The sequence below is a fragment of the Vidua macroura genome, chromosome 7 (assembly GCF_024509145.1).
Source record: "Vidua macroura isolate BioBank_ID:100142 chromosome 7, ASM2450914v1, whole genome shotgun sequence".
Taxonomy (NCBI): Eukaryota; Metazoa; Chordata; class Aves; order Passeriformes; family Viduidae; genus Vidua; species Vidua macroura.
Genome location: NC_071577.1, coordinates 3191416 through 3261151, shown reverse-complemented (window position 1 = coordinate 3261151; position 69736 = coordinate 3191416). Strand labels below are relative to the sequence as shown.

At 52.2% G+C, this 69736-nt stretch overlaps 1 protein-coding gene across 2 annotated transcripts; it reads left to right on the top strand.

Annotated features, from left to right (window-relative positions):
* The first annotated feature begins 33853 nt into the window (after positions 1-33853).
* Positions 33854-67850, top strand: SH3BP4 (SH3 domain binding protein 4). 2 transcript variants are annotated; one of them, XM_053982761.1, is made up of 5 exons: positions 33854-33938; positions 55709-55905; positions 57741-60103; positions 65915-66103; positions 66421-67850. In XM_053982761.1, exons 2-5 carry the CDS (start codon positions 55788-55790, stop codon positions 66643-66645), a joined length of 2895 nt encoding a protein of 964 aa, XP_053838736.1. In that variant the 5' UTR covers positions 33854-33938; positions 55709-55787; the 3' UTR covers positions 66646-67850. The 2 variants fall into 2 exon arrangements, with proteins under 2 accessions (XP_053838736.1, XP_053838737.1); XM_053982762.1 differs by lacking the exon at positions 33854-33938 and adding an exon at positions 46610-46643.
* Positions 67851-69736: the final 1886 nt, after the last annotated feature.

Here is a 69736-nt window from a genome sequence, read left to right as displayed (position 1 = left end):
CCTGGGCTGGGAAGAAAAATAATACGGAGACATCCTGCACTCCCTGCTGCTTTCCCTGCCTTCCCTCTGAAGGAGACACGGATCTGCCTCAGGTTCTGTGACCAAAGCCCCACCTGGGACCCTACCAGAGCTGTCCCAGCACTTGATGTGACACCCATCAAATGAATTGGTGACCTTGGGGACTCCCTGCCTGCTGGTAGAGGACACATCATGGGCACATCAGGATTGCACAGAATTTATGGGATAACACAGGAATGGGTTGGCTGGGTCTGGGGCATGGAGCTGCAGCAGTCTCAGGATTTGGGGCAGCTCCTCCTTCCTGAGAGGCCCCCATCAGCCTCACCTCTTCCCAGTCTGGTGCTTGGGAAATCACGACTTGGGGGCTTGTTGGGTTTAAAATTTGCTTTTGTGAATTGGCCTTTGGCTTCTGTTCAGGTAACAGGCAGGGTCAGGCACTGCTGCTTAACCCCAAAGCTGCTCCACCTGAGCAGCTCCACATTTTCTGAGGGTTTAACTCTAGGGCCTGGAGCTTCTCCCCACAAATTGCACCTGCCAACTGTTTTTAAGGACTAGAAAAAATTAAGGACAGATGCTTCAAGCTTTTGTGCAAAACACAAAAATCCTCATTTTTTACACCTTTTTTAGCAAGAGGGAGCACTCCACCCTTTTCCCGACTCTGCCTTCACTTCCCACCCCTGCTCTGAGCCTTTCTGCTGTTAATTCCCATCGATCTCAGACCATTTTCAAGCCTTTGACAAATTCCGTCTGCTTGTCCCATGTGCAAAACTCCAGCTCTGACTTTCCACAGAGGTCACCAGGGACACGAGGACCTGATAGTTTTCCTCCTGAACTTTCTCAGCCCTCCAGAGCCAGCAGTGACTCAGCTGCTGCAATCCGGAAATAACAGGGAATGGCAGGAACACCCACGGGGAAATACCCAAAGAATCGCATTTCTCTTTAAAAAACACTTTTACTGTGACCTGCTCGCCAGCACCAATGACGGTCACCCAGCCAAGTGCTGGGCTGCATTCCCTCATTTCCAAAGCATTAAAACAAAAATTACCTTGTCAGCTGTCCTGGCTGGGATCTGGGAATCTGCAGAGGTTTCCAAAAGCTTGGATCTCTGGTGCCTTTGCACTGAAATAGACTCACAGAATCCCAGGATAGTTTAGGTTGGAAGGGACCTTCAAAACCATCTTGTTCCACATGGGCAGGGACACCTTCCACCATCCCAGGCTGCTCCAAGCCCTGTCCAACCTGACCTTGGGCACTGCCAGGGATCCAGGGGCAGCCACAGCTGCTCTGGGCACCCTGTGCCAGGGCCTGCCCACCCTCACAGGGAACAATTCCTAATTCCCAGTATCCCATCCAGCCCTGCCCTCTGGCAGTGGGAAGCCATTCCCTGTGTCCTGTCCCTCCATGCCTTGTCCCCAGTCCCTCTCCAGCTCTCCTGGAGCCCTTTAGGCCCTGCAAGGGGCTCTGTAGTCTGTCAATTTTAACCCTTTGGAGATGGAGAGCTGGGTTTGCCAGAGGTTTGGGGAAGCTGTGGGATGGGAGGAGATAATCTGGGACAAGCCTCCACCATCACCTCCCCCCAGAGAAGCTGTGGGTGGCTTTGCAAAGGAAAAGCACAGCCTGATGAAGTGAGCTGTATTCCTTTGGGATAGCACACTTGGAGAGTAAGAGAAAGTGTGCCTGCATCCCAGCTTTTCCCAGGGAAGCCAGTAGAGCCTGATTGGAGCCATGGCCTTTCTCCCCTGAGGATCAGCCACATCATCTCCATTTGCTGCTCTCCACGTTAATTTCAAACCTTCCATGCTCCAGCAGTTTGCCAGCTCTGGATACGTGCTTTTTCTACATTTTCCATGGGGTGTGTGAAGCGCTTGTGCCCAAAAGGTGCAGCGACCTCCAGGGTCCTGCAGAAATCAGGAGCTGGGCAGGGCAAGGACAAAGCCTTCTTGGGAAGGGGGCTGGGGAGGGATGGCTGTGCTGGGAGTGCTGCCTCCACCTTCCTGTCTCTGCTCCGTGAAATGCTGAGGATCCATGTAAAACTCCAGAATTCTGCTGTTGGAGGCGATCTCTGCCTCAGCACAATTTAATATCAGAGCACTTGACCGTGCAGCCTCTTAATGTTCTTTTTTGCTGTTGTTTTTTTTTTGTTTTTTTTTTTGTTTTTTTTTTTTTTCCAGCAGGGAGACTCTGTAAAGCTGATGGCAAAATTGCCTCTGCTGCTGGCAATCAGGCTGCAAAACAAAGTGTCATATAAAGAGAAGGGAATGGTAATGGAGCTGCCTTTTTTTCATGTTTGTTATTGAAGCAGTCTGCAGTGTTTTGCAGGGATGAGAGCTATCCATCAGAAACAGGCACATCTGCATTTTCTGGGAACACAGGAGGTACGCTGGAGCTAAGCACAGTGGTTGGGGGGCGGGAAATATCAGCCCCATCCTCACTCTGCACCCTGGATGTGCAGTGGGACAGAGTCTCATCATTTCCCATTTGCCTCTCCTGCCAGTTGTACCTCCTTGGTCTCCCTCACAGGACCTTCCCCAGTCCCCTCACCTTGCCATGTGAGTATTTCATCCAAGATGCTGCTCCTCTCCTCACCACCTTCCCTGTTTGAACTAAATTATCTTGTCTACCTGCACAGTGTCATTAAAGATTTACCCTCCTCTGGTTTTGACCAGGAGCAGGGAAGGCTGGAGCTGCTCATCACAGCCAGCTCCAGCTTTCCTCCCCACCCTGCTCTGGAATTGAGACATCAAGAGACAAGTTCAATTATTTCAAGGCGAGATCAGACTTCTCTGTACACTGTAATGAATATCAGTGGGATTTAGGCTGGTTTTTTAAATGCTATCACTCCCATCCATATGAAAACAGGATCCTTCAGTGCCTGCCTGCCCACCCCAAAGGGATGAGATCCTTTCCACAGCTCAGGAAGGAGTGGGTTTGCAGCATTTTTGCCCCAAAGACATAATTTCTCAATCTAGTCTTGCCCCAACATTTCAGGAGGCAGCCAGTCCCTTCCCCTTGGTGTGCCACCACATTATTCTCACCACAGCACCCTCACTCCAGGGCTTCCCTGAGCCCGTACCTGCAGCACTTTGTGTCATACACAGCTCTGTCAGGAGCTGGTGGGATGAATTTTTTACCCCCTGGCCTGCAGCACTTGGCCATGAGGATTGTTGCTGGAGGTCTCTGCAAAAAAACCTGAGCTCGAGGGTGGCTCGCAGCTGCCTTGTTAGGGTGGATATTGCTTTTCACCTGAAATCAGAGCTGCTTTATTGACGTGGTGACGCCTGGCTCCCAGGCAGCCAGCCTTTAATGCATACTAATGACCAAAACAAGTGTTTTCCCCCAAAAGTGTCACGTGTTTCCCCAGACTTTCCCGCAGCTCAGCCCAAGAGATAACATCAAAGTGGTACAATTTAATGAACCTGCTCTGTTACAGAGTAGAGCATAATTTACTGGCTGCTATGCAGGGAAAGGAACCCTCACTGCTGGTGAGGCTTTTCGGTCTATTCCTCTGATTTTAATAAGTTACAACTTATCTTGTGCCATTTGGGGGAAGAATGTGAGAGATGGAATGATAAAACAGTGATTCATCCCACGCTGGGAGGTTTATTTAAAAAAAAAAAAAAAAAAAACCAAAAAAAACCAAAAAAAAAAAAAAAAACAGCAAAACCCTGACCTTTCTGCTAGGTGTGGGGAAAGGAAGGAAAAAGCAATTCTGTTTTAAGAGATTCCTTCTATGCCAGACAAAAGGGCTCAAACCCAGTGTGTTATGAGGAAGCAGAGATCCCTGTGCACATCCCAGCCCCTCTCCTGATGTCCCTGGCCTCTTCTCCCAGGAAGAACTACCAATAACATGAGGGGAAAAGGCCTCAAGCTGTGCCAGGGAAGGTTCAGGTCGGATATCAGGAAGAATTTCTTCACTGAAGGAGCAGTCAGGCTTTGGGGCAGTGCTGGAGTCACCATCCCCACAATGTCCAAAAAATGAACAGATGTGGCCACATGATTCAGCAGGCATTGCTTAAAGGTTGGATGTGATCATCTGGGAGCTTTTTCCAGCATTAACCATCCCACTATTCCATAGCACTGTGGCCTGGGAGGCCACCAGCCCTTATCCCAGCTGCTCTGGAGGAGAGGGACTAAAGGACAGGGTGGGACAGCCCCAGCTGCTGCTCAGCACAAAAAACTGCTGCTGTTTGAAGACAACAAACATTTTTCCCTGGCACATCCCTCCCAGGGCGAGGTCCCACAGCCTCACTCCAAGAAGACACCTGGCTTTGGAACCAGCAAGAGCTGAAAAGCCCCAAATGCAGCAGCCCAGCTCCTGCACAGCCAAAGCCTCCAAGAGCAGAGAGGGAGGCTCTAATTAAGCAGAGGTTTCCATGGCAACCTCCCCAATCAAATGGCCGAGCACAAGGGCTCTCTCCTCTTCTCTCCTCTCCTCCTTGCTCTCGTTTGCCTCTGGAACAATTAGGCCAGGATGAGAGCCCAGCTGTGTTGCACAGCTCTGGGCAGGCACAGAAGGAGTGGGAGCCTTCCTCCCTCAGCACTGAGCCCTGAGGGGGCCAAGGAGCCTGGCCTGTATTTCCACTGCCATTTCTGGTCACCTGCCTGCCCCAGAGATCCTTCCAGGGGCTGTTGGTGAAGCCAGGAGAGGCATTTTCCTCATGGAGTCATGGAATGGTTTGGATTGGAAGGGACTTTAAAGCTCATCTCATTCCACCCCTGCCATGGCAGGGACACCTTCCACTATCCCAGGTTCCTCCAAACCCCAATGTCCAGCCTGGCTTTGGACACTTCCAGGGATCCAGGAGCAGCCACAGATGCTCTGGGCACCCTGTGCCAGGGCCTGCCCACCCTCACAGGGAACAATTCCTGCCCAATATCCCATCCATCCCTGCCCTCTGGCAGTGGGAGCCATTCCCTGTGTCCTGTCCCTCCATGCCTTGTCCCCAGTCCCTCTCCAGCTCTCCTGGAGCCCCTTTATGCCCTGGAAGGGGCTCTGAGGTCGCCTTCTCTCCAGGTGAGCACCCCCAGCTCTCCCAGCCTGGCCCCATCGGAGAGTTAAAGAAAGCAAACAACAAGCCAGGCCCTGATCCTCTCCCTGGGGAAATGTTCCCTGTTTTCTGGTCCCTGGGATGGTGCTCACCCTTTCTGCCAGGTTTAAGAGGAGTTGGGTGCCTGTGTTCCCTTGTCCTGCTCTCCCTGAGCTGCTGGGATCCATTGCTGGTCAGAGGGGCCCTCACGTGCTTCTGGTTTTTACTTCACGAGGAGGAGCCTGGCTTTGGAGGGGCAGGGCACTGAAACAGGTTTATAATGGAGCCATCCTTCCCTCTGGTGTGGGGAAAAAATAGCAGGAATCTCCCACCTCTCCCTTGCTCCATCCAAAGGTATTACAGCTCCTGAGGTGACATTTTAGAGCACGAGGGGAGGAGGAGGAGGAGGAGGAGGAAGTCATCAAGGTGGTGTCCAAGCGAAGGCATTGTTCTCTTTTCTTGGGGGCCATGTGAATGGCAAAACATTAATATTTGCTTTTCCATTTCCCTCTGGGCCCCATTGTTCGAGGCTGGGCCCGGAGACAATTTTGCAGCTCACCTCTGTTTACTCTGGGCGCTGTGGCGGGCCTGTCCCTTCCTTCGCTGGCTGGGGGAAGGAAAGGCTGATTCCTCCGGCGTGAGGGGACTCATTGTCCCTCTCCACTGCCCTTCAAGAGCAGCTGCTCCTCTCCTATTGTGGAGCTGTGTATTTTCTTTTTCAGCAGCTCAGCACTACTTAAAAGGCAGGTCTGGCTGAAGCACAAATGGTTGGCTTTCTGTGAGGCTCAGCCTGAGTGGGAAGGGATCCAGGGACAGAGCAGGTCAAAAAATCCCACTTGGCTTCTTGCTTCACGGTTTCTGACACCTAGCCCCCTGTTTTTAGCAGTGACTGTGTGAACTCATCGTGCTCGGCCTCTTCTTGTTCTGCTTGCCTTGAAACAAGATCAATTCAAACCAGATTTTTATGTATCAAAAAAAAAAAAAAAAAAAATTTCCAAGGACCTTTTTTGATGCTTTAAGGATGTCAGGAAGAGGTAGGGATTCCTCCTCTTTCTTTTCAACTCTGCCAGCCCCACTCTTTGCAGGTGGTGGGATCTTCAGCAGGAAGATTTGCAGGGCTGCCCCTCAGCTGAGGTTTCTGCCTCCAGCTCAGCAAGCTGGTGGCTTTTACCACTTCTTGCATACAGGTAAAGATACCATAAAAGAAAGGCCTTATAAAATATGGTTTAGGCCCTGCTACTCTAGCTAAGCTAGCAGGTAGCTTGTAACTTGCCACGTGAAAAATCATAAGAATGAAAGCAGTTAGCACAACAAACTATTCTGGTAAGAGAACCATTTGCACCTGTAATAAACAAGAAATCTGTCCCATGGGAATCAGTGAACAAAATATGTGACTAACCAAAAATAGAGGTTTGACAGACGTCCACCCTGGCCATTTACAGACCAAGAAACTGAGTGTCAGTGTATTGTTAGCCAGTTAGGTCTAACACAGTGCCTTCTGGTATTTCCTATAAATATGAGCTTTATGAATAAAGAATTGGCTTTTCTGCATGAAGAAACTGAGTCCCAGCTGCTTTATTGCAACCTACCACTTATTAAGAATTGCACCCTGTCTGTCTGACTCGATTTTTATTCTCACTCCATAAGAGCAAAGCCATGGCACGAGATCTGCATCTTGCTGAGCCCCCCAAGCACCTTTGCTGCCCCAAAAAAGCAAAAATTTTCCCTTCATTGGAGGCAGGGAAAGCAAAGAGGCCTCTCTTGCCCAAACTCACCACCACATCTTTGTTCACTGCATAATTTAACAACCACAGTTACAAGGTTGGATTGACCCTGCATCCAGGAAAGGCCCTTGCTGGCATTTCTCACCCTCTGGAAGGGAGGGAAGTTTCCCTCCTTCCCCTCACCCAGGCCCATGGCATCTGTTGGGGTTTTTTAAGCAATAAAAAGCCTCTTTGGATTTGTTGTTCTGTGTCACTCCCTTGGTGCACAGCTTCCATTCCTCCTTAGTCCAGCCACGGGGTTTCTGCATCAGCAACAGACCCAATCCCATCGAGATTTTAAACCTGGCATTGTGGGACTGAGGCATGGGAGCACAAGGGGGACAAGGAAGAGAACCTTTGAGGTTCAAGGGCAGAAGGGTGATGCTTTTTACTCCATTTTCTCCATGAGTGATGCATGCCCAGGCTGGATCCAGCATCCAGAGTGCCCCAACCCCAGCAGCAAAAGCAGCAGCTCCAAGCCCTCCATCCTGGGTGGGTGTGAATGGCCCTGGAAGGTGAGTTTGGAGACCTGGACCAAAGGGCAGGTGGCACCTGTGGCATCTTTACCTCCTGCTCGTGCTTAAAACTGGGAATTGTGCATTGAGAGACAGGTGGGATCACGGCAGGGAGATGGGAACTGAGCAGAAAGGTGGGAAGAGAGCAGAGGATGGGAATGTGTCAGCAGGGAGACACTGCTCCTTGTGCCTCACCTGAAATTCCCAGCCTGCCCCAAGCACACACAGCAGGCTCAGTGCCCGGGGTGAGTTAATTGGGATATAATCCTATTAGGGCAGGACAGGCCCCAGCCCATTCACAGCACCTCTTTAAGCCTCTTCAAACAAGATGCCTGGCAAACTGGGGAAGGAGCCAGGCCACTGCTTTGCTTTTGATGTGCTACATCCAGAGCTTACTGGGAACCACTGTCAACAGCAACCCAGGGCAGAGAGGCTTCCCCACTGCAGAGCAAGCCACACTGTGTCCTGGGCTTACAAAATCAGGGAGTTGTGGAATGGCCTGGGTGGAAGGGGATATTAAAGCCCATCTCATTCCACCCCCCCTGCCATGGGCAGGGACCCCTTCCACTATCCCAGGCTGCTTCAAGCCCCAGTGTCCAGCCTGGCCTTGGACACTTCCAGGGATCCAGAGGCAGCCACGGCTTCTCTGGGCTGCTGAAATGAAGGAGAAGCAAAGACATCCCTCCTGAAGGGACTTAGAGGAGATCTGGCAGGCCAAATTTACTGCAGGCATCATGCAACTCGTTACTTTTCATTAAATGCAGCTCCTGGAGCCAAGTGGGAATCACAGCTTTTGTTAAAGGAGCTGTCGGAGTCTCGCACAAGAGGCAGAAAGCAGAGAGAGCTCAGAGCTGGAACAGAAAGCAAATAAAGCTCCAATATTTTTGCTTTGTAATGAATACAGTTAATTATGCTGAAGCTCTTTGCATAATTCCACAGTTGTCTGAGAGAGTTTGCCAGAGCAAGTAGTTCTGACACGCTGTGCACAGAAACTGCCCTTTTGACTCCACGAGGATATTGAAGATGTTCTGGTAAATATTTACATTTTTTAATCTCCACTGCTAATCAGAGCTGAGATTATTGCAGTCACAAGAGTTTATTAAAATAAACTCTGTCCTGATTGCTTGCTTTCTGCATCTGCTGGGGTTTTTTACCCCCCCTCCCCACCCCTGAACTGTCCAGATGCCAAGGAAGCTGGGATTTTATCAGGGTTAGATTTGTTGGAATACTGCAGTTTCTGTAGTAGTTTGAAAGGGTTTGGTCTTCAGAGGCAGATGTTATTCCAAAATCAGATGTCACCCAAATCTTTCTTGATTCTGAAATTACTGAAATTTGGGGATTCTTGGGGTAGAAATTATTCTGCGGGGTTTTTTTTTGTTTGTTTGTTTGTTTTATCTGCTGTTTATTGGGAAAAGTTGATTTTATCACGAGGAGGGGGCAGTGTGAGCTCTCGTGGTGTGGTCTCAGCCCATATTCAAGGTCAAGCTTCTCCTGCAGCCCCTGGAAGGGCTCCTTTGGCCCCGTTCCATGGAACTGGCCTGGGTTATCACCATTCATGCATCATCTCACCACAGAGCCCTGAGGCTGTCTCATAAATGCTCCCTGGGCCAAACTCAACACTCCGAGTGTGCAGGGGGGAAGGATTTGCATCTCTGAGCTGGGAAGACCCAGTGCTGATGGATCCCTGCTCCTCCCCAGCCCTTGCAAACCTGGGAAAACTCAGGACAGCACCGTGTTCCCAGAGATCCTGGAGATCCCTGTGCTGCAGGGGCATTGGGATGCTCATAGCAGGGCTTCACTTGGGCTCTGAGACACTGAGCCGTGTCTGGGAGATCTCCTCCCCAGGGGAAAGGGTTCAGTGATTTTTCTCCTGCTTCAGCTAGCTAAAAAAATACCTAACTAAAAAGCAAAGGAGAGCTCTCTCCCGCTGTCTGTGCTGCAGGCAACACAGTCCATGAGAAGGAAAGCTGAAGCTCTTCTCTCTTGTTTTTGAACACAGCCGCCTCAGACATTCCAGCCCTTCTCCTTCTTCCCCCCTTCACTCTCAGATCTAGTTTTAAAGGTGCAGAACTTATTTCTGGGCTAAATGAGTGGGGACACAATTCAGCATCATAAAGTCACCCCAGGACACTGCTCTGCAAGCTGAAAATTAAGCTCAGTCTGGGTCTGTGCTGCAGACTGCCTTGGACAGGTGCCTGGGATTTATGGGGTGGTTTGTCCAACCAGGAGCCACAAAGGGTCAGGAAAAAGACCATTTAAAAAAGCAAGCAGGGTTCGGGAAATGCCCCCTGAAGCCTTGGATTTCTTGCAACAGCCATCCTTGCTGCCAGGGCTTGCTCTGCCCCTTGCACAGCAAGATTTGTGAGAGGGGAGAAGCAGAGGCTGTGTGTCCCGAGCTGGTAAAACCAAGGACAAATAATTGCAGAGCAGAGCAGAGCAGTCAGTGAGGACAGAATAAATGAGCTATTTGAAAATCACAGCAGGGCTCAGCACTGCAGCTCCAAGCTGCTGCCTGTGCCCCAGAGTCAGGGAGCTCTGGGATCTCTCCTGCCTTCAGGTGTCTTTGGCTTTTTGCTCTTTAATATCAGCCCTGCAAAGTTTGCAGCTTCTCTGGGCAGATTCTTTCAGTGCTTAGGCTCTGGGCAGAGGTGAGAAGCCCTCGGATCATCCTTAAGTAGAAGGAAAAGCATCACACTTGGTTTGACGTGACCTTTCACTGGGGATGGGCCCATTAGAAATTGGGGCAGTGCCACCAAATGAGCTTCTGGTTGAACCCTCAAACAAGCTGGGGAGGGAAAACATCACCTCAGGAACACTTCAGGAAAAAAAAAAATTAGGAAAAACTCCTATATTTCAGTTTTCTATGTGAAAGAAACAAATTGCTGCTGTCATCCATCCCCCTCAGCAGTGCCAGGCTATCTTGTAGCAAAGGCTCACCCATCTTTTTGAGTCTGTCAGATAATTTTGACCTTGCTGCAGATCAGACTGGGTGTTTGGGGCTGTCACCAGACAGGGTGAGGAAGGAGGGGGGGGAAAAACATTCGGTTCAGCGCCGTGGGAACGAGGCAGTGTGAAAAACAGGGAGCAATCCGTGAACAGATGGAGAGTGAAGTGGTGAAGACTCGCGGGCTCTGCTGCATTAATGATGTTAATAAGCAGTGAGGAGTGATTAATGAATTATATCCAACGGGCTGGGGTCAGCTGGGGACACCCCAGGGCAGTGCTGCCCCTGCTTTGCAGACAGGAATGGAGTTCTGGGCAAATGGGTGCCTCCCCACCCATTTTGGAGCAGGGAGGTCTTTCCCAGACCCTGGATAAACCCCCTGCCTGGCTGAAGTGGCTGTTACCCTTCCCTGCAGAGGGTGAAACACAGGGAGAGGAAAATGCAACAGAGGGGCTGGCCCCAGGATCTCTAGGAACACGGTGCTGTCCTGAGTTTTCCCAGGTGCAGGACACCTCAGAGCAGGCTTTGAGCGACAGAAGGTGTAGGAGATGAGCATTGGAGGGCAGGGCTGCATTTCCAGGTGCCTCAAGGATGTGCTTCTCCACAGAGGATGGGGACACAGCCACAGCCAGGCTGGGATCTGCTGGAAATCCCTTTCTCATGGAGCTTCCAACCAAGGGCTTTCAGCACTGTTGTCTCATCCTGATGAGTGCTGGGGGTCATGAGCTCAGAGCAGAGCAGGGACCTTTAATCATTGAATCACAGAATCATTAAGGCTGGACAAGCTCTCTAAGAGTCCAACCGTTCCCCCAGCACTGCCAAGGCCACCACCAACCATGTCCCCAAGTGCCACATGCACATGGCTTTTCCATCCCTGGGCAGCCTGGTCAAGTCCTTTCAGAGGAGAAATGTTCCATAATATCCAATCTAGACCAGGTTGGACAGGGCTTGGAGCACACTGGGAGAGTGCAAGTTGTCCCTGCCCATAGCAGGGGTGCAACCAGATGAGCTTTGAGGTCCCTTCCAACCCATCCCAGTCTGGGATTCTGGGATTCCATACGATCCAAATCACTCACAGCCTCGCTGTCCTTCCCTGCTAAGCTCAGCTTTCCGCTCTGGCTGCCAGGCTGGGCAGAGATGTTTACTCACCACTTAATTAATCTCTGCTGCAGCCTGGAGAGCCTGGAGACGCTCAGCTGAGGCTGCATGGTGCTCACATTCCTGCTGGGCTGCCAGGAAAACAAAGCAGGACCTCCATGGATTACATCATTTTCCCCAAAGAACCTCCTGCCATGCAGACATGGAAAAGCATCTTAAAGGAAGCTGGTCATTCCCAGAGAAAAAACAGGAATAAAGTGGATGAAATCTTCCATGGTCCCACATCAACAGAGAGGAACACACAGATGTGATTCAAAGCATCACTAAATTCACTGCTGATAAAAATGTCCACCAGTGATGGTGCTGCTGCCCAGGGTGCTCAAGGTGAGCACCAGGAGCTTTACTCCAGATGGGGGCTGTGGAGTAAATGGACGTTTTCACCATCAAGCTGTGGAGTTAATGGACTTTTTGAGAGGAGGGATGGCACAGGGATCAGCGTGGGACACCCAGATCCTGCTTTCTGTGCTGCCACTGACCGTGGTGGGACACCCAGCAAGCACTTGTTCTGTGTCTCCTTTGGGGCAGATGGATCAGGGAGCATCTTCAGGCCTCCTGTCCTGTCCTCAGCCATAAGGGCAGCCCAGCTCAGAAAGCTCCAGACATCTCAGTTGGAAGAACCTCTGCGATCGAGTCCAGCCCTTCCCTCAGCACTGCCAAGGCCACCACTAACCCATGTCCCCAGGTGCCACCTCCACACATGTTTTAAATCCCTCCGGAGATCGTGACTCCACCATCGCCCCAGGCAGCCTGTGCCAGGGATTGGCTACTCTTTCCACAAAGAAATTTTCCCTAATATCTGATCACCAAGCAGGCAACACAACCCTCTACTCACAAAGCCAACCAGGAAAGGTTATCCATGGATATTGCTGTGACTCCTCATGGCATCTTCCAGCTCCTTTAAAGGTCCCTTCCAACCCAAACTGTTGTATGGTGACTTGAGAGAAAGAAAATTGAGCTGCAATTTCCACAGGTAACCTGAAGCTGCAACAGCCCCAGCTGTTTAAAAATAAATAAATCCTTGTCTCCAGGACAAGCTGCTGTAGTCAGGACTAATTGCAGGAGGTTTCTCGAACTCTGACCATGGTAACAGCGTTTGGCTCTGGGCTTCTGCCACCGACAGGTCTCCAGGCACTTTCCAGAGGAAATCAGTATATTTTCTATAGATTAATGCAGGAGGAGTGACAACTCAAAATGTCCCCAAACTCGTGTCTTTGCTAGGTAACAGCCTGGGGAGGGTTCATCCCTCTCCCTCTCAGCTTTGCACCCCCCTGGGGTCTGTCTGTCTGTCTGTGTGGTCACATCTGTGCCTGCTCAGCTGCCTGCTTGATCCCACAACGTCTGCAGGACACCTGCATTGTGTCTCCCTGGAAATATTTATGGAAATCTATCCATCAGCAAGCGAGGCGAGGGTGCGGCCCGGCAGAAATTCAGCTGAAATATGGCCTTTTTCTTGGTCTCAGGAATGAATAGTTTCATAGGGGTTCAATAGTTTCGGCTGACATGCCATTAATTTCAGGCTCTCGTTAGCAAGGAGGAGTTGATGCTAATTGTGCAGGGCCAGGTGATGTTTGAAATAGGATCTGTGTGGGCATTGTTGTAACTGATCCTTGGCTGCTCGGGAAGCCTTGGCTGGGGCCTGAATGGCTCTCCAAATACAAATATTTGCCTGTGGATGGATGCCTCATTATTAATTTAAAGCCTGCCATAAATCATGAGCACAGAAATGCAGACTTAAGCTTCGCAGGCAAAAATAGATGTGGCCTCTTGCATGGGGAGCTGTTCCCGACTACGCTTCCATAATTGGATCACGCTGAAATGGATACCTTAAATTTAGTTACAAAAGGCTAACAAGAATAAAATGCCAGCAATTTATCACAGGCACGGTGCTATATTTAAAGCTGTCAGCATTCCTGGACTATAAAGTGATTATAAATCCCAGTGATTTGTAACCGGCCATAGGAATCTGCTTCCATGCTGACATCCAACGCCCAAGTTCTCCATGCTGGCAGCCCTGGATTCAGCCACATAATTAAGCCTTCACCTCCTTTTCAGTTTAAAAACCCAGTTTAAAAGAAAAACCCTGCTGCTCTTGCAGCAGCACTGCCAATTCCAGTCCCAAACTTAATTGATTTCCTTCAGTAATCAATACCTCGCTGTTGGTTTGGAGGTGGAGGTGCCAGAACGCTGCTCTCACGTCCCATTTAACTGAAATAAAGCAATTGCCTGGCCCTGTTCTGGGGCTCTGGCAGCTCATTAACTGACACGTGAGAGGAGCAGCAGACAAAAAACTCAGTGAAGTGTGCTTTTCCATGAGCCTTTCCGAGGAATCTTTAGAAACAGACACAAAATAATCCATAGTTTGATACCTGTTCAATCCCCGGGGCTTGTTGGCATCGCCAGCCTGCAAAAAAGGGATAAAAATCTTGGAAACAGGCAGGCAGGGAATGACTGTGCTTGGCTGAGGTTTCTTCCAGGTCTTCACTGGTTCATGCCCTGGAGCAAGGGAGTTTACCTTGTTTTAAAAACTCATTTAGAGCTTAATCTCCAACCTCTAGGCAGGTGATGGTTCACTTCTCCTCTCGTCCCTCAGTAAAGGACTTTTCCATGGATAAAAGCCATAGAATACTTTTAAATTTAAACTCGAATACACCTGCACTCCATTCTGCAGCCTGTTAGGATTTCAAAACCTTGATTTCTAAAAGTTTCCCTTCTTTGGGGGGGAGGTTACAACCAAACCCAGGTTTGTACATCAAAGATGCTGGAATTGAGAGCTGATGTCAGCTTACCAAAGTCTGAAAGTCTTACTGATGTCTTCTTACCAAAGCCAGAAATGGAGCACTGATGTCCCCTAAGAAATTCCATTAAACTAAATATTAAATTAAATATTAATTATGTTATTAAATATTTTTTAAAATATTTTTACAATAGAAACAATGTTTTATTCAAATATATTTTCACCTTTGCTTGCTGTGACATTGAGATATTTTAGCTGCTCAAGACCCACACAATGGAAAGATGTTTGCTTGAGTAATGATACAGATAATCCTGAAAGAGCCTGGAATTTGGGAAATTGGCCACAAAATAAGCCAGGGAGCAAGGCCTCTGCCTGTGGCTCTGCTCCCCTTTGTGTTTTCATTTCCTACCTTCATTCCTTCTCCCTTACATGATCTCAAACCCCTGGAATGCACTTATTTATTAGCAAGCTAAAGAACAATAAGCAAAAAAATGCAATAAAAGAAGAAACTTCTACTAAAACTCCCTTGCCAAGCATGTGAATCCTTCAGAAAACTAATCCACTCCACAGCTCAGCAAATCACTGAGGAATGTGAGTTGTCCCATGGGATTAAAGAGCCCTCAGGAAGGCTGCTGAGATTTGGGGTGGGGAACCCCATTTCACCACTTCTGTGCTGAGTAGTTTTCCGTGTTTTCTAACACAACTTGTGGTTATCAATTTTTTTTTCACAGCCCAAAAGCTCTTTGTTTTCTTGCTACAAAGCCAGGACAAAGCTGGGATGCCCATGAAGTGTGGATTTGTCCCTGGAGGTCCAACCACGCTGCAGCCTGGGCTGCAGTAAACCTCAGCACTATTCAGAGAACCATGGAATCTTTTCAGTTGGAAAAGCCCTCTGAAATCATTGTGTCAAACCATTAAGCCACCACCCAGTTCCAAACTTTCCACCTCACAGGAGAGATTTTTCAGGGAAGGCTTCCTGTCATGTGTCCAGACCAAGGCAAAAATCCTCTTGCAGTGAATGACTGAGCATCAGGAAAGAGTGTGGTCAAAACCAGGCCAAGTTCAGCCCTGCTCTTACTGAGGCTGGAGAGAATTTCAGCTTCCCCATCCTCTTGCTCACCTGTCATCTCAGAGGTGCTTTGGAAGAGGGCCTTGCCTTCAGACAAGGCTGAGCTCATGGGATTTATGGCTGTGAGGAGAGATAGACAATCTCCCCCAGCTGAAAACTGAAATAAGCATCTAAAGGTGTTCCAAGAGAGCTAGAGAGGGAGGTTGGACATGGGCAGGGAGTTGGACAGGACAAGGGAAAAAGGCTTCACACTGAGGGACAGTAAAGTTAGATGGGATATTGGGAAGGAATTCCTCCCTGTGAGGGTGGGCAGGCCCTGGCACAGGGTGCCCTGAGAAGCTGTGGCTGCCCCTGGATCCCTGGAAGTGTCCAAGGCCAGGCTGGACAGGGCTTGGAGCAACCTGGGACAGTGGAAGGAAACTTGCCCTGGAATGAGATGAGCTTTAAGGTCCCTTCCAACCCAAACCATTCCATGATTCTGAGTTTCTATTATTCCACTCTAATAAAATTAATTCCTTCCAGATAATCCAGCTCTTGTTCACTCCACTCCCACATCCCGTTTGATGGCCACGTGTGGTTCCCACCCAATGTTCACCACTGGAGCAGAGTCCAGGGGACTCCTCCTGGCACATTGTCCTGACATTCCCTGGGCAGACGTAGGTCCTGGATGCTCTGGGTGGGATCTGGAGAGCTGCAGGAAGCCCTGCATGGTCTTTGCCTTGACTTTGTTGGCACCCACCTTTGTGAGGGTAATCATGCGCTTAAAGCAGAGTCAGGGGGATTGATTTTCCTAGGAATTGAGTTCCCAAGGGAAAAGTTCTGGCTATTAGTATTTCCCAAAGCTGTGCCTCAGTGTATTTCCCAAAGCTGTGCCTCGGTGACTGTTCAAGGAGGGTCAAATATATCTGACAAATGTGTGAGTTTATTTCGGTAATGCCAAAGGGACAGGGACATTTTTGGAGGGAGAAGAGGCACAGGGCTGTGTCAGCTGTGGAAACAAGGAAAAGAATGGGCAGTGGTGGTGTCCTGGTTCTTGAGCCCAAACCTTCAACACATCAGCACTAAAGTAACTGATAAGTTTTTAACGGGATCTCTCACTTGTTTTTCTACTTATCTTCCAGGTAGAAAGGTCTGCTGCTGCTGGTACATCTTGGACAGGTTCCTGGAATTTTGCTGCCCAAGAAAGATGCTCAGCCTCCTCCCTGTTTCCTTTCCATTTGCACCCAGATCAGCCCTCACAAACTGAGCTCTGGGTTTTTAGCAGGTATTTGGCATGTCTGCCCCAAACATCAACACTTCACAGCTGACAGACGCTCCTCAGTGAAAAGACTTCTTTTTGACATCTCTTTTGCACAAAAAAAAAGATAGGGAAAGCAACAGCTTCCCTTTTCCATTCCCTGCAGCCTTGCTGGCTCCTTTGGAGATTGCCGGCGTGACTCATTCACATCCAGGTGCCAATAGCAAACGGGAGGGAGGGGTGGCTTTTGATGTTCCAGGCAAATTTATGTTCCTAATAATCGTTCCTTGGACGGAGTAAAGAGGGCTCAGCCAAGCAGACATGGCAACTGCGGGGTTGATGGCTGCGAGGGACGTTTTCCTCCCTCTGTTAACTTATCAAGTGTGTGGTTAATGGCAAACATTAATTAATGCAAGAGATAGCGAGTAGCAGGGTTGAGCCAGCGGGACAGGCTGTGACTTCCTTCGGGAAAGAATTTAATGGCTGTGATATCCCAAATACCCTCAGAGCAGGCAGGGGACAACCCTCAGCCTGGAGCGAGGAGATGGGACTGAACTGACAGCAGAGAAGGACCAAGCCAAGTGGCTGAGGCCTTCCAGGGGTTTATGGAACCTTCTTCTGGAAAGATCTTTCCAGCATGAAAACAAGAGTTCAGGATCCTCCTTTAAAGTGAGGTTGCTCAGCGGTGCTTTGGATGTGTCCATGTGTGTTCCTGCCCGTAGAGACTTCAGAGCTGGCCTTTGAAGTTGTCCACCCTCCTCCCCTGGGCCTGCTCTGACTTTGACCCTCCCGGCCCAAAAATAGCTCCTCTCAGTCACAGAAAATATCAAAGGTGTCGGACAATGGCTGGGTCCCCATTCTCCCTGAAGGCAGTGGGAACTCTGCCACGGTCTGGAGAGAACGTGATCGGACCAGCAGGGCCCTGGGACAGTCCTCCTGGTCTTGGGGTGGGGGCACGTCTCCTCTTGGAAACATGCAGCCAAACCCAGCCTCCGTGTGGTGGCCTGTGGGACGGCAGCTGCAAGAGAGGTCACCTGGCCCAGAGAGGTGACAGCAAAGCACAGGAGCTCCCAGAGCAGTGTCACTGGGCTGGTCAGAGCCAGAGCTGCAGCAACAAGGTCGTCCCAGCCTACAGGTCCTTCTCCATTGAACCTACACATCCTGCACAACCCAACCCACATGTCCTACACCATCCCAACCTACAGGTGATCCACCATCCAACCCACAGGTCCAATGCCATCCCAGACTACATATCCTACACCATCCCAACATACAGGTCCTTCTCCCTCCAACCCACAGGTCCAACACCTTCCCAACCTACAGCTGGTCCACCATCCAACCCACAGGTCCAATGCCATCCCAGACTACACATCCTACATCATCCCAACATACAGGTCCTTCTCCCTCCAACCCACAGGTCCAACACCTTCCCAACCTACAGCTGGTCCACCATCCAACCCACACGTCCTACACCATCCCAACTTATAGGTCCTTCTCCCTCTAACCCACAGGTCCAACACCTTCCCAACCTACAGCTGGTCCACCATCCAACCCACAGGTCCAACGCCATCCCAGACTACAGATCCTACACCTTCCCAACCTACAGTTCCTCCTCCATCCAACCCACACATCCCACACCATCTCAACATACAGGTCCTTCTCCATCTAACCCACAAGTCTGACACCTTCCCAACCTACAGGTGATCCACCATCCAACCCACAGGTCCAACACCATCCCAACCTGCAGCTGGTTCACCATCCAACCCACAGGCCTGACACCTTCCCAAACTACAGGTCCTTTTCCCTCTAACCCACAGGTCCAACACCATCCCAAACTTCACGTCCCTCTCCATCCAACCCACAGGTCCAATGCCATCCCAGCCTACACGCCCTACACCTTACTAACCTACAGGTCCTCCACCATCCAACCCACAGGTCTGACACCATCCCAACCTACAAATCGTTCTCCATCCAACCCATAGATTCTACATCATCCCAACCTACAGGTTCATCTCCACACAATCTACATGTCCTACACTGCCCAACCCACAGGTCCAGCACCATCCCAACCTAAGGTCCAGCACCATCCCAACCTAAGGTCCTTCTCCATCCCAACCTACAGGTCCTACACCATCCTAACCTAAGGCCCTCCTCCCTCCAACCCACAGGTCTGACACCATCCCAACCCATAGATCCTTCTCCATCCAACCCACAGATTCTTCATCATCCCAATGTACAGGTTCATCTCCACCCAACCTACACATCCTGCACCTTCTAAACCTGCAGATCCTCCTCTGTGCAGCCCCACAGGTACAACAGCATCCCAACCTACAGGTCCTTCTCTATCCAGCCCACAAGTCCCACAGCCATCATCAGAGTCACACGGGTGTCATCACCTCACATGGCTTTGCTGCGTGCCCAGCCCGACCTGAAGTTCACTGGAAGCCCCGGATTGTGAAGTCAAGTGAACAAGGAACAATCTCTACTCTCATTTTTTAAAGTCTAAAAGTCTTTTGGGGAAATTGCTGTCATGTACTGGGAACACTTTACTCCCTCATATTTAGACAGATCCTGTGAAAGCCCAGCCTGTCTGAATGTTTTACTTGTTTTTGGGGGCTTGAGGGTTTTTCTGGGTTAAAAAATATATTAGCTCTGCTCACAAATCTTGCCTTACCTGTGACTTGGACTATCAGAGCCACAACAGCTCTGCCATTAGGAAAAAAATCATCTTTTGAGCCTGTGGCTGGGAATACTGACAAAATCCAAACTAAGTGCCAATTTCTCTGCTGGAGCTCAGGCTCCATCAGAAGAAACTCACAGTGGTGTTTCAGTTCACAACCTTCTCTACAGGCAACACAGTCCAACTTTAGAGACGATGAGACAAAAATAAGTGGAGGAAACTCAACACGGGAACATAATCAAAGGCATTGAGCCTTTTAAGATAGCGTCTGCCCCGATGTTTACAGAGTCCTCCCTAAGTCAGGAGACTTCTTCTGGACTTCAGAGACTCAGTGTTGCTCTGTTCTTGTTTATGGCCCTGATGCCAAAGAAAATTGAGGGTCTGATAAGCACCGTGCACCCTGCCATGCTCTGTCAATGGACTCTTCCTTGGGATTAAGTGCCTGAACAACATAAAAGTGTTTTCATTCTGCTTTATGTTCTCATCTGCCTCCAGAACAATTATTTTCGGAGTTGTACAGGAACACAGGCTCAGTAGGACTTGGGTTCTGTTCCTGCTTTTCCATCAAGCTACAATGGAGAGCCCACGTGCAGTGTCTCACTCTCACTCCCAGACCATGGCATTGTCCTCATGGGCTCATCTTGGAATTGTCCCTCGTGTGGGAATTTGCTTATCTGAATCCAGAGCACGCTCCAGCCCGCCAAGGAATGGCTCCCTTTGGAAAAGTAGACATATTTAAAGGAAGCTTTCACTGTAGCCACTCGATATTCAGTCCCTTTGTGTGTCTAGACCCTAATTAGAGAAGGGAATTGTGGATCAGGAGCTAGAATTTGGTAGAACCCGAAAAAGAGTTTCACCCCAGGCTTGCAATCTCCTGGGGTTAGCCATGATTAGTAGCTCCAATCCCACTGGTTGGATACAATGGAATAGAAGCCCTCTAATTGCGTGTTAATTGCAGTTAATTGTTCACCAGGAAGGAATCCAGGCCTTCCTAGCTGATTGTGGGAAGCAGTGATAGCTGAAGGAGGAGCAGGGTCTCCATGGATGGTGGTGCTGGCAGGAGGCAGGGCAGGGCTGCCCAGGTCACCTTCCTCCTCTGCCACCTGGGCTGAATCCAAGTGGCCACGGCTCTAATCCTGCCAGAGCTCCAGGAGCATTTGGACAACGCTCCCAGGGATGCACAGGGTAGGATTGTTGGGGTGTCTGCGCAGGGCCAGGGGTTGGGACTGGATGATCCCTGTGGGATATTCTGTGATTCTAACCCTGCACTGCTCTGGCTTGCCTGGGTCTCTGCTCTGCTCCCAGGCTGCTCTTTGGCTGCTCCCATCCCTTGCTGATCAACCCAACCTCCTTGGGAAAGGGGGGCACGGACCTCCTCCTGCTTCAGACCTCTGAAACCCCCTCTTTTTTTTTCCTTTTTCCTTGCGGGAATTCCAGACCAGTATCAGCTTGAGGCTTTGCAGGTGAGGTGGAGGGGAAGGGAGGATGAGGGGAGGCGGGGAGAGCTGGGATATGTGGTGGGAAGGGAGGATGGGTGTGCACACCCAGTGCCTGCACCGAATTCCATGGAAAATCTGCCCCAGGAGCTGGGCTGCCAGGCTGTGAGTTTGGGAGAGAAAGGGAACACGGCCAGCAGAACGCAGAGCCTGAAGCAAGCACGGGCTCAGGATGAATGTGGGGGGCCGGGGGTTTGGCTCTTGCGGGTTTGTTGTTGCAGGGAGGAATGCAAGCAATTCCTCGGCAGGATTTCTCCGCAGGATATTAGCATTAGAAAGGGACTCGCTGAGCAGGGATAGTTCAGATGTTGCTGGCTCAGTTCACCCTCTCTGGGGGTCTCGGTCTGCTCTGCCCTTTTCCAGTCAATACAGTCTAAGGATCAGTTGATTCCTGCACAAAAATTCCTACCCCAAAACCACCTGAGGAGGACAGCTGGCAGGACAACATCCCATTCAGCATCCCAAAACTCCTTGGTCTCTTTCTGCAGGCAGAGTGCAACCCGGAGCCTGCAGGAAAGAGGCTCCTGGCAAAGGCAGAACAACAGATTGATGCTTTCGTTCCTTTCCTGACATGATGAGGGGATCCCAAGTGAGTCTTTTTTGTCTCTCCTGGCTCTGGTCCACATTAGGAATTTAAGCCTAATAAGTCTGTGATCACGTCCAGGGCACTCTGGGATGGATGGGGAATCTATACCTCAAGGACAGATATTTTTAAGGCACAAATGTGAATGGAACCCAGGGGGATATCTCCCCCTGACTACTGAATGGGGATTTTTTTTTTTTGGGTGGGGGGTGGGACACCAACCTCTGTGCCTCCTTTTACAGCAAGTTGTAAAACTTTACTGCTTGTCAAGCAACATCAATACCTGCCCCTTCTGGGAAAAGGAATTTTACTGTCATTACAGCAGATTCACCTGAGCACCTCAGGGCTCAGAGGTGCTGGGCACAAATCCACGCCCTCGATCTCTTTTAACAGCACTTTGGAAAAGGCTTCTCCTCTCACCCCTCACTGCTCTGGGAAATCACAGCCCAATCCAAATGGAGCTGGGAGAACAGTTGTTCATGATCCTCCCCTCCTTGGGGGCAGCTCTTCCAATCCAGATTAGATTAAACTGAACCAAAAAGCATCAAGACTGTGCAGCTGTAAAGGAGCCAAGAATTAACGAGTTTTCATGATCCCGGGTCCATGCTGCAATTTCTTCTGCATTCCTGTGGCTGCCCACGTTGAACAACGAATGTGCCCCATTTCAGGGTCCATGGGGAGGTGAGTGAGTGTTTGTAAACTGAAAATTGCCCTTTGAGCCGCATGAAGGCAACTGGGGTGGCAGAAATGGAGGCTGGCAGCCCTTACCCACGGATAAGGAGCTATGCAGGCTCCTGGAACAAGGACAGAGAGGAAGCAGCCTCCAGGTGTAGCCACAACTTATCCCCTTCGAGCTACAAAGTTTTGGAGCCACATTGCCACAGAGGGAAGGGGAGCAATCCTGATTTTCTTGGGAGATTCTCCTAAACCAGTGGAAAAGAGCACCCCACTGCTCCTTTGCACCAAGACACCTTTAATCCTGTAGAGATGCCATTCCTGTTCCTTGTTCGTGTGTCAGTCCTTGCTCTATCACAGGACACCGTGATCTCCTTTGGGGCTGCACAGTCAGCCCTCTTCCCACTCCCAAAAAAATTTGGGAAAAACCCCGGAGAGTTTTATGTACTCAGTAAATGATACACCAGGTCTGCCTACCAGAGAGCCAGGAGTTTTTGGGATAACGAGGGGAATGTTAATGGTGAATTAGCCAGAAAGGCCAGTGAAGCGTGACACTAATCGGAAAGGTGATCACGCTCTGCTCAGAGTCTGTGACTGCCCCTGAATCACCCGAATTTGCTGCTCCCCCAGGGTGGTGCAGCAGGGCCTTAGGAGGCAGCGAGGATGAGCATTGCTGAGGGTTTCACATCTCTGACAGTTCTCTCCCGAGACTGTTTCACAAATCCTTAATGAAAATCCCCCTTGAGCAAGAGGTGGTGTGTAGGGAGCTGAATTGCTTTTTCAGGACCAAATGGAAGTCTCAAAATGAGTGACACGGGCACCTGGAAGCCCATCATGATCTTTGCCAGGTCTCAAAGGGACTCATTCTCTCCTGTCCATGAGGGTCACAGCTCCCTTCCAGGGCTGGGAAAATCCACCAGGAGATGTGTATTTGTTGAACTGGTGCTCCAGCAGGTCCCAGAGGCGTTGGTTGATACCTGGAGAGTGACCAGTGACCCCAAAGAGCAAAACTTCAGTTCTCTGTTGTCGGGTTTGGCGGGGGACAGGGAGGATTTAATGTGCTTTAAAGTAAACGTGCATAAAAATCATCCCAGAGTGGTTTGGGTGGGAAGGGACCCCAAAGCTTATCCAGTTCCACCCCTGCCATGGGGACACCTTCCACTAGACCAGGTTGCTCCAAACCCTGTCCAACCTGGCCTGGAACAATTCTACACATGGAGAATCCACAGCTTCTCTGGGCATAATATACACACACATATAACAAATACCAGTTTATATATGTTTTAATCAGCCTATCCTAAAAGTCCATGAGCCCTCAGTCTGGTAATTGCAAAATGGACCAGGGCTAAACTTCCCATTCCCATTATCCGTGCTCCTCCCACTGACATTAAGTCAGGCTTGAGTGTTTTCCTGCAGTGTGAAGCAAATAAAGAAAACAAGAGTCAAGTGAAAGGTGCCATTAAGCTGTAGGCAAACTGGCGAGCTTCCGACCCTGGGAATGATTTACTGGAGTCTTTAATGAAGCCTGAGTGGGTGAATTATGGGCAGAAAGACAGGGATGAAAAGGAGAGTGAGATGAGGGTATTTTTGTAACCTATAAATTCCTGTCAGATTTATGCTTTTCTCAAGTTTTACGATGCTTGGATGTAATTCCCGATAAACTTTTTAAAGTGGTGTTTTCATCCCAAATTTAGTTTGTGTTGTGAAAATATCTGTGACAGCCCTTTCTCATTCCAGCTCCTCTGAGATCCAGGCTACTTTTGCCACTACCACAGCCCTGTTATCCATCTGGGATGGGTTGGGATGGATACAGGGATAAAGGATTCTACTAGCACTTGCGTGGGCCTACTTGAAAATAAAGCTATGAAGCAAAACTGAGCAATTTTGCCATAGAAATGTTTATCTGTCACCCATTCCTCACCCTCCAAGGAGGAAAAAAGAGTTTTGGACCCAAATCAAAAGGGTTGGTGGAGCTGGATCCAAATGGGCCTGATAGCTCAACCAGGCTCCAAGGAAAAATCCTTGAGCTTAGATGTGTTGACAGCATCCAGCTCCCACAATCCAAGAGTAACATAAAGCCTTGAGGTATGAAAGGCTGGGATCAAAGTAATTCCATGCTTTCCTGTTTGTCCCAGCTCCTGAAGAGCACAGGAGCTGCTGGGACTAGATAGGAGTGGTGAACGTGCTCCTGGGGAGGTGAAAGCCTTTTGAACTGAGGGCAGCGAGGCATGAAAAGCACATTTGTGCTTCCCCACTCCTCCCACCTCCTGCAAATCTTGCAGGGTGGGGAAACCTCCCTCAGTCCAAATGTTTTGCCACGAGAAAGAAATTGAGGAGCAACACTTGGATGTTCAGGGCCCTGTGTCAGCATGACCCTGGTTCTCTCTAGAGGAAGAAATAACTCCCAGAGAAGTGGTAGCACTGGTTCTTCCAGGTCAGCTCGGTTTGCACGGCAGCATTTGGGATTAGTTTATGATTTTTAAGGCCGTCTTTGTGCCTAAGCCCTGGAGGGGATAACACCAATGTCACGCAGCCCATGAAGCTACAGCCAGCCTCTCCCTCCTTCTGGCTCTCCCCTCCATTACCCTCTAGGCTTCTGAGGCTGTTGAGGGCTAAGCCATTCCTTGTTAACTGTTTTTGGATCCAGGTTACTCTGTTCCAGGCTTTTCATTCCTGGTTTTAATTTTCCCAGGCAGCCAGAGCCAAATCCAGCCCCAGGGACCCCAGAGAGCTTCAACCAGGGGTGAGTTTGGCCCAAGGTGTTTCTGTCACAAAGCTGTCAAAACCAATTTCTTCTGATCAGACCGAGTTGAAATCCCATTGGAGGCAACTCATCTGCTGGATACTGGCTTGAACAGCAAATAAACATCAGAGGCAGAAGAGCCTGGCTAGAGATGAGAAATCTCATCCTGTGATGAGAGGTTATGAACCTTTCTTATTTTATCTTATCTCACCTTTCTTTATCTCTTTGCATTTCATAAGGAGAAGCCAGACCTGGCAGCAGCTCATCCCTGAGCTGGGGCCAGGGTACCTGGGGTGGCTGGGGGTGCTGCAGCCAGCTCTGCTCCCCAAGTTTGTAATGTGGGATGAGGCTGGGGCAGGAAAACTGGAAGGTCCTTGTGTCCCTGGCCGTGTTTACTCATTCCCTGGAACAGGGGGCCTGAAGGACAAGGTGTGGAGGGAACATGTCAGCATTAGAGCCACGCTGGATTGAACAGCAACCCCTTAATCTGCTGCCAAGGTGGAAGCAAACACCTGTGGGAAGGTGCCAGCCCTGGCCAAGGTCGCTCCTCCAGAGCTGCTGCCCACGCTGAGCAGCGTTTTGGGACACGGCAGTGCCTGGGAGCAGGCAGTGGAGCAGCTTCATTCCCTTCACCTCCAGCCCAAATTGTTCTTGATGGTGATACCTCCACTGAGCGAGCCCCAGGACCCCTCTGAAGGCCACCTGTGACCACTGTCCTGGCCACATCCCTCCCCTCCATGCCATGCAAATCCCACCACCTCCCACCACAGAATGCAGAATATTCCGAGTTGCAAGCAAACCACTTGGATCACCAAAGTCCAACACATTCCACCTCCCTGGCCAACGGGTGATTTCCCCCCTGTTTGCCTACAGCAGCTGCCACACGTCTGCAGAGTGAATTGAGCCATGGGGATGGAGCCATCCCACCAGCTCCCACGGGAAATGGGTGTCAGAAGAATCCCTTGCCTCCCATTCCTACCCCACTCTGCCGGCTGCCGGCGCTGCGGCGGCGAGGAGGAAATGCCAGGGCTTAAGTGATTTAGCTTGGGGAGTGAGTGAAATCTACTTACATGGGCTAATTGATAGCAAATGATTCCTTAATTAGAAATTATGGAATTGCCCCCTAATTTACGAGTAAGAACAGGACCAATGAAATGAGGAGCTGAGGGGTGTTTCCCGTGGTTGCCGGTGATTTTCCTTCGGAGATGCTCTCGCCAATTAACTTTTCATGACATAAATTTGTTTGCCTTAAAATATCCAGTTAGAAGCATTTGCAAATGCATTATTTAAGGCTTGAAAATAAATATTGGATGCTCAGTCTGTGCTTTGTGAGAGCTCTGAGCCGCGTGGCTTCTCACTCAATTATTGATTGCATTTTCCACCGTGCTGAAGATGTTCCTGTATGCAAAGGGGAAAATCCCAGCTTGTTTACTTGCTCCTTCCATGTCTCAAAGTCTCCAAAAAACTCACCCAGCAGAGGATTTGGGGATGTTTATAACTTTTACATCTTCCTCGATGTGGGTTTTCTGGTGTTTAATAAGGTATGAGCACCTTGTGCAGTTTTTCTTTCCTTGCAAAGACATTTACAGATGTTTTTCCGTATAAAATTTTGCCAGGATGGATTTATCTTTGTGTCAGATCTGATTGTAAATAGAACCACAGACTCATGAAGGCTGGACAAGACCTCCAAGACCCTCAAGTCCAACCTTGAAGGCTCCTCAGAAAGTGGTGGTTTGGACTTCACCTTCAGCAAACATCAGCACAGAGGAGTGATGAAAACTCATAGCCGAGGAGGTGAGATTTGTAACGGGGAAGGAATTGCATAAACCTCACCTGTGGAAGATTGCAGAGGGGTTTCCAGGGATATCTGGGGGCTGCCAGTGCCCAAGAACCACTCACCCTCAGCTTTGTGTCAGAAGATCTGCCAAAAATTCGCAGGTGGAAAACCGGTCAGGCTGCTTGGCTCTGCAGCTGGAGCCTTGGCAGGAATGGGAATGCCAAGTCCAGGGGGAAGAAGATTTCTGCATCCCATGAAACACTCTGTCCCACAAAAAAAGCTGCTCTGAGGGTGCTTTGTGAGAGCCCCAGCATCACCCAGGATGGATCTGAGCGTTGCCAGAGGCATAAATAACGCGGGACCTGTCGGGAAGCGTTGCAGGGGGAATTCAGTTTGCATCCCAGCTCCTTCCCACATGGCAAACTGGAGCCAGAGAGCTTGGAAACCCTGCAGACTCATGGCCATAATTAATAGTACAAAGAGGCTGGCAAGAGGACGCCACCAGACAGGCTCCAGCCGTGGCTCTGACCGTCTGCAGAGCCCTGGCCGTGCCGTGGCTGGTGGGGAAAGCCAGTGGGCATTTCCCTCCTGCCTTCAAAGAAACACACATTTTGCCCCAAAACCCTGCTGCTCCCATCTGCTGCTCCATCCCTGGCATGAACGGACCGCACAAATCCCAAATCTTTTCCACAGGGTGCCCACCACAACAGAAGCAGCCTGATAAATGCTACCTCCCTCCAATTTGCCCACCTTTAAAATGGGAATTGTGCCATTCGTGCTGGTGGCACGCTCAGCCTATGGGTTGGTGGTCACTGTTATTGCAGGGAGGGTCTCTTAACATCCATGCTAATAATCCCATGGCACTGGGAACTAAATGAGATCCTGCCAGCTGGAAGAGAACTGGGCATTTCTTTGCCGGAGAAAAGGAGGGCGAATAATGGGCTTAGAAAAGAGAGAGTGCCAAGAAAAACGCGGAGCCGAGCGCTCGCTGCTCTCCTTCACATGCTTAAAGAAAGCAATTCAGGCTCAGCACACGCAGTTATTAAACGGGGAGGAAAAAAAATATAATTCTTGTGCCTCTGTTTCTTTGCAGGGCAGCCGAGCAAACGCCTCGATCCGCCGTGACCTCGGGACATAATGGGGCATTGAAAAGCAAATCCGGCGGCACAGAAAGGAAGTGTGTTCCACCAGGCCAGAGGAGGCATTGAGGGAAGGAACAGCCAAGTGGTTATCTCTGGCTTAAATCTCAGCCAGGCAGAGTTTTGGACAAGCCAGGCTTTGTTGGGAGAGCCACGGGCAGGGCAGTGTGTGGAGCTGTACCTGGCAGCTGATGTTTAACGTCATTTTAGAATGATAAAACTCACTTGGGATGCTCTTCGTCCTTGGCAGGGTGGAAAAACCACCCAGGACAGGCACCTGTGTGGCAAAACAGCCACCACGTCCTCGTCCTTGGGGGCTGCTCCAGGGTGCCTGGTGAAGTAGGGAAAGTGGTTATGGATTTCAAACCCTGCCAGGGCAAACGAGGGAAATATGAGCGTCAGCATCACTGCTTTGTCCCCCTGGTCCTGGCAATAAATGTCCCCAGTTTTATCTCGGCACAGGTTTGGGCTGAAAGATTTGTCAGCCCCTCAAGCTGGGTTTGAGATCACCTGAAATCACTGGAAATACCCTGAATTATGGGCACGCTGGCAAATTTCAGCACTGTGCCCTTGCTGTGCTACATGGGGCTGATCAGACAATCCCAGGATAGTTTGGAAAGGGATCTAAAAGCTCATCTTCTTCCACCCCCCTGCCATGGTCAGGGACATCTACCACTAGACCAGGTCGTTCCAATCCCTGCCCAACCTGGTCTGATTCCTGTCTCCTGCTTCCCTCTGCCTCTAAAAACCAGGGAATTCTTATTTTCTCTTTTGAGTCCTGAGCCCTTTTCCAAAGTGAATAGCAGGTAGCTGAGGGTGTTGATACTTTTATCCTCTGCTTTTATCCTGAAACACTTCCACCCAGTATTCCTGGGACGAATTTGTACAAAATGCTGCTTGTTTTGAGCTTGCCCTGTATTTGTGCCAGGGTCTTCCAAACGCCTGTCCCTGCCCCAAGCCCCACTGGTGTCTAGTGGGGACACCCAGGGCGGAAATCCAGGTGGAAATGACCACAGGCAGATCCTCTCCTTAAACGGGGCTAATGATGTGAAGCAGCTGCTCTGAACACAAGCCAGCACAGTCATCAATTCAATGAACCCCATTGATTAGTGCAGGAGCTCAGCAACAGCCATAAACGAGGCTGTTTGTCAGTGAACACGGGGAATTATTGTGCCTTAACACTGCTTAAGGAGGGAAACTTTCCCCCCTGTTTTATCACAGAGCTGCCTGGAAAGTGGAAGGGCTCTGGCAGTGATCTGGGGGAAGGGAGAAAATGATCATGACAAATAAAGGTGCATCCCTTGGCAGCACCATTCAATGGCTCTTGCTCCCCATGCCTTTGCCCCAGAGAATCTTAAGATGTGGAGGGAAAATTTGGGAATCAGCCGCCCGAAAGAGGTGGAGGAAGGGCTGCTCCGAGCCTCTGAGGGGCAGGGAAAGGCAGCCTAGGAGGATGTTTAGCTGAAGACAAAAGTATTCTTGGCTGAAAAACAGGACTTTCTGCTCCTCTAACTCCCTCCTGCAAGCCCTGGGCCTTTTCCAGGCCGACAGAAATCTGCTGGAGCCTGACTGTGGAAACCCCACAATCTGGAACCTGTTGGTACACCCAGGGAGGAGGTTGGAGCCATCTCACTCTCACGTCAAGATTCACAAGGATGCACCGACAACCCCTGTGCATCCCCCCCTCTGCCAGCCAGGGATATTTATCCATCTGGGAAGCCTTCATAACCAGCAATGATTTCCCTGTTCCCATTATCCCAGCGCTCTCTCCCCTAACGATGATGAAACAGCCTCGTCCTCATGGTTGGTTTTAGATAGAGCTGTCATTGAGTCTGGGATGTTTTTTTTCTTTTTTTTTTCTTTTTTTTCTTTTCTTTTTTTTTTTTTTATTTGCAGCTTCCGTGGTTCTGTTGCCAGAAGAATCTCCAGCGGGAACAAAAGCTGTTTTATTTTGTGGGACAGGACTCGAGGAGGAAAGGGAAAAAGGGGAAGGGCAGCTTTAACTTGTGGGTTGTGGGTGCTGCTGCTGTGAGCGGCCAGGCAGCCAGGGAGGTGAGGACAGGGATTCCTTGGCTTCTAAAGGGTGATGAGGTGATGAGGAAAAAGGAACTGGGTGATTTACTGGCATAAAAGGAAGGATTTTGGCTACCAAAAAAAAAAAAAACCCAAAGTGGATCCAAGGGAGCTGGAGAAGGGCTTTGAACAAAGGCCTGGAAGGACAGGACACAGGGAATGGCTTCCCAGTGCCAGAGGGCAGGGCTGGATGGGATATTGGGAAGGGATTGTTCCCTGTGAGGGTGGGCAGGCCCTGGCACAGGGTGCCCAGAGCAGCTGTGGCTGCCCCTGGATCCCTGGCAGTGCCCAAGGCCAGGTTGGACACTGGGGCTGGGAGCAGCCTGGGACAGTGGGAGGTGTCCCTGCCCATGGCAGGGGGTGGGATGGGCTTTAAGGTTCCTTCCCACCCAAACCATTCTAGAATTCTAGGATTTTGGTTATTATAAAGGCCTTTGCCATGTGGAGTAGTCTTCCAGGAGGAGGGAGGTTGGTGCAAATCTCTCCAAAACCCATCCCTTCCCACAGGACAGGGTGGGATTTGTACCCTGGGATTGAGGGGTGTGATGGGGGCAGGATCTGTGTGCAAAGCTGAGGGCAGTGGGGGAAGGACACTGCAGGATTTTCCCTTAGGAGCAGAGAAGGTTCAAGACCGGTCCCTGTTCAAGCTCTTTCACCTCTCCCCTCTACCTCTTTGCTGTCCTTTGTTCCTTCACTCTCTCGGCTGATGTCAGGCAGCCAGAGATATTAAAAGCCTCTCCGGAAGCTGTGTGCTCTGCTCCGTGCACGTCCTCATCAGGCTTAAAAAACTAATCCCTGTTATTAGCAGGAAGTGGTTATTACCTGGCCAGGTGTTCCTGTCACCTCACAAACCCCATCCAGGGGTGATCACAGGTGACACCAGCCCCCTCTTCCCACAGCTTTCCCCTCCCCTTTGGCACCAATCTAGTCACAGATTTATGAATCATGGAATGGTTTGGGGTGGAAAGGGACCGTCGAGTTCATTCCACCCCCTGCCACGGGCAGGGACAGCTTCCACTATCTCAAGGTGGCTCCCAGCCCTGTCCAGCCTGGCCTTGGACACTTCCAGAGATCCAGGGGCAGCCACAGCTGCTCTGGGCACCTTGTGCCAGGGCCTGTCCATGTTCCCAGGGAAAGATTTCTTTCCAATAGTCCATCTATCCCTGCACTCTCACAAAAGTAGAGGCCAGGCTTGCCAATATCACGGAGGGAATTGCTGCCTTCAGCCGTTGCCACGGATGAAACAGGAACAAACCCTCCAGACTCCCAGCTGCAAGAGGAAATCAGGTGGAGACGGTGAAGGAGGAGTAAATCCGCCCCGCTTTAATTCCAGCCCGGCATAATGGAATTCCGGAAAGGAAGCAGAAATAATCCACGTGGGGAGCCTGGCAGAGGGTTTGTTTGCCAGTTCCAAATGCAGCAAGCCTCGTTTACGAGGCCCTTCTGTGGGTAATTGGCTTTGAGGCGGGAATGTTATACCTACAGAGTAAATCTTGTTGGAATTTATTGCCTTTATCCAGCTCCTAAACCCCAAGTACCTTTGAGCAAACACCTGGAAGCGCTGCCCGTGGCAGCAACGCTCCAGAGCCTCCATCCCTGCCTTGGGATGCAAACAAAGAGCTGCTGCTTCCCGGGAAGGAGTCAATAACTCAGCTTCCACAGGAGAAGAGGGACATCAAACCCTGCCAGTTATCCCTCTCTTTTGTCATTAACCATCAGGGCTGTAATTAATTCGCAGCAAGGGGAAGACTGGTCTGGGAAGAGCTGGCCCCGGGGAGTTTGCTGGGAGTGCTGCACTAACCAAGAGTTATTAAACGTACCTTGGCAGCCAAGCACGCGCTTCCCCGGCTCCAGAAAGCCATCCAGAGCACGAGCCGGGCTCAGGGATTCGCTGCATTCCCACCAAAACTGCAGGATCATGGAAAAGCGCTCCCTGCGGCCTAGCAACAAACATGGAGCTCGGGACGTTCTGATATCCCACGTGGAAGTGGATTTGATCAGCTTCAGGTTTGGGAACGCTCCCTTCTGGAAGGTTTCGGGAGCTCAGGGTTCATGGCTGAGCTGCTGCTGTGTCTGGGAGAGCATCCCTGCCCCTGCAGGGGTTGGAATGAGATGGGCTCCAAACCATTCCATGGTTCTGGGATTCTGTGATCCTCCTGGTGAGGAGGATCCGTGCTCCAGTCCTGGGGAGGGGATTGATGTTGCTGAGTCTGGGGCTCATCAGACCCAGATCCGGATGTCCAGCTCCTGTCCACGATTCCCAAGGCAGCATCAGAGCGGAAAGGAGCTGCTCTCTTCCCAAAAAAAAGCTGGCTGCACTCACACACCAGAACCAGGGGAATGTCACCCCGGACCAGCCCTGTTCCTAAGAACTGTCAGGAACCAACAATTTCCACCCAGATTTGTGCCCGAGAAACACCACAGAGGGGGAATGCACAGAGAAATGAACTTTACCACGGAATTCCTGCAGGACAGAATCCCAGCACCACAGAAAAGCCTGGCCTCCTTAGGACATTTTGTCCAGGGCTAATTGCTCCCCGGGATCACTTCCTGGCTCAGACTTGCTCCTGGGCATTGCAAACCACTCGGAGAACAGAGAGGGATGGGAATGCTCACCCCTCCATCCCAGGCTGTGCACGAGCAACGTGCCCGAGGCACATCCTGAGCGCTGGGAAAGCTGCTGCCAGGATAAGCAACTGTTGTCACCCACAAATTGCTGGTTTTTAATGGAGTCCGAGCACGGTTTTGGCACCTGGAGACGTGGTTTGTCCCAAGGGATCACGAGGATGCTGAGCTGGAACTGCAGATTCTCGTGCACCTCCTGCAGCCCATCGGAAAAGACACTTTTGTCCCCAAAGCCACTCAAGGTGCCAGCCCAAGACAGGAATGAATTTGGACTATCCAGTATCCAAAGAGATAGGGAATCACACTAGAGATGGAAAAGAGGAACAAACCAGCAAATGAAATACTGATTTTAATGAGAGTTTTGCAGGAGCAGAGGGACAGGAGCACCCCAGGCTTGGTGCCAAGGCACGGATGGGGGCAGCACCCAGCCCAGCTGCATCCCAGGTGCCATCCCAGTGTTTTCCACTGGCAAAACAGGATAGAAGTGTCCTGTTGCAGTTAGAGAACCGGGTTATCCGGCTACAGGGAGCTCCCCTTGGAGAAACCCCAAAGCTCCCCAAATAATGCCGCAGAAAGGAGCTCCCAAGGGTGCTTTGAAGTGGTTCTGTGTGGCTCGTTTTGGGGAGCCAGGAAAAAGCTGGGATGAGGCTGGGAAGTCCCAGCTGACCCCTGGGATGGGGTCTGGCCATGCAAGGACTCACAGCCACCCCACTTTTGTCTCAGCCCAGCCAAAACTCTGTCTCCTTCTGCCGTGCTGGGCGCAGGAGGAGCCAGCACCAGGAAGAGGAAATTTAATCATCAGATCCCGATTAAACCCAGGAAAAAAACAAGGAGGGGCTGGGAAGAGCAGCGGCTTGAGTAGCCCGGACCCATCTGCTCCGGTATTTCTCACTCAGCTGCTTTTCCAAAGGGTGTTCCAGCCTTTGGGAGATGGTCACTGTGGTGGTCTTGGTGGCCACCACCTCTGGGTGCACTTCGTGTCCATGCCTGTCCTGTTGTGCTGATGCTCCTGGCAGCCCATTTCCTAACCCTGCATCCCAGCAGGCAGCACAACCCCAGGGTGGGATGCTCCCTCAGTCTATGGGATTTTAGGGAGCACAACCCCCTTTTTTTCCGGCGTTGGGTGCTGTGGGAAGTTGAAGCCGCTCTCCGACCGTGGCTAACGCAAGAAACCAGAGTTTAGCGTTTTCCTCCGCGTTTCTCCTGCCTTTCCCAGCCTGGGAGAGCAACAGGGGCGGGATTTCTGCTTTACCAGGATTTCGCAGCTTCGCTTCCGTGACAAAAACGGCCAAAAAAAAGGTCGGGGGGGGGGGGAGGGGGGGGCATAAACCCTCAGCTGCCCAGCGCGCAAGGTTTGAGCGTGGCCACCACGAGCGTGACCACCGTCGCTAACGCCGGGCGGGGCGGGCGTGGCTCGCACTCGCCCCCTCGCCCCTGGCCCAGGGACGCTCCCCGCCGCTCCCCCATCCCGCTTTTCCCGTCCTCCTCCCCTCCCCACGTGTTTCACACGAGCATCTCCCCCCGCCCGCGGCGCCCCCCGCGCTCCCGCCCCTCCGCGGGGCCACGCCCCGGCCACGCCCCGGCCACGCCCCGTGACGTCAGAGCGGGCGGGCGCGCGCGGCCCGTGCCCGGGAGCGCAGCGGGGCCGCTCCCGGTGCTGCCGGTGTCGGGGCTGGGCGCAGGTGAGAGCCGGGAGCTGGGCGAGCCCGGGGGCTACCGGGGCCGGCAGCGGCTCCCCGCGGGCTGCCGGGGCCGCCGGGGAAAAGTTTGTAGGGAGGGCGGCGGCGGTGGAGGGTCGGGGGTGAGGCAGCGGCGGAGCGCGGGGAGGCGGCTGGGGAGAGCGAGAGTGTGAGAGTGTGAGTGTTTGTGTGACACTGTGACACCGTGCGTGTGCTTGTGAGCGTGTGTAAAGTGCCCTCTGTGCGTGTGCGACTGTGTACAAGTGTCGCGTGTGGCACTGTGTGTGTGTGACACTCTGAGCGTCCTCTGTGGGGCTGTCGCTGTGTGTGTGTGTGTGTCCTGTCTGAGTGTGACTGTCCTCCGTGTGCCACTTTGTGCGTGTGTCCTGGGTGACTGTGCGTGCCAAATGTCCCCTGCGTGTGTGACTGTGACTCTGTGTGTGTGTGACTGTGTGTGTAGTGTGTCCCCTGCCTGTGTGACTGTGTCCCTGTGTGTCCCTGTGTGTGTGTGTGACTGTGTGTATAGTGTGTCCCCTGCCTGTGTGACTGTGTCCACTGTGTGTGTGTGACTGCGTGTATAGTGTGTCCCCTGCCTGTGTGACTGTGTCCCTGTGTGTGTGTGACTGTGTGTATAGTGTGTCCCCTGCCTGTGTGACTGTGTCCCTGTGTGTCCCTGTGTGTGTGTGTGACTGTGTGTGGCGTGTCCCCTGGGTGTATGGCCGCGTTTTGTGCTCGGTGTTCGTTCGTGTCCCTGCCTTGTGTCCCCGCCGCCATGTGCTGTGCCAAGGTGTGAGCGTGGCCGCGACACGCGTGGCTCCGTGTCCCCGTTCCTGGGGAGATGCCGTGTGGCGGGTGTGCCGTGCCCGTTGTCCCCCAGGTCCCGCTGGCGCTGCGGCGAGGGGATGGGCGCGATGGGCGCGATGGGCACGGCTCCCCGCGTTGTCACCCTGCCGGTGTCCCCGGACGCGTCCGACAGCCAGCGCGGAGGCGCCGGGCCGGGCTGGCTCCTCTTCCTTATCGGCCACGGCTGGGACGCTCCGGGGGGAGTTCGGGGCTCTTTTGAGCGGCATTCCACCGGCTGTGCCTGGCATTCCTGTTCCAGGAGGGTTTTCCCAGCTCGCCGGGGGCTCGCTGACCTTTTTGCTCCTTGCTGGCTGCGCGGGGATGCTTTGGGAGCGGAGGGATGCCGCGCGGGGCTTGGTTTTCCAGCTGTTGCTCCCGGGACGGCGCTGGGTGGGAGAGGTGGAGTTGTGCAGGTGTGTGGTGTGCTGCAGCCTCGGGCTCCCGGGAACACCGATTTTCTGGGATCCCTGGCTATTCAGGAGTAGGCTCGGCATAACTTTGGTCCAAAGGGGGACAGCAGTGACCGTGAAGTTGTTCTGTGCCCAAATTAAACCACGCTGCATCAAAGCCCCAAAACCCAGAGGAGCTGCGGGATCAGGCGGATGCAAATTCCCAGCTCTGGAATGCCCATCACTGCCTTCCTCCCCTCTCCAGCCTGTGCTCGCTGCCTGATGCTCCCTGAGATTTGCAATGATTGAGTTTTGGCTGTTAATTAATATATACATTGCAAGTTAATGATTCAGTTATGCTGAATGGAGCAGCAGCTTGGGTAGGAGTTGGAGTGGGGGCTGTGTTGTGTTGACAGCTCTGTCTGGATGCTGAGGCTCTGGAATAAGGATCCATCCTGGATTTCCTCCTGCCTGACTGCACCAGCGGGATGCTTAAATTTGCCTTAAAGTAGAAAAAATTCTTGGTAATAAGAATAACATCCTCCTGGGATGGCTTGTAGGTGTGACAGGGGTCAGCGGTGGGTTTGGCAGCTGGGTTAATGCTCGGGCTTGAAGCTTTCAGAGAGCTTTTCCAACCTAAATAATTCCGGGATCCTCGGAACGTTCACGTCTCCTCCTGGCTCTTGCTCCTGCCCAGCTGTGTTGGTACCAGACCCTGCAGAGGGGACAGCATCTCTGGTGGCAGCTCTTCTCTGCTGTTCTGCTTTTTCCTTCTTTCCTCCTTTTCTCTGGAGCAGCTTGCCCTGATGAGCTGGGACTGCCCCATCCCTGGAGGTGTTGGATGGGGCTTGGAGCAGCCCTGGTTTGGTGGAAGGTGTCCCTGCCCATGAGGTGAACTTTGAGGTCCCTTCCAACCCAAACCATCCATGATTCCATGATTCCCTCAGCTTTCCAGGGTCTCCATGTTCTTCCCACAGTGAGATTTATCCCCCTGGTCGCTCACAGCAAAAGAATTCCCACTTTTCTCATGACCCCCATCCCACGGACCCATTAAGCACATCCCCTCCTGGCTGGGGAATTTTGCAGGCAGAGATGCCAGCTTTCCATGGTCATATATTTCCAAAATAACCCCGTTCAGGCTGTGGAAGGGAATGTGCTTTTCAAAAATAGCAGCTTCGTTACTTTTAATCAACCAGAGCCGGAGCAGCGTGGAGTGATTGCAGCCGGCGCTCGACATCCTAATTATGTTTGCCTTTTAATGAGAGGAAAACTATTTGCGAAGCTAAAATATTTATTTTAGCCTGGTGGGGTTGCTTGCAAGAGCTTGTGTGGATGGTAAGGAGGTGGTTTAGACACTGTGTGTGTTTTGTTTTGTTTCTGTTTTGTTTTAATGGGAAAAGCATTTAAATCTGGCAAGAGGCTTTTTGTGGCCGGGGCTGTGTGTGCGGAGCGAGCTGGCAGCTGGAGAGGTGCAGGGGAGTTTGCATCCTCCTCAGTCTCCTTATTTCCAAGGGGTCTGACAGTTGTGTCACCTCCTGGCTCCGTGGGTGGATTTCTGCCGGCAGCTGGCGCAGGAGTGAATGCAAATAACCTCACCTCGGGTTTGGCACCTGCCTTTTCTTTCCTGCCCGAAATCTGTCCTGAAAGCACCTGAGCTTTGCGGGCTGGCCCAGAGGCTCCACGGGAGATGGTGAGGAGGTAGGATGGGTTTTTATAGAATCATGGAATTTCCTGAGCTGGGAGGAACCCACAAGGATCATCCAGTCCAAGCCCTGGCCCTGCACAGACACCCCAACAATCCCACCCTGGGCATCCCTGAGAGCGTTGTCCGAACCCTCCTGGAACTCTGGCAGCCTTGGGGCTGTGCCCATTCCCTGGGGAGCCTGAGCAGTGCCCAGCACCCTCTGGGGAAGAACCTTTTCCTAAAATCCAACCTAACCCCCCCTGGCACAGCTCCAGCCATTTCCTCGGGTGCTGTCCCTGGCCACAGGGAGCAGGGGATGGCAACACCCAGGAAAGTTTTGTAGCCAAGTGTTGATTTCCCCAGTGACCAGTGATGAGTCAGCTTTGAAACAAGGGATCAACCCACTGGGAAATGTATTTCTGCCTGTTAACTGGGATATTAACTAGGATATCTTAGCAACTGGGATATCTCTGGTCTGGAGCCAGGCTGGGAGAGCTGGGGGTGTTCACCTGGAGAAGGGAAAGCTCCAGGGAGAGAGCTCAGAGCCCCTTCCAGGGCCTAAAGGGGTTCCAGGAGAGCTGGAGAGGGACTGGGGACAAGGCATGGAGGGACAGGACACAGGGAATGGCTTCCACTGCCACAGGGCAGGGCTGGATGGGAGATTGGGAAGGAATTGTTCCCTGTGAGGTGCTGGCACAGTTTTCCCCAAGCAGCTTTGGCTGCCCCTGAATCCCTGGCAGTGTCCAAGGCCAGGTTGGACACTGGGGCTTGGAGCAGCCTGGGGTGGTGGAAGCTGTCCCTGCCATGGCAGGGGTGGGAATGGGATGGGCTTTATGGTCCCTCCAAGCCAAACCATTCTGGGATTCTCTGATGGCTGCAGCAAGGTGTTCATGGAGAGCAGGGTGTGGGTGCTGCTGGAGTTCCCTGTCCTCTGGACAATGCCCTGTCAGGATGCAGGAGGCGTCTCCACTGCCAGCGCCAGCTCGGGACCCATCCAAGCCGCTCCCCAAAATTTGCAGAGCGAGGTTTGAAAGCACGGAACGCGTCCCCCACCGCTTCCCTCAGCAGGAGCTGCTTCCCTGGGCTCCCTCCTGGCCAGCAATCCCTGCATTAACCCTGCCCAGGGCTTGGGCACAGGGCTGGCATTGTCTGGGGACCCCGGCAGCGCCGTGCCAGCCTTGGCTGGGGCAGGGAGCACGCGGCTCTGCCGGCGCTGGCACAGGGAAAATCCCACTGACGGACGGGGAAGCAGAGGCTGGAGGGGCGGGAGAAACCCTGGGCTGCTCCTGGTGGAGGTGGTGGGGCCAAGCCCTGTCCCTAGAGGAGCTGAAGGGTTGGTGTCACCAGCCTGTGGGCACACCAGGGCAGCTTTGCTGGTAATTATGAGGCTGCAGGGTTTGTTACATTCAGAAGGGTTTGCAGCCCCAGCTGGCTCTGTGGCCATAAATAATGTTTGGGGTTTTAGGAAGGGGGAAAAAGGAGAAGGCTCTTGCAGGACCTGCAGCTTTGGCACGTGCATGTCCTGACAAATCCCTTTGCTTCCCAAACAAGGCAGAGAGACTTGCTCCCAGCAGCTCAGATCTGGTTTTTAGTGCTCAAATGATGCCCCAGTTCCATTAACATCACAACCATCCACACTGAAGGATAATTTTTGAGGGTACCTGTGGCATCTCTCCCCTCTTGAGCTCCTCCTTGCAGCCTGGAGTTCTTAATTTCTCCTGGTGGTCCCTGAAGTGATTTCCGTGGATTTCTGTTTCTCTGGGCTCCTAAGGAAAAGTGTGGGAGTCTGGATAGGGATGTGTGGATGGCTCACAGCAGCAGGGAATGCAGGAGCACGTGGAATCCCTCTGCTGCCTCGGGGTGGGCTGCAGGTCCAGGTGTTTCCCAAGGTAAAGTTATGGATTTTCCCAGGGTAAAGTTCATGGATCAAAGAGCAGACCACAAAACTTCCAACTCTTTCGTTATGCCCCTGGATTGGCTTCTTGTCCCTCTGCTGGGAAGTTGGCATTCTGGGTGGGTCACGTGTTTTTGGGAGGGATGGCTCGGTGTGTGCCACGAGCAGCATTTCCTGGCTTTAATCCCATTCTTTGGTGGCCAAGCTGCTGCCCCTCCATTGGGAACCCCATGAGCCCACGGGATATTTCTATTTTTAACCTGCCGATTCCATGTGGATTTGTGCAGGGGGTTATTTTCGGTGCTGGGAGGCAGCCGTTCCCATTCCTGTTCCCATTCCCGTTCCCATTCCTGTTCCCATTCCTGTTCCCATTCCCGTTCCCATTCCTGTTCCTGTTCCCATTCCCAGCTGGCATATCAATGGGAGAGTCACGCTCTCTCTCATTCCCCAGCTCCTGGGGCTAAAGAAATGTTCCTGCTTTTTCCTACCTGAGTGGGTGTTCCTGCTCCACCCAGGAGAGAGGTTGTGTCAAACCCAGCTGTGGGAAGATGGCACATCCCATCTCCTGTTTGTAGGATCATCACAGAATCCCAGATTGCTGGAAGGGACCTTAAAGCTCATCCCATTCCATCCCCTTCCAATGGGCAGGGACTTTCCCAATTCCTGCCTAATACCCAATTTCTTTCAGTTTGGGAGAATAACTTTGTAGCCTCAAACCTCTCTATATGAAAACACAAAGGTAGAAGGTGGCCCAGACACTTATTTGTAATTGCTCTGGTGTTTCTTCAGAATGAAAGAGAGTTGGTTTAGATGGGATATTGGGCAGGAATTGTTCCCTGGGAAGGTGGGCAGGCCCTGGCACAGGGTGCACAGAGCAGCTGTGGCTGCCCCTGCATCCCTGCAAGTGTCCAAGGCCAGGTTGGATGGGACTTGAAGCACCCTGGGATGGTGGAAGCTGTCCCTGCCCATGGCAGGGGATGGAATGAGATGAGCTTTAAGGTCCCTTCTAACCCAGACCATTCTGGGGTTGGGGGATTTTTCATCATCTGGCTGCTTTTGTGTAAATTGGAGGGGTGGTGATGCACATCTGGTTTGCAGTCCTGTTAAATGATGGGGAAAGCTTTAATAATAGTGAAAATTATATTAATAATAATGTTGTGAAAGCCTTTCCTTTTCACTGTTCATTCTCTGGAGTTGCTTCCTCTCCTGCTCCGTGGGAGGGTCACCCTGGGGACCATCCCATCATTTTCAAGAGGGGATTTTCACTGCCACAGAGCCAAACCAGATATTTTCTAGCTGACTCCAGAAAATCTTGACCCAGCGAAGACTCCTGCAGGGCTCTGCTGTGGGATCCTGAGGCTGCCTTGCTCAGCTCATCCCGTGCTGCACAAGCTCCCTGCTTTTCCCTCTCTCGGGGATAAATCCAGCTGCCGCCCCTCTCCTGCCCTGCCTGGTCACTGTGCCCGGATAAAGGGCTTTAGGTCATCCCTAAAAAGTGTTCCAGGCCGTTTTTGGGGGGCAGGGTCAGCGTGGTGTGTGGCCTTGTTTGAACAACGCCGGCTGTTTCCTTAGGAACGGGGAGAAAAAGGCTTTCTTGGAATTGAACAATGGGTCGGTGCAGAGGAGCAGGGCAGGAGGTGTTTTATGGGCACTGCTGCTGGAAGCTGTGATCCTAAGGGTCTTTTCCACCCTAAGTTATGAATCTGGGATAAGTCCAAGAGTGGGTTTGGTTGGACTTCTTGATGTGTCCAGGGCTGAGTGCAGAATTGTTTGGTGTGGTGGGGGAAGGTGCTCAAGCTATCCATTTAAAAACACCTCCACAGGTCAAGCGTGGAGAAAGGGAGCAGGAAAAAACCCCAGGAGCTGGAGTAAGGGATGCAGTGGTCACACAGGGAGTTCAGCCCAAAGTCTCCCCAGTCTCACACACTTCTGGGACCGAGAGCGCTTCAGCCCGGGCCGTGGCGTCCTGGGAGATGTTAAATCCCTAATTCCTGCCTCATTCCCTGCTGCTGCTCTGTCCTCTTGGCTCACATCCGTTCCCAGAGCAGCCGGGGGGGCTCTGCTGGGTCCCTCGGTGCAGAGGCTGCCACGGCTAAAATTAAACAAAGAGAAACTTCCCATTTTTCTGTGAGCGCTCCGGCTTCCGGAAAATGGCAGCGCTGCAGGCAGGCAAACAAAACAAGGCGTCCCCGGCCAGAGAAAAAAAACCTCCTCACCTCAGAGGCATTTCCTTGCTTTCTTTCCCCCCTCTCCAGCCTCTCTCCCTCCCCATCCTGGCTGCTCCATTGAAAACCTGCCATCAGATTAGGGCTCCCGGGGTGGGGTTGCTCTGGGAAGCATTTCCCAGGCAGCAGCCTGCGTGGAAAGCCGGCCTTGGGAATCGCTCTGCTCTCTGCCCCAAATCCCCTCCGTGCTTATTTTGCCATGAACATCCTCAGTGGGGGTTTTTGGCTGCGTGTGGCTCCACCTTTGTGGCAGGTTGAGCTGTTGGAATCCTTAAGGAAGTGCAGGGAATAGTTCCCAATGGGCCTGGGAGCAACTGGTCCTTGCAAAGGATGAGGTAGGAAAAAAAAAAGAGATGCTTGAGTGCATCCTGAAAAAAAGAGATCCGTGAGTCCATCCCACAAAAGCAGGACCTGTGTGGGTGTATCCTGCAAAAAAAAAGGAGGAGGAGGAGGTAGGGGTGCATCCTGCAAAAAAGAAGGGGGAGATGGAGGAGCAGATGTGTGGGCAGATGCAGGACAAAAAGAGCCGTGCAAATGCATCCCACGGAAGGAGAAGGGTTTGTGTGGGTGCGTCCTGGAAGAAAGAGCAGCGGTGCGAGTGTGTCCCAGAAAAAAAAAGGATGAGGAGATGAGGGTATCCCTCAAAAGGAGGAGATGTGAGTAAATCCCACAAAAAAAGGGGAAGCAGATGGGAGTGCATCCCAGAAAACAAAAGAGAAGGTGCCCAAGTGCATCCCACAAAACGAAAGGAGGAGAAGGGAGGGGTGCATCCCATAGCTCCTCCTTCCCTGTGGATGCTGTTGGCTGCAGGTTCCTTGGAGCAGCCTCCCCAGGAGTGCTGCCTCTGCAGGGATGCACCCCGTGGTTGCTCAGATGGGACAAGTGGGGTTTTTTTGGGGAAAGGGGAGGAAAACCTGGCATCCCTGGCACTGGGATGGGTTATATTGGGGGTGTTTTGTGTCTTTTTTTTTTTTTTTGATACCAGCTTCCTAGAAAGCATCTCCTTTCCAGCAGCTGAGCTTATCAGGGAGTGAGACCACAAAACAAGGCTTTCCTGGAGTCTTTGGAAGTGTTTTCCTTGGTTTTCTGGGAATGGACCATGGACAAGGTATTTGCTCTCCCCGGAGGGTGACAATTACCTCCTCAACAAAGCAGAGCCCCTGTGCTTGACCAGCTCATCATTCCAAGAGTGGCCTGGGAAGGATGCTCTGGGATAGGGACATCACTGTGGTGCTCTCCTTCCCTGCCTGGCTCTTCACATCCTGCAAAATAGGCAAAGTTTTGGGGGATTTGGGGTTGTTTTTTTCACTGGGAGTTGTTGGAGTCAGCCAGCGCTGCAGAGGAGCAGCTCGGTGCCCTCAGTGCTTCCAAGTAATTTTTCCCATCTCTCCTGCTGCTCCCAGGCTGTGGCCCCTGCTCCTCAGGGAGAGCTGCCTGAAAGTTAATCGCTGCTGAAAAATGCTTTAATTAACTCAATTAGCCAGATGGTCCATCTGGGCTCCTGCAGAGCCCGATGAGATCCCTGGAACGAGGTCGCAGCTCCACCCCGGTGACGGGGAGGACACGGGGACTCATCCAAATCCCCATGGGATGTGCTGTGCTCTCCAGAGTGGCCCTGCTCCTGGACCTGCCGTGGGAGGTGTTTGACAAGGGCATGGAGTGACAGGATAAGGGGGAATTGCTTTAAACTCACAGGTTTAGAGGGCAGGGATAGATGGGATGTTGGGAAGGAATTTTTCCCTGTGAGGGTGGGGAGGCCCTGGCACCCGGAGAAGCTGTGGCTGCCCCTGGATCGATGGAAGTGTCCAAGGAGAGGTTGGATGGGGCTTGGAGCAACCTGGGATAGTGCATAGGTGTCCCTGTCCATGGGAATGAGATGGGCTTTGAGGTGTTTCCAACCCAGGTTGTGCACCTGGCCCTGCCACGGGACATCCCTGAGGCTCCTGCCAGGGCAGAGCAGGAGCTCCTAAAACACCCACCACATCCAGGACACGGCCAGGCATGGAAAGAGTGAGCAGAGGAATGCCCTGCACGCTGTTTGAGCAGAGGAATGCGGGGCCCTGGAGCAGGGATTTGGGAAGGGGGAGTGTTTAACCCCCTGTCTGCGTTGTGACCCTTCCATCCCGCCCTCAACTCCGCTCTTGGGCTCTGTTTTGAAGCCTGGCCTTACAGACATCCCGAGGGAAGCTGGTTTTCCTGGCTGTGCTGGGAACCCGAGCGCTGGCAGATGGAGATGTATCCTTGAGGCAAAAGGGAGGAATGTGTGTCCTGAGGGGTTTGGATACCACTGGAGAATGGTGCGGGGAAACTGAGGCACAGTATTTCTCCGTGGGAAGGTTACACCGTGGTCCCTGCAGTCGTGGTGCCCGTGTCTCCAAGAATGGGCTCTAAAATCACTCCAAAAGAGCTCCTGGTGGGGGTGGGGAAATGAACCAGTGTGGGAGTATTTGCTGTTGGGCCTCATTTTTAAGAGATTGTGATCGCAGAGTGGTGATGCTGCATCAGGTGCTCCCCTGGCTTGGAGAGGGAAGGGGAGGTGTTTTGCTCTGGGAAAGGGCAGGTAATTCCTGCTTTAAGGCAATTGAGCTTGTGAAAGTGGGACAGAGGGTAATTCCCAGTGGGAGTGCTGGCAGGGGAGGTGATGCTGCTGGGAACTACCAGGATGCAGAGCATCTTCCTTTGGGATGAGCATCCACTGCCCAGTGCTCCTGCCTGGAAAGCTCCCAGCTCATCCTCAGCTCCAAAACAGTGCAGAGTCCCAGCATCTCCCTGATTTCTTTCTTCTTCTGTGCATGGGAATAATTTGGAAGCAGAGGTCTGAGCCTGTCCATGGAAATCCCACACTCCACAGTGCTGCAAACACTTCTGCCTCACTTCTGCCTTTCACCAGAAAATCCTCATCCCCCTTCCTGCACAAAGAATATGTGAGTAATGCTGGAGAAATTTGGGATGAGGCCCAGCAAACGATCGGATATCCGGCTAAGCAGGGCTCTGACTTTTACACTGAAAGCTCCCAGATGAACAAATGCAGCAGGAGGAATGGCAGATTTTGAAGGATTATATTTTTCTGGTGGTGCTCTGTTTTATCTCTCTCTAAATCTTCACTCTGTGAAACTTGGGAATGGCTTTTTTTACTTTTTTTTTTTTTTAATCACCTCAATATATTTGTTTTATGCTCGAGTAATAACACATTTCCCGTCGTTCTGTTAAAAGCGGAGCTGATGGTATTTAAAAATAATACTGGTGCCAGTTGTCTTGTGATGCACATCATGTGTTCTGGCTGGAAATGTTGTTTACTGGGATCATGCATGGCCAAAAAAAAAGCTGAATTCACTGCAAAAAGTGGGTTGTTGGGAGGTTAAAATGCCAGTGGATGTTGCCCTAAGGAATAATGGGTGATGGTGTCTGTCTCCCTTTTGGTTTTCTTTCCTCCTTCTGGACCCTGCTGAAAAAGTTCCCATTTTGTTCCTGTTGATCGAGTACTTAAGTCATTCTTCTAAATATAAATCTCTCCTGATGCGTCAGCTGTGCCTGGGATTTCACTTCTTTTATGTGGCACTTCAAGCAAGTTTTAATTAAAAAAAAAAAAAAGAAAAAATAAAAAAAAAAAAAAAGAAAAAAAAGAAGGAAGGTCCATCTGCATTGGTTTGATATTTAGGGAGTTTTTTTCCCTCATCAGGAGCATGTCTAATTCCAGCCTGACCCTGAAAAGTCCTGCAGGCTGTATGTGGCCATCAGCTGGTTGTGCTGGAGAGCATCCTCAGCTCCTGGAAAGTTCTAGCTATGTCCTGCTTGGAATCAGGGAATGGTTTGGGTTGGAAGGGACCTGAAAGCTCACCTCATTCCAGGACAGGGACACTTTGCACTATCCCAGGTTCTCCAAGCCCCATCCAACCTGGCCTTGGGTCCAGGGGCAGCCACAGCTGCTCTGGGCAACCTCTGCCAGGGCCTCCCCACCCTCACGGGGAGGAATTCCTTCCCACTATCCCATCTCTGTCAGTTTAAAGCCATTCCCCCTTGTCCTATCCCTCCAGGCCCTTGTAAATCATCTCCCATTCCCTGGAATTCCAGGTCTTTTCCTCAGGGTTGCTCTCAGTCAGTGCTGCTTCTCCTGGCAGGGCTGTCCCATCACTGGCACCAACATCTGCTGGATGTGACCAACAACGAGATACGGAAGAGCTTGATCCTAACAGGGAAAAAAATAATGTGGGATGTTGATGTTGCTGTGGAAGGGGCTGAGAACAGGAGGTGGTGTCTGGGCAGGTTGGTGGAGGTGCCATGGATTTGTCTTCTCCAGCCAGGAGCCTGCTGCTTGCAGCCCCGTGTTTTGGGTCTGGAAATGAAGAACACATCGCTGTGGTTGTCAGAGCAGCCTCTGAGCAGAGCTGGTGGTGGGACTGAAGCTGTTTTCCACAGGAATCCATAAATGGAGGGGGCTCTGTGCTGCTCACAGGGAATGTGCCTGCTGACCCAGGGTCTGTCCCGGAACGCGTGGGGATTTTTAACCTCAGTTTAGCCCTTGCTCTTTGAAAAGAGGTGTTCTTGTCGAGACAGAGGATAAGCTTTGGGGTCTGATGTGTCCCCTGTGTGGCTCTCAGTGGCTTTGTCTTGTTTCCTCTAATTTGGCCCAAGACCACCCCCCTTATCACAGCTGATAACGCTTCACCCCTAATTCAAGCTCCAAAACCCCAGAATTTAGCTCTGTGCTGTCTTACGTATGGGAATTGAGCAGCCTGGTCTGGTGGAAGGTTTGTTTGCCCACGGATGGGCAAAGAAGGGTTTTAAGGTCCCTTCCAACCCGAACCCTTCTGGGATTCTGTGAAATCTCAGTGGGAATGAATGGAGCACGTGGCTCTGGGGCTCCAGCAGGGAAGCTCTGAGGTTCCTCTTGGGCCAAGAGAAGCCAGGGCAGGTTTGTCTCCTTCCAGCCTTGCCTGGGGCTGACTTCTTGGGGCCAGCAGAGAGGGAATAACTTGTCCTCTGGAAACATTCCCTCTGTGGTGGCTCGGAGTTGTCCCTTTTTTTAGGGACACTCCTGTGTCTGATGCACACGGGGGAGGTGTCTTGTCCTTGCGAGTGCAATGCAGAGTTGTGGAGGTTACTTCACTCAAGCAATGAAGCTCTGCTTTGAGCAGGGAACCACCTGCCGTGGCTCTAGGATGACTTTCAGGCATCATTTTAATTTTGCCTGGTGACTAATGCTGCCAAAAAAAAAAGTGTTTGAGATTCAACCCTGCTCCGTCCAGCAAGGAGAGTTAATTTTGAACAAAGGTTTTTGCCAGATTTGCATCAATTACTATTTTTGTGCCAGAGCATCTTGCTAAATAACGAGCATCTATCCCCAAAATGGCTGAATTTTTTGCCAAGCGTTGTGTCCAGGCCCAGAGAAGCAGCTTTGCCATCACACAGGGTGGAGGCTGCAGAGAGGAGACTTTGGCTCTCTTTGGGACCGCGTTAATCCCAGCACGGGCCTCCCGTGTTCTTAAACTGACGCAAAGCTGCAGTTCAAAGTGCGTGTCTTTGTTTGCAGATAAAGCCTGCCCATAAACATTTGGGGCTTAAAAGTGATGAAATTGGTTTCTTATCAGCCATCTGACCCACGGTCATGGGACTGAGCAGCTCTTAACCTGGCGAGACCGAAACAACAAAACCCCGGAGCTCTGACAGATGGAGGTGGGTGGTGTTGTTTTGGGTTTTTTTCCCCTTCATGGCACTCCTGATGCTGTGGAAAACGCTTGGAGCCACTGCTTGGATGCTGTCTGACCTCCCTCAGCCCCAGGTTGAGTTAATTTGCAGGTTGCACGGAGTCTCTGTGCAGTCTGATGGGCTTTAATTTCGGGGTAATTAATTAAACAAGCATGCGTGGTGTTTGCTCTTGTGTTGCATAAACAGCAGCCGGTTTTGGTGCATCTCAGGCACCCTCCTGGCTGCCAGAGGTAGGTGTCTGCACCTGGAAAGCTCATTCCCACCCCTGGAGAAGCTCTAAGCGAAATTGAAGTGAAGATTTGTGCTGCTGAAAACCACCTAAAATGAGCCACATGGTCTTTGTGTCCACGTAATGGGTGTGGTGTTCAAAGCATGCTCTGGATGGAAGCAGGAACACTTTCTGGGATGGGTCTGCAGCTGGCTGGGTTTGCAGGTGAGATCAAGCCTGAGGTCCTAATCCAGGCTTTTGTTGGTTTAGATCAGATATTAAGAAGAAATTCTTCCCTGTGAGGGTGGCAAGGCCCTGGCACAGGTTGCCCAGAGCAGCCGTGGCTGCCCCTGGATCCCTGGAAGTGTCCCAGGCCAGGTTGGACAGGGCTTGGAGCACCCAGGGGTAGTAAAAGATGTCCCTGCCCATGAGACAAACTTAAAGGTCCTTTCCAACCCAAGCCATTCCACGATTCTCTCATCTGTCCTCACATCCTCTTCCCACTTGCATCATCACCTGGGAGTTTGCTCTCCAGGTATCTCTGCCCTCTTTCTCACATGGAAATCCCTGGTTTGTGAGATTGGGTCAAACATGGAGCATCCCATGATGTGACCAACCCCCATCTTTCCTTCCCATGGAAACACCATCAACTCCAGGAAAGGGTTAAGCTGCTTAAACCCAGGTGTCCCAGGCAATCTGGTTTGGGAATGTTTACCAAAGAGGAGCTTAAAAAACCCTGCTGTTTTGAGGGAATTCTTTGCAATGTGCTGATTCTGTTTGTTTCTGCTCAAAGAGAGGAAAGAAAGGAGGATTTTGGCTCCTGTCAGCATTTTCAGCATAGCTGAGGGTGTCCTGTAATCCAGCAGCAGGGCAGTGATGGATTAATCAGGAAGGTGTGTTAGAAAATTAAACCAAGGGGTGGTTTTGCCCCAGCTTGAATGAGTTCTTGGAATCCAGAGAGGTTTCATTGATCGTTGCTTGGTCTCCAGGTGGCCAGTTGGGAACAAAACCACTTGTTTTTCCCAAAAATGGACCTCCTGACTGAGGATACCTGGAGATGGATCAATCTTGGTGGAGTACTTGGGCTGGGAGAGCTGCATGGAGTTGTCTGTGTTGACCTGCTGGGAGCTGCCTCGTCTCTGGTGGTCTACAGCTCATCTCTGGAGCTTTGTGTTGCCCTCTCCACACCAGCTGTGGTGGCAGCCTGTCCAGCCAGCAGCACGAGTGACTTTCTTGTGCCTGCCCTTCTCTGGCCATGCTGGTGGGACTGGTTTTCCAGCCAGGAACAAGGAGAGCACGTGGCGTTGCAGCAGCTCCTCTCCGTCAGGCAAGGGCAGAATCAGTGAAGGGTGATGGGGACAGGGCTCTGAAGTGTTGATGCAGTTAAAGCTCTGTCATCACCTCCTCTTGGGGAAGCTCAGCAGTTCAGGGACTTTGGGTTTTGACAGCTCTTGAAGGCCAAATTAGCATCCAAATTATCCGAGGAAGGGGAAGCTGCTGGGACTGCGGCTGGAGGGTGGGAAGATAGCAAGCTGCTCCAGGATTTTCTCAATTAGTGCCTTTTGCCTTCAAGCTTCCAGGATTTTCTCAATTTGTGCCTTTTGCCTTCAAGCTTCCTGGATCTGGTTGATTTGAGATGGGGAGGAGGGGCTGAGTGGCCCCCCTTGGGTGATCATGAGATGGTTCTTGCAGGACCCACAGGGGTGAGAAGCTGTTTCCCCTCCTTTTCACTTCCGTGGTTTCCCTTACTCTGCTCTTTGTGGGTGTTGGCCTGAGATCTCTTGGGTAATCGTGGTGTCTGTGTGCATTGTCCTGGTGATTCTGGCAGGATCTTTTTCTTTAAAAGTGTCTTTTTGTGGCTCTGGAAATCTGGGATTCATTTCTCTTCCACCACCGATTGCCTGTGTGAGCTTGGGCTGTTGCCTGATCCAGCTCAAATCTGAGTTTCCCTGCTTTGAGAGATGTTTGATCCATGCTTTTGGCCCCAAGCATCCTTCAGGAGCAGTCTTGCTTTGGCTGCTGGCCAAGCTCTTGGGCTTGTGAAGGACTTTGGAGGGGCTGTGAGGGTTTGGAGGAAGACAGTTCTCTCCTGGACTCCTGTTCCATCCAAGGGTTTTAAAGCTTGAGTTTATGGCTTTTATGTTTACCTCCTGTGGGAGCACAGCACTGGATGTGACTTTGGGTTTTCATGGTTTTGTTGGTCCCCGTGGGACTTGTCTGGATTCAACTCCTTGCCCTGCCAGAGGAGCATCCATCCACAGCTCCCTGTTAAAAAGGCAGAACCCCTTTGGGAGTGCCCTGCCTGAATTAGGAAATGGGTTTTTTTTTCTCTTGGAAGAACATTGGGCAGAAGCAGGGGCAGGATGGACCAGGACTGAACTCTGCCTCTTCTGATATGAGGGCTGGTGGACATCAGACAAGAGCCTGTTCCTGGTGGAGATGAGTTTTCCATTGCCTTCCAGCCCATCTGTGCAGTTCCTTGCTGTAGGACACTGTGGAGACAAAAATGTCTGTGGGTTCAGGGAAACACTGACCAAGCCCTCCCCTGGGCAAGAGGTCCAGGCGAGGCTGCAGGATGGTCCCCACTGAGGTCTCCTTTGATCTCACTGCTTCACCAAGAGATGTTTGGGCAGATACCACCTCTGGGTTTTTAACTGGCTCTCAGGAGCGCAGGAATCCGCTCCTGGGGAGCGCCTCGCTCTCCGAGCCGGCATTCCGGCAGCATCCGTTGCACCGAGGACTCTCCCACTGCTGACATCCCTCTGCCTTGGCTTTTTTGGGAATGCCTGAGGGCGTGGCTGGTCTTGCAGCCCGTGGTAGTGTTGAAACCCTGGAAGCAAGTCTGGCTTTCTTTGCTTCCCCCTGTTAGTTACCAGGGTGGGCGTGCATGTGATGGTTTTGTCGCTGTGGAGCGGGAGGACCTGGGCTGTTGTCCCAGGAAAAACTTTTTTGTGTCCCTGAAAACCTCACAAGAGCTCCTGCCCTGTGCAGCACCTCCAGCACTTCCAGGTTCTTTAAACCTGTGCCACACCAGCAGCGTTTTCAGGGATTTGGGGTAGGCTTTGAGGTTGCTGTGGATGCTCGAGGGCGGTACCTGCATCTCCAGGACCCTCCTCTGCCGTGGCATCAGTGCTGGGCACCAGCAGGAGGTCCTGCAGGGAAAACTCCCTTTTCCCACCTTCAAGACTAATTTATATTTGAGTCTCATGTAGCTGGTGATGGATATCCAGGGGGAACTTGTGCTCCAGAGTGGCTGCTATCAAAGGAAGCTCTCCCATCCTGCTTTGCCTGTGGAGGATGGCACCCCCAGCAGGGAGGCCGTGACGGACACCAGGCACCAGCACGCACGCAGCCAAAACGGCCTTCATTCCCCTCCCTTCTCCATCAAACTGGCCATGCTTGGCTTGCCCTTGCCTGGCAGCAGGAGCTGAGCCAAGCTGGAGCTCGAGGGCAGGATTTTTCCGTGGGGCTTGGCAGGGAAGCGCAGGGCACGGCGTGGCGCGGGGCCGGGCTCCGCTGCCGCCGCGCTGGGTGCAGCCGTTCCCACATCACATGGTGGGAATGGGCTCCACAACAAACCCCTGGGACGTGAGGGTGCTGCAGGAGGGATGGGAGGTCCCGATGCTTCCACAAGTCCCTTCTTGTTTGCTGGAAAAGGGACTACAAGCGCCGTGTGTTGTGCTCCTGGCAGCTCCCGGGAGGCTCGTGCTGGGACGGACGTGTGAGTTCACACCAGGGTGTTCTTTCTGGTACAAAGAGCTGGTGTTTGGTGTTGTCTTAAGGGGTGGTTTTATCTTTGCTTGGCTTGGATGGGTTTTTTCTTTTTTTTTTTTTGGAAGATGAAAGCGTTGGCTTCAGCGGTGGAGGAGGAGGAGGAGATAAGAGAGAGGCAGTGGGGTCAGGAATTACTGATGGGCATGGCTGGCATCAGGCTTGGAGAACGCTCAGGCCGACCTTCTGAGGGGAAAATCTCAACAGCAGCCAGCTCTTCCCCACCCATCCCCTCCAGCAAGGCTCATGGAAGACACCTGGATCACCGGGAGATGAGCCACAGGCTGATCTGTTCCCTGCCACCGGCCGCTTCCAAAGCCTTCCCAGCCTTGCAGGAGGCTGCAGAGGACCTGTGTGGGGCTGTGCTGGTTTTTAGGCTGAATTTAAGTTGCTAGTTTCAAGGACATTGTGTTTTTTCACCTGCCTGAAGATCTGTCAGTACAAGCATGGGAAAAGGAGGGAATTCTGAGCTGGTGGGATCATTTTCCACTGGAGGGAAGCCTGTGGAGCAAGGGCCAGCGTTGTGTTGTGTCATAGCCATGAGGGAGATCTTGAAGGTGAAGAATTCACAGGGCACAACCAAGTTCCTAAAGCAGGTTGTTTACTAAAATTTGGAAGTTTCAGTCACTCTGGGGCTTTTTACATCTTCTTTTGTAGGACCTTGCACCTTGAAGTGGGTTGGTGTCATCTGGCACTCCCTGAGCAGCTCCCTCAGGGCTGGGGTGTCCCTGGGGTGTGGAGGGGGTCTCTTCTCCATCTGCTCCCATGGATTTGAGTTGCTTGGGGTTTTGTGATTGATAAAAGCAACATTGGCAGTAAATTCATTGTGTGGGACAAGCGTTGTGGGGAGCGCTGTGGCTCTGGGACACGAATTCCTCCCTAGAAGTTTAAAGTTGCTCATGTCTAAGCAAAGCCGACTGTTTTTAAAAGAAACCTCCAAAAACACTTCTATGTTTGTAGGAGAGCCAGAGGACTCAACTTTGGAGAAAGAAAAAGCAAATTAAAAGCCATAAAGCAGCAAGTGCCTGGAGTTGATCTTGGCTCTGCTGTGGAGGAGAAGATGATGAGGAATTGATTGGAAGCTCCTCCTTTTTTTTTTTTTTTTTTCCCAATTTTCAATTTGTGGCCTAGGGTAGGGTGGGAGATTTCCCCTGAGCTTGCACCCCAGTCTTGTGAGGCTTTCAATGGATTTTCCAGGGAAAACAGGGGTGCAGGGTGGTCGTTATGGCAGAGTTGATCAGTCTTGTGTCACGGCAGCTCCTGTTCCTTGTGCTTCCCACGGACATGGACGTGCCCTGGTGGGATGGACCCTGCAGCTCCAGGGAGGGCTGGGAATGTGGCGTGGGCAGGGATGTGCACTGCTCTCTTTGCTGCTGGCAGCTCCTTGGCTGCACCTGGAAGGACCTGGCTCCATCTCCAGCCCTGCTGGTGCTTGGTACCGCCCAGCCCTGCCAGCCCTGCTGGCTCTTATCAGCCCAAATTCTTGGCAGCCAGGGATTTCCCCTCACTGAGGCTCCTGGAGGGGTCCTCTCCCACCTACAGCACAGTCAGTGCTTGTTGGAGAGGACCTTCCATTGGCCAGCAGCAGATGCTGCTTCCCACCCTCGGGCTGTGCACTCTTGGGTGTTCCCGTGGTTTTATTGCCTTTCTTTGCTCCAGGACGTGGGTTTGGTATTTTTCCTGGGATTGCTTTTCCCTGTCCAGCATGGCTGGGTGCCCGTGGTGTGTCTTTGATAGCTCAGCGTCCAGCCAGAGGTGGGTCCATCCCATAATCCCACCGGGATGAGCTTGGAATGATGGCTGGAGCTGGGGAGGACGGGGCTCTGCCTGTGCCAGGAGGTCTCGGGGAGCTCCCCGGTTGGATTTCTGGGATAAGTTGTACCAGACATTTTGCAGAAGTTATTTTTAACCTTTTCCGCGCCACTGATGCTGCAGCTGGGATGCTGAATGCTGTGCGTTTCAAGTGCTGCAGGAAAAATTTGGTTTTGTTTTTAGTGAAGTTTTAGTGTGTGTGTTTTTTTGGTTTTTTTTTAGTAGACGTGACACTGTCACCAGCCCCAGACCTGCTGCTGCACCATGCCTGGTGGGACCTGAGGGAGCAGCTGGAGCATGTTTAGGTTGGGTTTTAGGAAAAGGTTCTTCCCTTCCACAGGGGCACTGACCGGGCTCCCCAGGGAGAGCTAAATCCAGGGGCAGCACCATCCGTGCCAGGAAGCTGTGAGGATGCACCCATGGAAATCTGCTCACTGGGGCTGCCCTAAAGCTTTCTCCAGCTCCCAGCAAAGCCTGCTTAGGATGTGGGAAAGAAAAACATAACCTCTGTGGGGCCCTGATGCAGGCAGCTGGATTTGTTGGGATGGGGGGAGCAGGCAGCACGTCCCCCTGGCTCCTAGGGCTGGATTTGACCCTGCAGCATTCTCTGTCCCTCATAGGAGGGGAAAAAGCAGCGTGAAAAGCAGGTGTGGGTGTCTTTGAGGAGATGCTGGCGCTGTCAGGGTGTGCTCTGGTCGCCCACTGGTTTCCTTCCCCCCACCATTCATTTTGGATGCTGTTTGTGGCTTTGGGTAAACAGATGGGGCTGGGTTTTTCCCTGGTCTATATTTAACCCCAGGCTAAATTTAAAGCGCTTTCAGAGGAGTTTGCAGACCATTGTCTCCGCGATTTCTAAACAAATCTTGCCCCTTCCACCCTTTGTTTCCCCCCACTTAACCCTTTTATCCTCACACAGCCTGAATTCGAGGGTTGCTGGTTACCTCTGCATTCAGAAGCATTTTGGGTCCATCCCCAGCTCCAAAACAGGGCTCTCATCCCAAACCCAGCCGTGGGGGGCCTGGCCCCCGTCCTTCAGTGTGTGCATCCCTGCATCCAGGAGGGACAGACAGAGCCAGGATGCTGCTGTCAGGAGAGGAAATACCTTTCCATTATCTCTGGTTTGTGTGTAGATTCCTTTTGAGGCCTCAGGGTTCTATGCAGAGGGGATTTTTCCAGCTGTTTCTCCACACAGCCACATCTGTCAGAGACCTTTAGCAGGAAGCTTCCCATCTCCTTATGTAAATAGAGGGAGGGGGAGCATCCCTGCACATTCCAGGCTTGTGGATATGTCAGTGAGCACTGTCAGGGCTGGAGCTGCCATAATTAATATAAAATTCATTTGATGCTGGACCAGCAGGCAGGTGTTTCAAAAGGTATTTGTGGCTTACACTTGGTCTTTTTCCTACTTTGTGCAGAGCTGCCCAAGCAGGGGGGTGGATTTTGGGATGCCGCAGCGGTTTGATTTTATTTTTTTTCTTAACAGCATTGTGTACAAGAATTGCCAAAATCGGTGAGGTGTGGGGTCTCTGGAGGGAGGTGCTGTGTGTTTGGGGTCTTTAAAGCTGCACTCCCAAATGGCATTAATGGGTGGATGGTGAATGGTGCCAGCCAAGGGGAGCATCCTTCCTCCCTTCCTCGCTTCCTGCTGGAGCTTCCTGCTGCTTATTCCTGCTTATTCCTTTGTCCTGCCCCTGGCAGCAGCTCCAGGTCCCCTCTCTTACCTGTCCCAGCTCTGATAAGCTCAGCCTTGACTCAAAGCCTGGTTTCCCTGTGTTTATTCCCTGCCAAACCCTTTCCCCTTGGATTGCTCCCAGCAGGACCCGACAGGAGGGGAGGCTCTCCTTGAAGGGGAAATGTTTGCACACAAGTTCTCCCTTCCCTTTTCTGGCTGCAGCCTGGTGCATCCCTTCCAGCCAGCCACATTCCCGGCATACCAGCCCTGGGGATGGCTTGGGAAGCATTTCAAACAGGCTGGAGTATCTCCTGCTTAGGCTCTCCCCTGCAAATTTCCTCTTGCTGCATTCCAGAAAAGGGCATCAAATCCTTCAGGACTTGCTGTTCCCCCTCACAGTGCTGGAGGAGACATCAGCTCTGTATTCCCACCTAAGGAATTTGGGTCTGGCTGTTGTTTTCTGTTAGATTTCATTTTTCAAGCAGAGGGAGGAAAAGAAGAAAAAAAAAAAAGCATAGGAGGGGGAGAAAGGAAGAACAGCATTAGCAGTGGATGAAAATCCCTTTGTAAAACAAGGGATTTGGATATAACTTTTAATTAAAACTTCAATGGTTAAGGCCTGCTGGTGTTTTGCAGCCAGGCTGGAGTTTTGTGGCAGCTGTGAGGGAGCAGGAGGGAGGGGCTGAATCCAGAATTTCCAGGATGATCCCAGGTACGTGGACAGCATCCCTGCTGCCTGGTGCAAACCTGGAGTAGCAACTCATGGCTCAGCTGTGCTCCAGCCGTGCCTTCAGCCTTCCCTGCTTGTCCTGGCCCATCTGGCCACTGTCCCAGCTCCAGAGGACACGGGTGACGTCAGGGGAGCTCTTGCCCATGCTTGCATCAGCCACGACGTTGGTGGTCGGAGTGTCCTGTGGGAACGGGCTCATTTTCCTCTCAGCTCCAGTGGGCTGATGCAGCTGCTCTTCCACAGGGGCTCTGGAAGTGTTTTTGCAAGTGCTTCTGGAAAAAAAAGGAGGAAAAATTTTATTTTTCCTTTATTTTTATCGTATTTGGTGCAGGAAGGGATTGTTGCTCTGCCTGGTTGGGTGAGGGGAGAGATGCGGGGAGCAAGTGGGAAGAGCCATTCCACATTCTAGGAGATGCTGCAGTGGGAGAAAGGGATGTGACCCATTTGAACAGGGAAAAAGCCCAGTCCTGTGGGTCTTCCGTGCTCCCACAGCAGCACAGTGCTCGGTGGTTCTATAATTGTGTTACAGCAACCTGCAAATGCTTGGGAAGTGGGGAGAAGGACCAATTCACAATGCTGGGAGCAGCGTATTCCCAAAAAAACTCCTAAAGGCCAGCGGGCTGCTTCACATGGGGTTGTGTCCAGCCTCGTGCAGGACCAGGCTGTCCTTGCTCCCCAGGGGTCTGTAGGCAGTGCTGTGGTTCCTGGGAGCATCCGGGTTGTGCTCCACGATGGTTTAAGGAGGACGGGACAGGCTCTCCTGTATCAGCAGCATGGGATCAGCATGTGGGGGCACCCGGAGCCTTTCTAACACCCTGGCCTTTGTCTCTCTCCCCCAGGCTGGTTCCCCGAGGTGACACCGGGGTCCCCATCGCCGGCAGAGGGGCCATGGCCATGTAGTGCCCGCCAGGAGCGGAGATGGCAGCGCAGAGGATCCGGGCGGCCAACTCGGGAGGGCTCCCGCGGTGCAAGTCCGAGGGGACGCTCATCGACCTGGGCGAGGGCTTTGCTGAAACCGCGCTCTGCGACGTCAAAGGTGCCTGGGGATCACCCCCCCTCCTCATTTCAGGCCCGTCCCCACCCCTGGGAGGGCTCGGTGACACCAGCAAGGTGGTGACAAAGGTGTTTCCCTCTCCCCAGCGCTGGGAGCCTGCAGGTTGCTCCTCCAATAATCCTTTTTTTTTTTTTTCTTTTTTTTCCACCTCTTATTGCTTTTTTTTTTTCCTGCCATGTTTTCCTTTTATGCTGTGTTACCCAGCATAAAAGCCATGGTCAAGTGGGAGGGGAATTGCTGCTCCTCTGGCAGGAGAGCATCCCAAGGAAAAAACTCCAGGTGGAAGCTGGAGAGCGCTGAGGGCCTTGAAAGTAAACAGGCACAAAGGAGATTGTTTTTGCAGGTGTAGCACCTGAACATCAAACACTTGCTGCAAATTAGATGTGTTTTAATGCAAAAGTAGAAATTGCTGCTCCTCTCCAAGGGGTTTCAGCACATCCCTGTTAACCCCTGCATGCCCAGCTGGAGGGACAAGGGAACAGCCACTTGCCTGTCTGATCTGACACCAAAAATGCTCCATCCTGCAGGATGACTGAGTTAACAGCAGCTTCCAACCTAGCAGGCTGCCAAAATAATTCCCATTTAGAGTTTCTGTGCAGTTTTCCACTGGGTGAATGTCCCCACACCTTTGCCTGCTGGCAGATGAGCTGTTCAGGATGGGTACAGAACTCTTCTCTGAATGCTCCATCCCCAGGCTATATTTGAAGGCCTCTCTTTGCTCAGCTGTATCTTCCCTTGCCTTGTTGTTTCCGTGGGTAAAAGAAGTGCTGCCAGCCTGGGAGTGGAAACTGCAGGGATGTGCAGTCTGAGCTCCCATCCCTTTGTCTCCCGGATTTTAAGGGCTTCCTGTGTTTCCTAAACTCCCTTTTCCTCCCAGAGAGCTCTCAAGCCTGTTGAAGCAGGTGCTGTCCCAGTTCCCCTTGCAGCTCCCTGTTGGTGAAAATCCAGCTTTCCTTGTTTTCTTCAGACTCTCTAGGGAGAGAGCACACATTTAACCACTGATGGAACATCATCTGCAGCTTGTTTTTAGTGCTTTTTACAGAAACACGTCCTGAAAATGAGAGCAAAGCCAATAAATAGGGTGGCAGTGTGGGCTCAGCCCAGCCTGGGTGTAAATTGGGATCCCCTGGCAGAAAACTCTTCCACTGGCACTTCTGCAGGGGAGGTTGAAGATGCTGCCAGGACCAGAACAGAAGTGTGGGAGGGAGGTGTGGGATTCTGTGAGGGTTCAAAATGGGTAACCTTCTGAACCACAGAATGGTTTGATTTGGGAGAGACCTGAAAGCAGGGACACCTTCCACACAGTAGCCCAGGTTACTCCAAGCCCCATCCAACCTAGCCTGGAACACTTCCAGGGATTCAGGGGCAGCCACAGCTCCTCTGGGCATCCTTCAGTTGTGCAGGAGAGGGGTTACAGCAGAGCAAGAGGTCTTTTAGCCTGTAGGGAGAGTTACCTTGGGTTTGGATGAACCGTTTAGGGAAGAGAGGTGTGAATGTACCAGAAATAGTGGAGTTTTCTTGAAAAAAAAATATGAAGAAAAATACCTCCAGGCTTGAGAGGCTGCCCAGGGAATCAGTGGACCTGCAAGTGTTCAGAAAACACATAGATATGGCACTTGGGGACATGGCTTAGTGCTGGGTTAATGGTTGGACTCGACGGTCTTGGAGGCCTTTTCCATCTTCAATGATTCAGTGATCCCAAAGCTACCTTCATCACTTAAAACAGCGTGGAATGGTGACCTGGAAAGAAGGGCTCCAAGTCAGTGGTGGCTCTGCTGAGCATCTCTCACAGTGCTGTCTCCTCCTTGCCTCTGCAGTGCCTTCTCCCAGTGCCTTGCTGGTAGACAACCCCACGTCCTTTGGGAACGCGAAGGAAGTCGTAGCGATCAAGGATTACTGCCCCACAAATTTCACCACCTTGAAGTTCTCCAAGGGGGACCACCTGTACGTGCTGGACACGTCGGGAGGGGAGTGGTGGTACGCCCACAACACCACGGAGATGGGCTACATCCCGTCCTCCTACGTGCAGCCCGTCAACCACCGCAACTCCTCCCTCACCGACAGCGGCGTCATCGACAATCTGCTGGAGAGCCCTGATGAGGGCGTCAAGGAGTTGGACCTGCTCGGGGAGTGGACTGATGTGAAGAGAAACTCTGCCAAATCCTACCACAACAACCCCTTCCTGAACGGAGTGCAGACCAACCCGTTCCTGAATGGGAGTTTGCAAGCAGCGCCCGGCTCGGACAAAGAGTCCGACTCCAGCGTGGCCGTGGATTTGTTGCTCTTCGACACGGGGGCTCCCACGTCGGCTCTCCCCGGTTCGGCTGCCAACAGCAGCCTGGGGAACCTTTTTGATGAGTTTCCCTCCACAAACAGGCTGGATGTGGAACAGCCCGTGAGAAGGGACAACCCCTTCTTCCGAAGTAAGCGCTCCTACAGCTTGTCCGAGCTGTCTGTCCTCCAGGCCAAGTCGGACGCGCCAGCATCGTCAGGTTTCTTCAGTGGTTTAAAGTCTCCCACCCCTGAGCAGTTCCAGAGCAGGGAGGATTTTAGGACAGCGTGGCTGAACCACAGGAAGCTGGCTCGGTCTTGCCATGACTTGGATTTGCTCGGCCAAAATCCTGGCTGGGGTCAGACGCAACCGGTGGAGACCAACATCGTGTGCAAGCTGGACAGCTCCGGCGGGGCCGTCCAGCTGCCGGACACCAACATCAGCATCCGCGTGCCCGAGGGCCACGTGCGCCCCGGGGAGACGCAGCAGATCTCCATGAAGGCCATGCTGGACCCGCCGCTGGAGCTGAACAGCGACAAGTGCAGCACCATCAGCCCCGTCCTGCAGATCAAACTCAGCAACATGGAGGTGAAGACCTTCATCGTCCTGGAGATGAAGGTGTCGGCGGAGGTCAAGAACGACATGATGAGCAAGAGCCTGGTGGGGCTGCAGTGCCTGCGCAGTGACATGAAGGAGGGGCCCTACACGCCGATGCAGCTGAGCTATTCCTACGGCGACACGATCCAGGTGCAGCTGGAGAACCTGGAGCCCTGCATGTACATCGCGGCTGTGGCACAGGGCCAGAACATCCTCTACCCTTACACCGTGTGGGATTACATCAGCAAGAAGATCACGGTGGGCGTCTACGGCCCCAAGCACATCCACCCTTCCTTCAAGACCGTGGTGGCCGTGTTCGGCCACGAGTGCGCCCCCAAGACGCTGCTGGTCAACGAGGTCACCAGGCAGTCCCACAGCCCGGCTCCCGTCGCCCTGCAGCTCTGGGGGAAGCACCAGTTTGCCCTGTCCCGGCCCCAGGACCTCAAGCTCTGCATGTTCTCCAACATGACCAACTACGAGGTGAAGGCCAGCGAGCAAGCCAAGATCGTCCGCGGCTTCCAGATGAAGCTGGGCAAGGTCAGCCGCCTCATCTTCCCGATCGCGTCCCACGACCCCAACGAGCTGTCGGACTTCACGCTGAGGATACAAGTCAAGGATGACCAGGATGCCATCCTGACCCAGTTCTGCGTCCAGACGCCCCAGCCGCCTCCAAAAAGCGCCATCAAACCCACGGGGCAGAGGCGGTTCCTGAAGAAGAACGAGGTGGGGAAGATCATCCTCTCCCCTCTGGCTGCCACCGCCAAGTATCCGGTTTTTCAGGACCGGCCGGTGTTGAGCCTAAAGTACGGGAAGCTGCTGAAGACGGTGGTGAGGCAGAGCAAGAACCACTACTTGCTGGAGTACAAGAAGGGAGACGTCATAGCCCTCCTCAGTGAGGAGAAGATCAGGTTGAAAGGCCAGCTGTGGACCAAGGAGTGGTACATTGGCTACTACCAGGGGAAAATTGGCCTTGTGCACACCAAAAACGTGCTGGTGGTCGGGAAGGTCAAACCCAGCTACTTCTCTGGGCCGGATCTCACCACCAGCCTGCTGCTGGAGCAGATCCTGAGGCCCTGCAAGTTCCTGACCTACATCTATGCCTCGGTGAGGACTCTGCTGATGGAGAACCTCAGCAGCTGGCGCTCCTTCGCCGACGCCCTGGGCTACCTGAACTTGCCGCTCGCGTTCTTCTGCCGGGCGGAGCTGGACAGCGAGCCGGAGCGAGTGGCCTCCGTCCTGGAGAAGCTGAAGGAAGACTGCAACAGCGTGGAGAACAAGGAGAGGAAATCTTTCCAGAAGGAGCTGATGACGGTGAGTCGGAGGCCTGGCGAAGGGGGGTTTCATTCCTGCCTCTGCAGAGGGATCGGGGGAGGTGGCAGTTTCTTAATTCAGTATTCAGAGAGTGAAGTCCATCTTGAAGGTCTTCTGAAGACTGCTGGGCGCTGCCAGGCAGGAGTCCAGCCCTGTGGTTGGTGGGATCTTGGTTTGGCAGGATCGTGGCAATAATGAGGGATGCACTGAGGTGCTTGGAATTGCAGAATCACACCATGGCTTGGGTTGAAAGAAACCTTCAAAGCTCATCCAGTCCTTCCCCCTGCCATGGGCAAGGACACCTTCCATTGACCCAGGTCACTCCAAGCCCTGTCCAACCTGGCCTGGAACACTTTTCAGGGATGGGGAGCCTTGTTTTTTTTTGTTTTTTTTTTTTTTGAATGGCACCTCTGAGCTGGGATGTTTTATGCATTACAAATGGAAATGTGTAATACATTACAAATGGAAATGTGTGACTTGCTCCATGTCCTGAAAGGAATTTGGGAGGAGCGCTGCCTGCCAGTATTTCTAGGACGCCGCTAGCAAGTAAATCCCTCACAAAATATCATCTCCACGATGGTTTCTAGCATTTCATAGGAAGTGAGCCAAAGAAAATACGGGACAAAATGTCTGGGAGAGATTTGCAGCTCTCTCCTGTTCCATGCTGTCCCACAGGAGCAGAATAACTGAGTTATGGAGAGCAGCATGGTTTAAAATGTCAATTGGATTAAGGAATAGCGGCGGCCTTGCTTGGCAAAATGAAATTATGGCAAAAGGGGACTGGAGCTGGATGAAGGAGTTCGGTTCCCACACTCCTTTTAGGGAGAAGGGAGGACTTTAAGGATTGAGTAGAAGGTGTTATGAAGGGTATGGAATCCGTTGTTATTCGTAGAAATGTTGTCTGGAGAGTTCCCTGTGCCGGGTGCCACTCTGGGGCCTGTGGGGCGACATTTCAGCTTTGACTTTCAGCTTTCAGGTCGTGCCACCAATGCTGCTTCTCTTGCAGGGTTCTCCTGGCCATCAGTGACCCTTTCCTCACCCAGGACTGGAAAATCCTCTCTCTGGCCCCCCTGTTTCCTCCAAGGGAGGGTTTGCTCCTTTAATCATCAGGCTCAATGATTGTTGGGATGAAATCCGTGCTGCTCTTGCTGGAGGCTTCTGGGAGCTTTGTGCTGTTTGCTTTACCTGTTTGCAAACCCCATGGGTGTTGTTTTTATCTCTCCCCTTTGTTTTCAGGGATCCCAGGCAGTCTGTAGGTCATGGAGAATCCTCACGGGGAGACAAAGGGAAAGATAAGGCTCAAGGGAGCTGCTGACTCAAGGGGAGGGCTGGGAGCTGCAGGAAAACATCCTGCTCCCCTGTGGCTGTCAGGAGAGCAGAGTCCCAGGGCAGGTTTTATTCTCCTTGTTTCTCTAATCCTGTTCTCTGTGAGGCTGAGCCTGTGGATAAAGGATGAGCTCCCTTCTTGGTGGAGCATGATGCTGCTTCCAAACCCCTGGCTGCCGTCAAATCCTCCTTAGCCTATGGAGAAATTAGATTGAGCCTACTGAAAGAAGAAAGTAATGATGTTTCAGGGGATGGCAATGGAGCAGTAATGGATTTTATTGTGTTTAAATCTGATTTTATTTGCAACAAATGGACTGGCTTTCTGGCAAGAGGAACCAGCTGCACTAAGCTCCAGTGTGGCCATTTCAGCTGAAAGTTGGTTGTCTCCCCTCAAAAGCACCGGGAAGGGAGAAGTAGAAGCAGGTTTATCAGTGTTGAGTACACAAAACGCCAGTGGCAGAGTCGTGCACCAGCAGCCAAGCAAGGAAAAGCCTGGTCATGATGACTGGTTAATCAGTAATCTGCCTTTAATTGCTACTTCTCTAATCAGGCACTAGCACTGGGGTGTGAAGGTAACTCAGGGGGATGTGGCTCAGGAACTACTCAGCAGAGAGGGAAAGCTCTCCCTCCCTCCTCTCTGCCCCTCGGAAGCAGGCAGCACATGGATGGTTTGGATAAAAAAGCTGGGCGTGGATTCAAGAAGATTTCATTGCCCCTGGTGCTGGCCCGTGGGGTTAGACCTGCCCTGAGACACAGCTTTTCTCCCTCTCTGGCTGCGGAGAGGCTCTCATTTATCATCCTTCCAACAGACACTGCTGTTGGGAAAAACAGGGCTCTGCTGGGAATGGCCCCTGGCACGGCAGCAGGGAGCTGTGCAGAGGAAACTGTGAGCTTGTTCTTCTCCAGGCTACTTGTAAAGGTCACACAGGAGATGAGCTTGGGATATATTTTTTTTTCCCCTCCCATTGTTTTGTTTGCTCTGACTCCCGGTATCCAGGTATCCATGTGCTGCTGCCTGTCTCCTGCCAAGAGTTTCTGCTTGTCCCTGGTGTGTGCAGTTCTCAAAGAGCTGCTGGGGGGGCTGGAGCTGTCCTAAAGTCCTGCAGGTCAGGGTGTCCATGGCTTTGGGTTGGAAGGGACCTTAAAGCCCATCCCATTCCACCCCAGGTTGCTCCATGCTCCAAGTCTGGCCTGGGACACTTCCAGGGATGTGAACCCACATCTCTGAGCAACCAGTGCCAGGGGGGCCTCACCACCCTCAGCGTGCTCAGATACAGGTGGGCATCATGTCCAAGGGAATTACCCCATGGAGACAGTGCAAGGCTTTATGAGGTAAAAGGAAAAAAATGCAGTATTTAAGGCTGAGAGTGTGTATTTTAAACATGCGAGATGATTTTGAAGGTGGTGACAGCCAAAACAGTGAGTGAGAGAGATGTTTGATGCCCAAACAAGGGTTATTTTGGGGAACACTTGTACAGAGTCAACTTTTTTGGGTCAAAACCTGACCTGTATCCTAGAGGGGATGATGAGCCAGGAGCATCCTCTCACCCCCTGGGGCTCATGGTCTCCTTGGTGACACGGCCTTTATCCCCCTCCCCGTGTTTGAGGAAGTCCCAGGGGGGAGCTGTTTTCCTCCACAATGCTGCTTTCCTTTATTAGGAAATGGGATTCTGCATTTCAAAGCTGGGATGTAAATTCAGCCTCCCCTGGATGCCTTTTAAGTTGAGGTGTTTCTGCTTTGAACTGGGATTTGAATATCAAACACCCTCTTTGCTGGGCTGGCGGAGCCGGTTCCTGGCTGCTCCCAGGGGAATAAATAATACACAATAAATATTTCCAAGGGCTCCAGCAAAGCACAGCCCAGGTCACACCTGGGTGGTGAGGGATGGAGACACAGTGAGTGGACCCAGCTATCCTGGAAGGCTTGTCCAGGCCGAGGGAGGAGGATGGAAAAAATCGTGGCATAATCCCACTGGAGGATTAAGTCTGCTGAGCTAATCCCAGTGTCTCGCCGCTGTTTCCAGTAATATTCCCCCTCTGGCTGCCACCTCGGCATCTGTGATGCCTCGCACCCCATCCCCACGTGGCTCTGGTGCTGTCCCAGTGTCCTGTCACCTCTGCCCGAGTGTCTGGAGCTGCCAGGGCACAGCAGGTTGGTGCTGCGGCCCTCAGTGGGTTTCAGGGTTAACCAGACTCATCCATGTCTCCCAGAGTCGTTGTTTTGAGTGATTTTACAGTTCTTTGATGAGGTGGCCTCCCGGGTGTTTTCCTTGCTGCTGTTTTGTTGGAGCAGGAGCAGGAGAATCCATCTCCTGCAGCTCCGTCCTTCTTCACCCTGCAGCGCTCCTGGCTCTGGGCGCTGCCTCTGACCTCGGGCAGGAGCTGGGAGCAGCTCCTCATCCTGCTCTCCTAAATGCCAGGCTCTGCATGGAACTGGGATCCAGCTGCCTGGAAAGGCAGGTTTGGGGATGCTCAGTCTGCCCCTTCCTTAGGACCCTCCAGATCCCCCGCCTGGAGAGGGAGAGCTGGATCCAGAGAAGGAGGAAGATCCATAGGGGGAGCTGGATCCAGAGAGGGTGGAGGATCCAGAGAGGATGGAGGATCCAGAGAAGGAGCAAGATCCAGAGGGGGAGCAGGATCCAGAGAGGAGGGAGGATCCAGAGGGAGAGCAGGATCCAGAGAGGGAGCTGGATCCAGAGAGGATGGAGGATCCAGAGAAGGAGGAAGATCCAGAGAAGGAGGAAGATCCAGAGAGGATGGAGGATCCGGAGAGGGAGCAGGATCCAGAGGAGGAAGATCCAGAGAGGGTGGAGGACCCAGAGAGCGAGCTGGATCCAGAGAGAGAGCAGGATCCAGAGGACGAAGATCCAGAGAGGGTGGAGGATCCCAGAGAGGGAGCAGGATCCAGAGAGGGAGCAGGATCCGGAGAGGGAGCAGGATCCAGAGAGGGTGGAGGATCCCAGAGAGGGAGCAGGATCCAGAGAGGGAGCAGGACCCAGAGGGGTGCTGATCCGTGGGCTGTAGGAGAGGAGGCAGTTCTGGCGCAGGTGTGTGAGATGTAAACGCTCCTCCGTGTCCTTTTCCAAACCAAGTGCGTGCGCCTTTGGATGGGTTTTCCTTGCTTGTTTGACAAGGGGGTTTGTGGCCTCCCTGGCTCCCACAGGAAGCCGTGTCAGCACTTTGGAGGAGCAGGCACGTGCTGGGCTGCAGCTGTGATTAGAACCCAGCTCAGCTTTAAGCTGGGAGCAGATAAGGGGAAAACCAACGTGGTGCATTTGCTTTGCAAATCGCTGGAGTGGTTTCAGATGTTCCCATCTTCCCTCCCCCAGCTGTCCCCCTGCAGTCTCCAGTGGGAGGATTTAACCCTTCTTTGCCCCAGAGGCAAACCTGGATTTGCCCAGATCCCTGTGTTGGGAGAGGATGTCAGGATCCAGAGGGGCAGAAAGGTGGATTCTGGCCGCTTCAGGAACCACCTTATCCTTGTGATTTCCATAAGAACCGTCCCTGTGCTGCTGTGAAGGAGTGGGTGGGGTCTGTTTGCTTGATTTCCACTTTTAAAAACATCAAAGCCCCTCCTGAGGTTCAGGGTGGGATTTGCCCAAGGTCTGGGCTTGCTGCTGCTGGGACTGTTGTGGTCCAGAGGCTCTGGCAGAGGCTGTGGGAGCCCTGGGGAGGGGGATGATGGTCCTGGCAGTCAGATCCCATCCTCTGAGAATGAACACTGCCATTAAACCCTTCCTTTTCCAGGGCTGCACTGGGGCTTCTCCCCTACAGCAGCTTCATCCCACTCTGAGGGGATTTTAATGTGATTTGACACTTCAAGGCAGGAGCTAACCACACTCCATCCCTTTTTTGCCTGCTTAAGTCATTCCTACCTAGAAAACCCAGACTGATGCAGTTGCTCTTTCCACTTCAAAACCATTTATGGAAGATCTCAGCTTTTAGGACAATAAATGATGCAGGAAGAGGAGGAGGAGAAGAGGAAGAACATCCCAAGCTGAGCAATGGTCCTGTAGTGCCAGAGTCTTCACCTGGGTCTCACCCCAGTCCACCCCCTCACAGGGCTGATGTCCAGGTCCCATCCTAGAATGTCCTGGTCGTGCCTTGCCCACTGCTCTGAAGGATCCTGCAGCTCTGGGGTGGAGTCTGGATTAGTTCTTTTGATTAAAAGCATCTCTTGATTAAAAGCATCTGTTGTCCTCAGCCCCTGGGATGCTTTAAACTGCTTAAGGTGGGGCCTGGACATCTCGGGGGCGGGGGGGCTGCCTCGAGAATGAGGCCGCAGACCCCATCCAGAGGGGTCGAGCACTTTGTCCAGTGAATGGGATTATTCCCTTGCCAAGCCTGCTGGCCTAATTGCCCCAGCTGTCGCTAAAAAGGAGGCAGGAGGAATTTTTGGGATGCTCCCGGCGAGGGGGGGAGGAGTTCACCACCCACCCACCCCTGGCCTTGACTCCGTGCTTGCTTTTCCCCCGTGTCCTGCAGGCCCTGCTGAAGATGGACTGCCAGGGGCTGGTGGTGCGGCTGGTGCAGGACTTTGTGCTGCTGACCACGGCCGTGGAGGTGGCCCAGCGCTGGCGGGAGCTGGCCGAGAAGCTGGCCAAGGTGTCCAAGCAGCAGATGGACGCCTACGAGGCGCCGCACCGCGACAAGAGCGGCACGGTGGACAGCGAGGTGAGAGCAGGCGCGCCCGGCCCTCCGCAGATCCGGGAATTCCTGCGGCTGGAAAAGGCCCTCAAGGCGTTGGGAGTCCAGCCCCGGAGCCGGCACTGCCAGGCCCGCCGGGTTAATGGTTGGGCCCAATGGTCTTAAAGGCCTTTCCAACCCGAACAATTCCACGTTTCTCTGGGGAGATTCCTCCGGAGCGCGCTCCCCTTGGAGGATCGCAGGGATCTGAGGGTGCTGGGGGGGGCTGTTTTCCTGGGAATGTGCCCGTTCTGGGATGCTGGCTGAGCTCTGATCCCCTCTCACCCGTCCCCCGCTGTCCCCAGGCCATGTGGAAGCCGGCGTACGACTTCCTGCTGACCTGGAGCAGCCAGATGGGGGACAGCTACAGGGACGTCATCCAGGAGCTGCACACGGGGCTGGACAAGATGAAGAACCCCATCACCAAGCGCTGGAAGCACCTCACGGGCACCCTGATCCTCGTCAACTCCTTGGACATGCTGCGGGCAGCCGCCTTCAGCCCCCAGGACCACGAGGATTTTGCCATCTAGCCCGTGTTTGTCCACTTCTCCTTGGCTGGGAATTTTTTTCCCCCTCCCCCCTCCCTTTCTTAAGCAGTTGACTTTAAGGAGGAAAAAATGGAGGTTGCTCTCCCCTGGGTTTGAAGAGGGCAAAGTTTGCAAGTTCTCCACCGGGACTGGAAATCAGCAGGAGGTATCCCACCCTGATGGGAATTCATCTGGAAGGGGATGGCTTTTCATCCAGTTAAACTATTTCTTACTTAAAAAAAAAAACAAAAACAAAACAACTTTCAAGAGGGCAAGGGATGGGTAGGGGTCACGTTTTCTAGGCATTTACAAATAAAAGTCTAATTTTTGTAACGAGCAGTAAAAGTTCTGACCACGTTGGGGAGGGGTGGGGGAAGCTGTGGCTGGTTTTAGGTTGTCAAAAGTGCTGTGAAATGATGGGGTTTGAGACAAATATGAGTCCTCTAAATATGTATTTTAAGAGGAAGCACAGTAAATGCCCTTCCCCCCTCACCCCCCCCCAGGTTTTGGGCTACCAGCTGTGACTAAAGCACCACAGGAACTTGGGCTGTCCCCAAATTTGGGATGTGCTCAGCCCAAGCAGCACCTTGCACCAAAAAAGACCTTTTTTTTCTTTTTTTTTTTTAATTTTATTTTCTTTTATTCACAGGCCCTATGAGCATTTTGGTAGGTTTTTGGGTTATTTTCATGTCTCTGCAGACGTGGATTTTCTTGTTTCTGGCCAGGGAGTTGCCTGTTCCTGTTTTTTAACCAGGAGGAGCTTCTTCCCTCCTGCATGTGGTGCAGGAAGAAACTGAGATTTGGGGCTCGCCAGAGACCTCAGGAGATGGATCAGGAGGATGGTGAGAGTGAATCAAAGTCCCCAGGTGCTCCTGCTCTGGGGAAGAGGCCAGAAAGGGGGAGGAAATTGTTGCCATCCAGATAATCCCTCTAGAGGAAAGAAAAAAAAAAAAAAAATAGGGACAAGAGAGACTCTTTCTCCTGATTTGAAATCTGAGCTCACTGGGGATGTTCCAGGTGCTCTTTGCCATTGATTTCTAATTCTTCAAGGCTCCTCAAATCCAGTTGATCTTGTAAATAATCTTTGCTATAAACCTGGTGCCAGAAAATTCAATATTTGTGTCACCCAGTGCCCGTATTATTTTTCTCCTCTTCCTTTTAAATCTGAGTTTTTTTGAACACTTCTTTTCCTCTCTCTCTGCTCCCCAGCTTTCCAATATTTCACCTAGGAGGGAAACAGAAAGATTATTTTAAATGCAAAGGCTCCTTTTAGTGAAAAGCTGCTACCAGAGGATGTGTAAAGGTTCTTAAAGGGTGATTTTTTTTTTTTCTTTGCAGGTTAATTAAAAAAACAGTGGAAGAAAAAGAGTAGGAAAGGCATCTGGTGGAGGGAATGGTGTCTTTTCCTCTTCCCAAAATCCCATCCTCAGAAGTGATCGCTCTCCATGGACCCCACAGTAGCACCTTAAATTTCTCCTTTAGGGCCTTTAAGGGGTTTCCTCTGCCACTCCCCATAGCCCAGCCCCTTTCCCCCTCCCTGGTTTTCCATGCAGGAGCTCCAATCCCTGGTCAATGAGGGTGACCTCCAGGTGCAGGCAGCAGGAAGCCTTTCCCCCAGGATTTTACCCAAATCTGGGCTTTCTTTTTTTTTTACTCCCCCTTCGTTTTTCTATCTACCTCAGGTGCTCTGAGTACCCACCTTGGCTGCCTCAAGTACCCTGGGCTCAGCTCCTCACCACCCTGTGCCCTCCCCAGACCCTTGGGACCACGGCCAGCACGTTTTGGGGCCTGTGGGATGAGGCTGCATTAATTTCTTCCCATTTTTGGTCTGAAATCCGGTCCTTCCTCCCGTGCTGGGACTGGGAATGTGTCCCTGAGGTGCCTTCTGAACTAAACATCAAGGCCTTCTCCCAAAAATCTGTTTGGGTTTTGCATTGCCAGCCTTGTGCAGTAACTGGTTTTCGTTCTTATTGTTAATGGTCCTTTTTTTAAAGAATTTTTTTGGGAAAAACCCATTCCAATTGAAGCTGTTAGCCTCCAGTGGTCCCGCTCAGATGTCACCTGCTGTTGTCTCTTCATACCAAAGCAGAGTGGGATTAATTTAGTGGGGTTCCCACTGTGCCAACACCCAGAGCCAATGGTCCTCAATCTCATCTCTTCCCTCAGCCTTTCCATCCCACTGTCTCCAGGGTGGCTGGAAACGATCTCACCTCCCAGACTGCTGCTGATGCTCAAGCTCTAGGCAAGGAACTTCCCAAAGTGGGGCAAGGTGGGGTTGCAGAATTTGTTTTGGCACAGAGGAGTTTTCCTGGTTGTTTTCTGGCTGGAGAAAACACCCTTGTGTTCAGCCAAGGCTGTTGTGGTGCTCCCAGTCCCAGTGGAGGTCAGATCCCAAGCCAGGGAAGGGAAATATTCAGGTTTCTGCTGGGGCTCTCAGGCCCCTCCTGCCCTGCCCCAGCTCTGTGGCGTGGGCACAGGTGATGCCCCACCATGGATACCCTGCTCTGGGAAACAGGGACACCAGCCAGATGATTTGGGGAGTTCCCCCTTGGCTTCTCCCCTGCTGCCTGGCTCCCTGGAATATTTCAGCTTCAGGGAAAGAAAGGATTTGGCTTTTTATTCCTCAGGGAACCAAATCTTCAGCACGGGTCACCTTGCAAATGCATCCCCACAGCATTTTCTCCTCTGCTTCAGCCACCACAAGTGAAGGATCATCTTCCATGGGCTCATGCAGCACCAAAAGGCCGAGGGAGAGGTGTCGGGAGCGGAAGGGAGAGGAAAGTCACCCCATGGTTATCGGGGTCTCCACACAAAGCGGAGTTTGCAGGGAAATCTGGAGCCTGTGACGCGACCCAGGAGCTCTCTGGGTGTTTGTTTTCATCCCTAGAAATCCCTGCTGAAAATCACTGGATTTGCTTCCTTCCCAGCTCTTCCTTAAAAGCCTGTTGTGGATTAACTGGACACGGTGTGAGGAGCTGGCTGTGAGTGCTCACAGGAGCAGGGTGGCTCCCAAGTCTTCCCCAGGTTTTTCTTTAGCCACCGAATCCCTCCCTGTCCCCTGCATCCAGCCTCCTCTGGGGGCTCTGTTCCCATG

Excerpts from the sequence above, each read along its gene's own strand:
- SH3BP4 (XM_053982761.1), top strand. The coding sequence starts at position 55,788 with ATGGCAGCGCAGAGGATCCGGGCGGCCAACTCGGGAGGGCTCCCGCGG. Across the intron at positions 60,104-65,914 it reads TCCAGAAGGAGCTGATGACG|GCCCTGCTGAAGATGGACTG; the intron begins GTGAGTCGGAGG and ends CGTGTCCTGCAG. Across the intron at positions 66,104-66,420 it reads GCGGCACGGTGGACAGCGAG|GCCATGTGGAAGCCGGCGTA; the intron begins GTGAGAGCAGGC and ends CGCTGTCCCCAG.